General features: G+C 42.0%; 1 protein-coding gene across 1 annotated transcript; it reads left to right on the top strand.

Annotated features, from left to right (window-relative positions):
• The first annotated feature begins 28,460 nt into the window (after positions 1-28,460).
• Positions 28,461-65,324, top strand: LOC146606988 (NACHT, LRR and PYD domains-containing protein 12-like). Its single transcript, XM_085349145.1, has 12 exons — positions 28,461-28,874; positions 28,979-30,761; positions 32,648-32,821; positions 45,350-45,533; positions 47,668-47,813; positions 50,189-50,362; positions 51,588-51,661; positions 52,803-53,047; positions 53,147-53,335; positions 53,403-53,477; positions 64,558-64,685; positions 65,045-65,324. Exons 1-12 carry the CDS (start codon positions 28,601-28,603, stop codon positions 65,322-65,324), a joined length of 3,726 nt encoding a protein of 1,241 aa, XP_085205271.1. The 5' UTR covers positions 28,461-28,600.
• The last annotated feature ends 6,765 nt before the right edge of the window (positions 65,325-72,089 follow it).

Raw genomic sequence — 72,089 nt, 5'->3', positions numbered from 1 at the left:
AAGCGGGTGCTGTAAAAACAAAAGCTCAGGACAGAACAGTCACCAATCATGTACTTCATTCAAAATTAACAAATATCAAGCTTCATATTGATCCTCTGAGTGTAATGGTACATTTTAATTTGCACTTCTCAAAACTGAAAACAATATTCTCTTTATTTTACTCTTCTTCTTGTGCAGCACCACCCCTCAGCACATGCCCCTGTTATTTTATCTTACTTTTAAATTGTTGACTACTTCAAGAAAGCGCCCAAAAGACGGGGACCAGTGTTTATCATTACATATCTCCATTTTGAGTGTGGCTGTCTATCATTCCCCTGTTATTCATAGACCTCGGTGGAGGTTTTTTTTTTTTTTTTTTTTTTTTTTTACCTCTATAAAAATTAATTGACTCTTTACAGTGACCCACTATGGTTAATAATAACATGCTCAGTCATGAGTGGAATCAAACCTTTTCTTCACTTTAGCATTTAACATTCCCCACCATATAATATGATACATTAATCGAAACACAGCTACTAAAACACAATTTTCTTAATGCAAACATCAGTAACTCAAAATTAGCAACCAAAGGGTTCAGCCTGCAGTTCACACTCCTGTGAAGCTACAGCTCTTTAGTCTCTGTCATCCTTCTGTTCTTGCAAAAACAAAACATCCACCCTTCTTTTACAGGCTGGGTGAATTGTCTGTGGACATTCAATAATCCTAAAGTCGGTACCGTTTTTGTCTCAATATCAAGTCAGTTAAAACTTTTAGTCGTCAGTCCGTCACAGTCCAGTCACATGCATACATCCACACACATTCATACCAGATATTGCTGATAATGGAGTCTCACGCGCAACCTATTCGAGCCTCCATCACCAGCAAGATGACGTCATCATTTTAAAGGAAACAGTTCCTTGTTTGTTTTTTTTTCTTTTTTGGACTGGATCGACTCGCTGCAATCCTTTTAGGCTCAGGACTTCTCATGTGATCAATGTCCCATATAAGTGAATTTCTCCCAAGCCCATTATAATCATGGAGAAAAATACTTTGCGACTGTTTTCAGTAAGAATATTTTATAGCGCTTTAAAGTTCAATCTCTCAGGCCTGGATTAAAGAGCTGATTTGTTAAATCAGGAACTCACAAGATACCAAAATATCACCACCGGTGGATCACACCTCTCTGATGTTCTTATCTCAGTGCACTGTAACAAAAGCAAAAACAAACGTAACCAATAAAACACTCATATAATAACAAATACTGGGGCCCATTACAAACATGTCCAAAGATCAAACCCTCTTTCTCTATGTTAGAGAAAGAGAACAATCCAAACCTCACTGATAGAATCAACCTAGTGTCAAACAAAACCCAAAAATCAACCAAAACTTCACACACTATATTGTGTAGGCATACAGGTACCGTAACTCCTTTTTGCACTGACAAATACATGTTGGATTGACTTGATTCAATAGTGGACACTGGTTGCACACAAATGTTTTGCTTTGGCAGAAACTTAAACAACTGAGTCAAATCAACACAACCTTTTCATATTCTCTCCGAAATAAAACTCACACCGTTAATTCATCATTTTCACTCTGTACCACTGCTCCTTATCAGGCTGTGTGAAGCACAGTAAACAATTCAGTGGAGGCCTTGAGCCATAAACAGACATCACGCACAGACATTGTTTTCACAACCAAACTACTTTAGACCTTGTCCCCTAAATCTACACAGATGCCCTCTGTGTGGCATGAAATGCATTTAACCAATAAACAATCAATGGCTTCTTGTTGTTGTAACCGACTCCATATTTGGATGTTTGTGTGCAGCATTTGTTAGTAAAGCATTCTTCATTGCAACAGCGTGTGTGTATCACTCTTTATTGCACAAGCTTGTAAATGTGTGTGTGTGGATCACTCCTCAGTGAGTTGAATCAGCATTTCGATTTTTTTTTTTTTGCACGTGTGTGTGTCATTTCTCACTCAATCAACGAGTGCATATGTTCATATGTGTGTTTCTCTTCATTCTGAGTCAATGCATGTAGATGTGTGTGTTTGTGTGGGTGTTTGTGTTCATCACTTTCCTGTTCTGGTGTTCTGGGTAAACCACGGCCTGAAGCATGCCCTGGGGTCCTGCCCTCCTCCTTTTCAGTCTGTTTGCATCTGTTGGTGCTGCTGCTCAAAGTTCTGTCCATACTGGTTCTGGCCCCAATTGAGGCAGTGCTTTTCTCCAGTGTCCTGCAACTTCTCCCTGTTCCACTCCTCCTTAACTTGACCCTTTTTCTTCTGTAGCTCCTTCAGGGCTTGCTCCTGCTGTTGGAGCTTCTTCGTCAGGTTTGGCGACCTCCTGCTCCAGCAAGCTCCGGCCTGATTCCAAGTCCTGTGTCTGGGACTCCAAGCCTGATGGGTTCGATTATCAGCCAGCTCCTCCTGAGCCATGGTCAGTTTCTGCTCTGATGCCTTGAGCTCTTACTGAGGGCAGAAACCTCAGAATCTTTTCCGTCCACTTCAGATTGAAGTCCATCGATGTTTTCCTTGCTTTGCTCCACGGCCTTTTGCGGCTCTGCTGTTCGGCTCTTCTCAGAGGTCAGCTCCTGGCCAAGCCCCGACACCTGTGCCTTCAGCTTATTTTCTCCTGGTGTTTTGTCCATTCTGAGGTGCCTCCTGACCTCAGTTACTCCTCCTGTCTCTGGCACGCCCTTTTTGCTGCCCGACGATCATTGTTGGTCCGTCACTGTCCTGCACAGTTTTAATGCAGAGTGGTTAAGGTCAGCATTGTTTTGCTCGGCCTCACTTTTCATCTGGGCTTAATGGGCGTCTCGTCACAGCTCTGTCAGCTGACGCTGTCTTTTTCCATATGGCAAGAGTGTGAAGAGTGTGTGAGAGGGGTGTGTCCGATCAGGCACAATGCTGTTGGCTTTGCGAATGCCTCGTTTTCCAAATCCAGATGTTTATTTGTCACGTACACAGCAACAGAGAGAACAGTCTGTTGTTGGGATGGCTGAGGTCCTTCACGATCTTCCTGGTCTTGGTCCAGCACCGCCTGCTGTAGATTGAGTGCAGGTCAGGGTGCTCAGAGCGGATGGTGCGCTCAGCTGATTGCACAACCCTCTGTAGAGCTTGTCTGTCCGGCATGGTGCTATTCCCGAACCAGACAGTGATACAGCTGCTCAGGATGCTCTCGATAGTTCCTCTATAGAAGGTGGTCAGAATCGGTGGTGGGAGCCGGGCCTTTCTCAGTCTTCTCAGAAAGAAGAGACGCTGACGGAAATCTCCCCGTGTAGTGAAACGGGCCTTGGATTTAACGCTCTCCGTCTCCGCTGCATGAGATCGTTTTCCTGCAGCACTGTTGACATTTTCAAGTTGTTGTTGTGGGTCCAGCTGCTTTAGCATTTGGTCAGGGTCACATCAAAGATGGTAGAGGAGAGAGCAAAGATGGTAGGGGGGAGAGCAGGAGTCCAGGGTCAGCTTCGGCTTTCAGGGCCGACAAAGCAGCCTGTAATCAAGCATAAAGAGAAAAAACAAAACAAAAACAAAACAAAAACAGATGAACAGGAAAATGATGTTATTTTGGCTGCGTTATTCAGAGAGGGGAGAAACAACGGGACCAGGCCCTGTGTCAGCCTTCTCTCCCCCTTTTTTTGTTTTTTCTCACCATATAATCCACTCATGACCCACCAAGCTGACAGGACATCACAGGTACATGTTAAAATTCTTAAGATCATGTTTAAAAGCACAAAAATTGGAATTTTCTTTCATCTGGTAATCACTTGTATTAATCAATCAGCAGAAAACATGTCACAATTTGACTTTTCTAACCACTAAATTTGTCGTGTTATCACTGGTTGGTCAGACCAGTGCCTTTTTGTTTTTTTTGAAGTTAAGTTGTTGTCCTGCAACCCAGAGAGTTTATTTGTTAGTAGTGGATAAACTTTATTATTTAACGGCGGGTGTATGTTAAGTTTCACTGCTTTAAACTTGCTGGAAAATCTTCACGTGTTCATGAGTGTAAGCTGTTTCTTCATTGCGTGTATGTGCGTTTGTAGGTGGGCTAATTTAACGTTTTTTCCTCAAACAAGGCATTTCTCTAACATGTGCCTCTCTCTCACATTACTCTGCTTGTGTGTGTTTTTGTTTCACCTTTTGTTGTGATGCTCCGGAAGCCTTCCCAACCTCCACAAGTCTGTTGGCCCCAATTTTATGTGTTAAAGCTTTTCTTAATTTCTCCTTTAATTCTCTGCTAGCTGCTGTCTTTTCCACAGCTGCTGATTCTTGCTGAGTGTGGTTTCCATTACTATAATTTGCTTCGGCCGCTGTGCTTGTGGGGGCAGTTGGTCCAGGCCCGTAGCCACCTGTATCAACACACTGAGAGATTTATTTAATATCATTTTCCTCACAATCTTACTCTGCCGGCTGACGTGCCGGTCTTAATCATGCTCGATTTGTCTCTTCTATATCAAAACCCAGCCGAACATCAAACATTCAGCGTAGTCATTCAAAACCTTATCTGTAGTATTATAATCAGCAAAATCAGCGTTTTAATTACAGGCATGTATCATTATTTGTAAATCATAATTATAAAACTCAAAAACACGCTAAACAGCAACAAAAGTCCTCTGTGCGCTCCACAGCTCATTTGCATGTTCACACACAGTCTAAAAATAGCTCGCAGCGCTGCAGTGCGCTGTCGTCACACACAGGGTCACACAAAGCTCAGGCAAAACTCTTTTATTTTATATTACAAAGACGTCTTATATTTACAATCACTGACAGGCCTGACAGATTCAGCGCCTAACAATTTCGACAAATTTAAGTTAACGGGTCCAACCGAAGAAAGTCCAACTTTTTTGTAATCAATCAAACAGTATCTGTTACTTCTGGAACAGTTTCTGACCTAATTTCTAAAGAGCACCTACACAATTTCGACAAATTTAACCATAACGGGTCCAACCGAAGAAAGTCCAACTTTTTTGTAATCAATTAACCAGTATCAGACTCTAACTTTATCTGGCCTAATCCCTAAGGTCCCTAACTCAATTTAACAGTATTCAAAAAAGCACATCACACCGTTCCAAACGGTGAGGAGACTCTAACTCCTAGCTTATTTCAGGATGCCCTGTACCCCACAGATAAGCCAAACTGAACTAACCCTGTTCGCCGACAGGTCAAGACCGCGCGTCCACGGCCAGGAGGGAGCGTAACCTCCGGGCTATGCGCTTCTTAGCGGACTCTAACCGCCGTTCTATAATAATTTATAACAATTTCAAACACCAGTCAACGCCTTAAAACAAGAGTATGACTAAGGCAAGTGCCACCTAGAGGTCAATGGGGACTCGAACCCACAAACTGACCACTCAGGTCCACTCTATAACCAATTTGGACTCTAACCAACAAAATGACCAATTCCCTATCAAACTACTTGAGACTCTAACTCAATTCCTTGGGACTCGAACCCAGCATTTCTTTCAATTCCTTTTTCAACTTCATTAAAGACTCTTAGCCGACTTTAACTGCATAACACACACGGATCCTCATCAAAATCAAAACAGACCCTCTACCAGTAATTTCAGTGAGTAGACTTTAATTTAGTCATATCCAATTTGGCACACTTTGGAAATAATTCAACAGGTAGTGCCTTACCTTTAGATAAGCCGGCTTATGCCCACTCACATAAGACCACTGGCTCGTGCCTGTCCGTTCGACAACCTCGGACCGTCCAAACTTTTAAATTCCACCCCAATACCACAGGACAAGCCCCCAAAATGTTATGGTTCAAAATATTGGGGATGGAGACAAGAGGAAAAACCACAATAACAACACTGGTCCGGTCGGGTTGAGTCAAACGATGATTTTAATGATCACACGCGTGGGAGATGGACACTGATGCAGACAGCCTCAGATCTCAAAATGGTGGAGCATTGCTCAAACTCTTATAGCCTCTGGTGCCTCCACCTTATCATAAAAAGCCTAAACATTCACATGCTTTCTCTCACACAGCGCCTAAGCTACGACCTTGGCTCCCCGTCTATCTGCTCCTGCTGAGATGGGGCAGAAAACTCCAGTATATTCTGTTCTCTTCTAATCAGACAAATAAGACAATTACTTTCTGCGAACAGTATTTCTTATAACTCAGCAGTATAATGCATCATAAAACAATATCATTCATTCACAACAAGTCAGCAGTTTAATGTAATGCAAATCAGTTTAACTAATGCAATAGTTATCAGCTTCTTCTAATTCAGGAGAATAATGCCAACTAAAACTACATAATAATTCACCATCTTTAATTAGGGGTCTAACATGGCATAAAATAATATTATAATCTAATACGTGTTACGTCATCAAACCGCTTCATCCAATCACTCAGATACTTACAAAGTTTTGACTGCATTACCTTTAAAATTTGTACGAAGATGAGCATAAAATGAATAAAACTGACATGCTTGCATTTGTTGTGTAGTGCAACAGGTGTATGTGGCTGAGGGATTCCCATGATGCAATGCGTATTTCTTCTTCAGTCACCTTTCCTACTCACTGTGTGTTAATGCAGCTCTCTGCATTGAATCATACCTGTTATTAACCTCTGTCTCTCTTCCACAGCATGTCTTTATCCTGTCTTCCTTCTCTCATCCCAACCAGTCGCAGCAGATGGCCCCGCCCCTCCCTGAGTCTGGTTCTGCTGGAGGTTTCTTCCTGTTAAAAGGGGGATTTTCCTTCCCACTGTCTCCAGACTGCTCACTCATAGGGAGTCATATGATTGTTGGGCTTTTTCTCTGTATGTATTATTGTAGGGTCTGCCTTACAATATTGTTGTGATTTGTCGCTGAGAAAATAAAATTGAATTGAAAATTGAATTGTGAAGGCCACACCAGAAGCCACACAATTGGGAAGTCAGTAACGTCAGACACCAGCATCTTTATTTTAATTTTAATGCACATTTCCACAAACATAAATAACGACACATGTCCCATAAACTATTTCTGGTTAATGTTTTACTGGTGCTGGAGGTCTGTTGGACTGCTGAGGGTAACTGGAGAGAAAATGATGTGTTGTTTTCACTGGACGTTAAGGCGTCTGGGAAGGGATCTCAGACCATTTACATCCTGGGCCATCTGACCTCAGGAAATCACATGATAAGGTGGGGCCAGGTTTCACAATGAGCTCACCCGAAACCCTGGCTGATTAGGACCCACACCCGCTTTCACACCTTGGCTCATGTGATTAGGTAGAGGATCATCAGGGGGTCCTTTGTCCCTCTTTGGGGGGAAACTCCCACTGGTTTTAAGTCTGGGACTCCCCACCATTGACCCTTAGAACTGAAGAAGCTTCTCGGATGAGAGGTGAAACGTCTTCAAGCAACTCAAGAAGTCCAGACGCTTTTCTTTCCAAGCTCCTTAGACTACGATGACCTGGATGACTGAGAACCTTCACAGACTTAAGTATTAAATTAATAGTTGGTTTTCATTCTTTGTTTTTAGATATTTTTTTTCTATTCGTATCCCCTCGTGTATTTAACTGGCCAGTTCAGTCCAATTTACTTTGGGAAATATTTAATCTGAGGTAGGGTTGCACCGATACTGGTATCTGGTATCGGCCTCGATACCGCATTTTCTAAAGTACTCGTTAAAAGTTCCCCGATACCGAGGACTGATACCACGGTCTGAGACCTGTCTATGTTTGAGCGGCATGTAAGGGGTTAATCACAGGCGCCGAGTGCCTGCCCCCAGGCCCCGGCTGCATCTCAGAGCTGGGAGAAAGCGAGGCGAGACAAGTCAGCCGTGTGGAACTATTTCAAAGTGAACGAAGACACGAAAACAAAGGCGGACTGCAAATTGTGCTCATCGAAATTGTCCAGAGGAGGCTCTAAAGGTAGCGCATTTAACACAAGTAATTTAATCAAGCACCTAAAATCCCAACACGACAACGAGTACAAAGAGTTTGCCCACGCTTATTTACCCACGCTTATTAGCACAGAGGAGCATAGCTGATGCTAAAGCAGTGGGACGGAAAATAGTTGGGCATTTTAAACATTTTAAACGCCTTAGCCTACTCCCGCCTCGAGGACATTCAGGGACAGCTCAACCAGCCAATAAAGAGACTGCAGCAGGACGTACAGACACGCTGGAACAGCACGTATTACATGACATCAGTCCTATTTTTCCACATATTAATACATTTATGAATTTTGTGCAGGTATAAAGATCGCTTCTTCTCCAACAACACTGCTCCAGAGGCCAAGCTGCACCTGAAGCAGGAGCTTCTAGAGGTGAGGCAGAGGGGAGTCGGGCAGAAGCTGCAGAACCTCCTGCTAAACTGTTCCTCAAGGCCCAGGCTGCCGCTGGCAGCAGGTGCTGCCATTGAGCTCGACACATACCTCGGAGAGGCCCCAAGCCCTCGTGAAGACAGTCCTCTGAAGTACTGGGGTGTCAACAAAATCACAGAGGTGTGGACTCGAGTCACATGACTTGGACTCGAGTCAGACTCGAGTCATTAATTTTATGACTTTAGACTTGACTTGAAAAAATGTTCTAAGACTTGTGACTTGACTTGGACTTTTACACCAATGACTTGGGACTTGAATTGGACTTGAACCGGTTTACTTGAAAAGACTTGATATTTTGCCCCAAATATAAAATTTAACATGCATATTATATAGAGATTGAAAATGTGACGTCATTCACGGGTAGAACCGCAAAGGATTCTGGGAACTCGTGGCAAGCGGTACTAGCGGTACTAGGTACTAGTTATACAGCGATAAAAAGAAACACAAAAATGTCAAGAAGCTGTTGTATTATTAACTGCAATAGCCGGTCGCATGACAGCCACGGGAAGCCGACGGGTAAAGAGATCGGTTGTTATCAGATTACGTCGTTGAAGAGAAATTGTTCGAGCCATGTTTCCGAAGTAACAAAGACGCGACGGGTGGCCTGGATTGCAGCCATTCAAAGATCAAATATAACGTCCCAGAACACTCCAGCTCACAGGTTAGTCTGCTCCAAGCATTTACACGAAGGTCAGTGTTTTTTAGTAGTTAATACGTCATTTTCATAACATAATTGGTGATATAGGTTACAAGCAAGTCTGGCGCTGAACAGAAATTGTCGCGCTATGCTCCTTTATTTATTGTGCATAAATAGTGAATTGTCCTGACACAATATTGCGTTTCGCTTCTGTTATTATGGTACATTGACAAAAACATATACGTTTATTCACAGGATAAAACAGGTTTTTTTGTATCACTAATTGTCCAGTACGATTACAGCATACAATATTGTTGTCACTGCTACATTTCTGTGATGAACCAGAAATTATTTCCACTACTAATTAATTACCGTTGAGCTCAAAGGTTATATTAATAAACGGTTAAGGAATGTGTATTTATGACGACGATTTGTGAGACTGGTAAACTTATGATACGTACGATGGTCTTTCGTTCTACACGGTGCATTTCAAGGTCCTGCACCCATCCGTCGGTAAACTGTACCTGGGCTTGTTGCAGTGACCGGAAGTTACTAAACTTCATGAGTGTATGCACTCACTCCAAGAACCGTATGATTATTAATATGCATATAAATAAAGAAGCTATTTTGTGCAAAGATGTCAACTGTAAGAATGCTGTGCATAAACATTTACTCTGCTCCATGTATGATGATATAGTGACTGCTCTGTATAAAAGTGGCACACTGCTTGATAAACAATATAAGCATAAGAAACCTAACATCAGACCTGGCTGGAAAGAACATGTATCCATGTACCATGATGAAGCTCGCATAGCTTATAAATGTTGGGCCATGGCTGGAAGACCTAAACAAGGCCCAGAATTTGAACAGAAAAAATGTGCGAATGCCAGATATAAGTACGCTGTTCGCTTTATAACTAAAAATGAGCAAATGCTAAGAGCAGATTCTTTGGCCAGGAAAATGCTGTGTAATAATATGGCAGATTTTTGGAAAGAGGTGAAAGCTCTTAATAACTGTAAACCATCTCTACCATCAACTGTTGAAGGTGTTTCTGGGGCAGATAACATTGCAGCATTATGGAGACAGCATTACAGTGCGTTGTTTAACTGTATAAAAAGTGAACCATATGAGGACAATCTTGACATGAGTAATGACACAATAAGTGTAAGGACACATGAAGTATATGAAGCCATTCATAGGTTGTCTGATAATAAATCCTCTGGTTTGGATCACATCACTGCAGAACATTTAAAACATGTAGCACTCTGTTTCACTGGGTTTATGATTCATGGCATATTACCAGACTCAATGCTGTGTATTTTACTGGTACCAGTTATGAAGGACAAAGCTGCAAAAGTGAGCTGTTTGGATAATTACAGGCCAATTGCACTAGCCAGTATTTTATCTAAGGTGTTAGAAAGAATCTTGTTTGACAGAGTTAGTGTGTTCATCTCTTCTCTGGATAATCAGTTTGGCTTCAAAGCACGGCACTGACATGTGCATATATGCACTCAAGGAAATAGTCAGTTTGTACAGGGCTAAAAATTCATCTGTCCTCATGTCTTTCATTGATGCCTCTAAGGCTTTTGATCGAGTGAACCACAGAAAACTTTTTGATAAAATGAAGAGATGGGGAGTTCCTCAGTACATCGTGAGGATTCTCTCTTACTGGTACGCTCATCAGAACATGCAGGTTAAATGGGGAAGCAGTATTTCTGCCCCCTTTGGTGTCAGCAATGGTGTCAGACAGGGTGGGATTTTGTCTCCAATTTTATTTAATTTGTATGTTGATGATTTGTCCATACAACTGAGAGCCTGTAACACTGGGTGTATATTAGGTAAAGCACTGATAAATCATCTTATGTATGCAGATGACCTGGTTGTTTTTAGTCCAAGCAGTGCTGGGTTACAGGATCTTCTTAATGTCTGTACTGAATATGGTGTGCAATATGACATTGAGTACAATGCTGCTAAAAGTGCTGTTTTGATATGTAGAACCAAGCAGGATAAACAGCTAAATTTCCCTTTGTTTAAACTGGCACAAAAAACTCTTGAAGTTCATAAAAAGGTGAAATACCTCGGTCACTTTATTACTGAGCAAATGAATGATGATGATGACATATACAGACAACGATGTAAGCTCTATGTGCAGGCAAATACTATTGCACGCAAATTCAGCTTTTGTTCACTTCCAGTTAAAGTGGCTTTGTTTAAAGCGTATTGCACACCGCTATATACTGCCCCCTTGTGGTCATCCTACAAACAATGTAGCATGCAGAAGCTGCATGTTGCATATAATGATGCGATGAGAATCCTTTGCAGGATACCTAGAAGTGGTAGTGCCAGCCAGATGTTTGTAGCTGTGGGTGTTTGGACTTTTAAAGCACTTTTAAGGAAGCTAATGTTCAATTTTAGAGAACGACTGGATGGTTCGAGTAACAGTATAATTTTAGCACTCACAGATCCGACAGTGAGTGGTTCCCGTTACTCATCCAGTCTCAGAAAGCACTGGTTAAAGTGTTTGTGTATTTATTGATTTATTTTAAGTAATTGTGTTTTATGTATATTATGGTTTTATATTTTTACAAATGTTTTAGATACTTATTTATATACATATATATATTTAATGGTGTATACCTTGTGTTGGGGGGGGGGAGTGTTGTGTGTGTGTGTGTGTGTGTGTGTGTGTGTGTGTGTTTTTTTTTTGTTTTTTTTTGTCTTGTTTTTATGGACATGAAGTCTGCCAATTAAGATTGAATTGAATTGAATTGAATTGAAATAAATATGCTAAGATGAGATAGCTGACTTCATCTAACTAGCAAATGTTGTCCAGGCTACGTTGGTGATACAGTTTTTTTTAATGTGTATGATATTTTTGTCATGCGATTTTAAAGCTGGCCCTACAACCGCATCCAAGAATGACATGCAGCTTATCTCAGAACTGTCGGTGAAAATTATTCTTGGAGCTAGGTTTAATTGAGCTGCATTTTAAAGAGGTGCAATTTCACAATTTGTGTATATTTTTTCAAGTTCACTATTTTGTCATGTGTTGAGAAAAACACAGATTTTAAAATTACATGGTCTAATATTTACATTTAGCATAACTGCAACATTATTTTTTCGTTTGTTTTTTTTAAAGACTCGAAAGGACTTGAAATTCAAAGTTTCAGACTTGTGACTTGACTCGGACTTTTACACCAGTGACTTGAGACTCGACTCTGACTTGCCTGACATTACTTGAGACTTGACTTGAGACTTGAGGATAAAGACTTGAGACTTACTTGAGACTTGCAAGACAATGACTTGGTCCCACCTCTGCAAAATCAGGTTCCCCACTTTGGCTAAAATAGCCTGTAAATAGCTCTCAGCCCCATGTAGCAGTGTGGACAGTGAAAGGCTTTTTAGCTCAGTGTCACACATTATAGATGAAAACAGAAACAGTCTGACTGCTGATGATGCAGAAAAGCTACTTTTCTTAAAAAACCCTGCCACTCACTGTTTCTCTCCATTTAGTGAGTCATCTTAGACTTGATGTTAATACCTACCTCAGTTGCACTGACTGCCACAGTTCTATGTCAGTGGATGTTGTTAGTTTATTCACATATTGTGCACTAAATGGCAAAGATGTTTATTAATGCCCCTTGTGTTGTCCAAAGCGGCAGAGTTTAAAATAAACTGAAAAATACTTGAGTTGCACTGTCACTGTTTAAATTTTTTTTATAATTATTTATTCTGTAATATGTTGCATACAACATGCTTTTCATTTTAAATAAATGTTCTTAATTCCAAACCAGTCCCTTGTTTGTTTGTTGTTAAATTATAGGACTAAAGCTGTTACCTGTAAATTTAAATCATGTTTTTATTAAGTACTCGGTATCGGCGAGTACTGAAATGCAAGTACTCGTACTCGTTTCCAAAAAAGTGGTATCGGTGCATCCCTTATCTGAGGTAAACATTTTGCTTTTCATTTGACCCCTGACCTGTCTGCTGTAATGCAGGAGGCAGGTTTATGACCTATACTGCAGCCAGACACCACAGGAAGCCTTCCTCCATGTTTTCTTTACAGTAATTGATTCAGCCAGTTTAAGTCTCCTTTGTTTTTGTGCATTAGATCACTGTGTGGGTTGTGTTGAGTGGTTATGTATTTGTAAGTAGCCATTATGACTTGACTAGTGGTGTTTATCTCTTTTAAGGGTCTAGTATCATCAGTTAATTAGTTTTTACACTTTGCAGGCACTTTGCTGTAAATACAACAACACTGCTGAAAACTTTAATTTAAATAATTACTACTGATGCACCTATCAAATAAACTAACATTTGCATAAGTGTTGAAATGCTGGACTCTTCCTCTCCTAAATCTGTGGCAGAGAAAAAATGTTGCAGGAGTGTTTTTTTACATGATATGTAAGAAAAATAAGAAAAAGAAAGAAACCCTGTGATTTTAATGTGAATGCATTACTGACATCTTATGCAAACACACATTGTGCACACTACTTTATCCCTTATTACAACTGCAGCTTTTATTAGTGCATGTTCACGGGACTTCTGATTCTATAGGGTCTTGACAAAAGTCTCTGCAATCAATTGATTACAATCAAGTGATTCAATTGAAACATGGAAATCAGCATTTCACCATTTTATACTATACATACATGTTTTGCTTTCAAGACTGGACAGGAGTGGCATGTGGGCGGCATTGTAGAGTGTGTTGACAGGAGGAAAACTTACACGCTCAGTAAATCACCCCCGTCACTACCTAAACCTCAAAGTCTGTAAACAGGAAGTGCATCTGCATGAAAGCTTCTGTTTTATATGCAGACAGATGACCTTTTGATGTAAAACCTTTCTCTGTATCTAGAGAAACACTTTAACTATATATTCAACTATATAGTTTAACATTTGGTCCGTAACTATCATTTAAAAACAATAAAAAGGTTTAAAAGAATATACATAGGCGGCTATAAAGACTGCAGGTCAAACATCGTGCAGATACAGAAGGACCTCCTGGGGTCCAAAATGTCGCACTATTACAGAGCAATGCTTACAATAGTCTTGCATGGTTAGCCAGTTAGACAGATGCAAATGTTAAAGAGCTAAAACAGACATGTAAATAAAATACAACATCATGTTAGCAGCTTATTGGTATTAATGTCTCTTAAAGCTCTCCATGACCTAGCTGCATCTTAACTCTCTGAGCTGCCACAGTCTTATAAACCCACCCGCTGTCTCAGGTCAGCTGATCAGCTGTTCCTGAATGTTCCCAGGACTGAGCGTAAACTTAGAGGACATCGTGCTTTTGCTGCAGCATCTCTGAAACTGTGACACGATCTGCCTTTAGAGATTAGACAGGCTTCTTCTCTGCCTGTTCTTAAATCACTCCTGAAAACTCATCTCTTCACCCTGACCTTTGACACCTTGTAAGATGTTGGTTTTTAGTTTGAGTTTTTTAGTTTATTTTTGCTGTTTTATCTTGTTTTGAAATATAGGGCTGTTTACATTTTTTATGTATTATGTGTTTTATTTTTTTACTGTTATGTTTTATTCTATTGTTCTTAACTCATTTACTGTACAGCACTTTGGTTTTGTCCTGGGTTTTTTAAAGTGCCTTCTCAATAAAGATGGATTGGATTGGACTGGAAGATAAACACTTTAGTTTGCAGCACTGTGGTGAGTTCACAGTAAAGCACTGTGTTGGACTGGCGCACAGTGATTGTGGCGTTCATGGTCAGTGTTAGGTTACCTCAAGTACAGTGGATTCATTTGCATTTAAGCTGATGATGCTTCGATTAAGTCATCAAATTTCACCTTTATATCAGCTCTATAAGCCAATTCTCAGGATACTGTTAGTGTCGGAAATGGAAAGACAACCAAGATATCTGTGAAACGTCTGCTTACATCTTGAATTCAGCTCCGGCGTATGTGGTAAGTTGTTAATGAGTGACTTTAATTTATTATTTGTTCACATGTGGCTATACACTCTACTGAGAATAAGCATACTGTCATGATATGAGTGGATCTTCAAAACAGACATCAAAATAGGTCATGGAGAAAATAAGTAGAAAAAGTAAAGATCTTATTAGGAATAATACTGTTTGGATAATTATAACCATCATAAGCAACCGAATCATCTCAACATGTATTTGCTCAAAAATGTATTTATTACCACAAACATGTATTTAATTATCAACAAAAGGAAAATCAACAGTTTCTAGAACTCCAACAGGGGCAGGACTTGGAGGCACTGGGATTTCAGGAGGCAGCAGAATGGTACACTGGTCAGTGTCATTATTATTGACCTGTGATGGTGGATGGCCTTGGAGGGAGCTGAGAGGTAACTCAGACCTCTTGTCTTCAGGACACGTAAAGCAAACATACTCCTTCTCAGCAGCTGGAGACTTAGAGACATCCCAACTCATCAGCCTCATGCGTTTGGGCATCAAATGTTCCTCTTCATCCTCCACAGAAAAAGCAGTAGAATATCTGCGCTTTCTGCAGAGACCTACCTCTGCAGTGGGTGGAGGTCTCGGAGGCAGAGGAACATCAGTAGGACACATGAAAAACATCACTTCATCATCCAGGGATGAACGATCGTTTTTCAAATCTGGATGAATGATCTTGTCAGTGTCCTTTGCATGAAAGCTGGCATCAGCAGGTGGAGGATTTGAAGAAACTGGTACATCAGAACTCATCAGCCTCATGCGTTTGGGCATCAAATGTTCCTCTTCATCCTCCACAGAAAAAGCAGTAGAATATCTGCGCTTTCTGCAGAGACCTACCTCTGCAGTGGGTGGAGGTCTCGGAGGCAGAGGAACATCAGTAGGACACATGAAAAATGTCACGTCATCATCCAGGGATGAACGATCGTTTTTCAAATCTGGATGCATGATCTTGTCTGTGTCCTTCGACTGAAAGCTGGCATCAGCAGGTGGTGGACTTAGGAGCTCACATGCAGGTGCACTGATAGGTCGGAACATGAAAGCGGGAACTTCATTGTCCAGAGCACAACGGTCTGCACTGGATGAGCGTGGGAGCTTCTCCTTTGCCTGTGGAGGAGGCAGACTTTGACTTTGTGTTGCAGAGGAACATTTAAGTCATCTGACGTTTTGCTCTGTTACATATTATTATTGTTGTTGTTGGATTTTTCTTTAAAAATTCACACGATTTAATGTTTAGAAACAGACACAGTGAAGGGTAACTTACCACAGCTCGAGCCATTTTAGGCGTCTGTCAAGGCAAAGACGCAGGATTTGGTTTCTTTGTGTAAGATTACAGGACAGTTGTCAGTTTCTTTTTCAAGTCAGTTGGATAAATTCATATCAAACTTCTCAAACTGTATCATTAAAGCATTGTTCAGGTGGACAAATATGAAAGATATGAAGATAAAAACAGTAACAGCTGGCAATCAAGGGAAAACAACCTTACGAAAAAGGTCTTAATCATTATTGTTTTAAAGTAAATCTTTCAGTCCTTACTTCAGTGATTGTTTGAAGTCTCTGTGCTTGTTGTCAGTCGCAGATTTGTGTAAAATATTTGCAGTTTGTTAATAAAGTTTGCAGGAGCTCCAAAGTTTGTCTGTTCAATACCAAAGTAATGAGGAGACTGAGTGCAGGTTTGGAATCCTCAGTGACAGAAGAATGCAGCAATGTTTGAATTTGAATTTGTTATTGTTTTATTAACAACAACTACCAGGATCATACCATAGCAACACAGTGATGCCCAATCAAATGTCAGGTACAAGGGATAGCCCACATACACATCCAACAGCACAGTAAAGCAATGGGCACCAATGCCACCAGTCAGGCCTTAAAAATACCTGAGTTATATAACAGCACACTGACAGTGTCTCAAAATTATAAAATGTATAAATACAGTTAATATCATTTTTATTTAAATTTTATTTAATTCTCTTCATATAGTGCCAAACAGATGTCTCAAGCCGTCACTGTTACAACATAGATAAACATGAACATGAAATCCATTATTTAATTCTCTTCCATTCACTCCAGTTCAATTCAATAGCTATATAGATGGATAGACAGATACTGTATTATATACTATATTGATTCCAAATGGAGAATTAATGTGTTATATCACCAGGATAATGAATTCAAGTAGTACAATCTCCAATAAACAGACAACACAGTTCAAGTTCAAAGTGCAATATGTGCAGGATCCAGGCTTTATATTGTAAGATGCAAAATGTTTATATATACATAATATTGTTGAAAAAATAAAGAAAGTTAAAAATCAAAATAAGTTTATTGTCACTGTGGCTGATGTGATTGCAATATGAACCCGGAAGCAGACAAGGGAGAGATGGAACTGAATCTTAACAAAAAAACAAACCATTTATTAGGTTGAAAAACACGAACACAAAACAAGGCCCAGCAAACAGGGGCGGAAACTAAAACTAAAACCTATCCTGGGAATAACTCGGTATGACTATGACAACTATGACAAGAAAAACATGAACATGAATCCGAGGAGGTGCATGCGAGAAACTCTGATGAAAAAACATGAACATGAACATGGACCTAAACAGAATCAGGAGATAACCTGAAACCCGGAATAACGTGAACGGAGGAAAACGCACCAACACTGCCCAGAGGAAGACAGCGGACTTAAATACACAGAAGAGAAAGGAGGGAAGTGGAAACACAGCTGACACAAATGAACCTGACACCACAGGGGAAGCAAAATGAAACACACTGAACATGGAAACACAACCCTTTCATAATAAAAGACGAAACAAGGAGAGACGTGGACGTGTGATGGGCTGAGTTGCCAAATGGCTGGTAGGCTTTTAGCTAGGCTTTAGCTTCAGCCAAGTGGAAGCTAAATTGGCTAGTCATTCATATGTAAATTAGGTTGTTACCTGAGAATTCTGGAGGGGAGTGGGGGTGTGTGAATGATTGCTGATTTCTAACTGCCAACTGCCTCTTTGTTTGTCTGGGGGGGAGCTGCTAAAAGCGGTGAACTTCGTTTTGTGTTCGTCTTGATGCATTCTCAATCATCCAGGAAATTAAATCTCCAAAAGTCACCAACTTGGAGTGGTTAGTTTCCTGAGCCACAAGGAAACTTGTGTTTCAGTTTGCCATCTTAGGGAGAAGGAGGATCATCACAGTTTTGGTGGTTGTATGAACTTAGAATGCATAAACTAATAATTTGTTTTAATTAAAAAACTTTCCCTCTGTCATTTCCTGAGTGTTTCAAAATAAAAGTCCTCTTTTTCATGTTTTGAATGTGAGGCTGTTTCTGTGATGCCTTCAAATCTGTTTCAGTCTGCAGATTTTTACAGTTCAGACCCAAAGTGACTCAAACATTTACTTAAAAGAGGTTTTTGTTCGTCTGGGTTTTCCTGCTCAGCAGCTCTAAACAGGCAAAAGCAGAAACACACAAACAGAAAGAAACAGGAAAATATGTGTTTCTGTGAACAATGCAGCAGCAAAATGAAAGACCAGGATTTATTTTTAATGATTGACCAGTGTTGGGTAAGTTACTTTAAATTAGTAACTTAGTTACATTACTAGTTACTTCTATCAAAAGTAACTCAGTTACTTCAAGTTACTCGTTACTTTCAAAGTAACTAGTTACTAGGGAAAGTAACTTTGGTTTTACTCAGAATTCTCTTGTTAATGTGTTGCTTCCATAACTTTGCCAGTCTTCTAGCTTGCTTACCTGCCACAAGTGCACTGTGCCACCTACCAATAGAAAGGAAAAGATAATGTGCATATTTCCACGAGAGAAATCCCACGCCTGGACCGCCGTTGACCGCCACCATGATTCTAGCCTACGTCACAGCATCATGTGCGCCTTTTACATCCAACACAAAAACTGCAGTCGTGGTGCTGTCGATTGTACTCAGAACTCGGAAATTCTGCCTTCTGAATAGGAAGATGTAGGTAACACCAGACTGCAGATGAGCTGCATACAGGGTTGGACTGGGACAAAAAAATCAGCCTGGGCATTTTGACTAGAGACCGGCCCACCATTATAGCAAAAATCCTAAAGCCTTTGTATGAAAACAAACGCTGCTGTGACAGTGATGCTCACTGTCTTGATGGTGTATATGCATCAATCTATCAATCGTTTGTTGTAAGATTCAGATAATTATTTTTTAAAAGCGAGACATTTTAAACGAGAATAAGAAAGAAAAGTATTTCCTTGTGCCCCCCTCTCCCTGTTAATGCCCTACCTGGCCCCCCTGGCAACACTTTGCTAGACCCGCCCCTGCACAGTTACCAGCTGTCAGCTACCTAAAAAAGGATCCTGGTGTTATTTGTCTCTCAGAAACAGTTCATAACTTCCCTTCAACTCATTCATGTCACCTAAAAGGTAAACCTGTTTCTCCATCACAGCTCTGATGATTCAGTAAGGACATCTCCTGGTTTCATCTTCATGTTTCCCTCTCACCACATAACCAAACCGACATCATGACCAGCAGCTTTTTTGCAGCTGTGGCTCCAGCAAACATCAGCTGATACTAGAAATTAATATGAAATAAATTCTAACAACAGCTGATCAAGCTTAAACGTGCTGCTGTTGTTTAACGTGAACTCCGCTGGTTTCCTCTTTCTAATGCAAAGTGGGAGATAAACAAACAAGAGAGACGATCAGCTGATCATTGATCAGTTTTCATGATTGAAGTAGAAACGGGAGAGGGAGGGGGAGAGAATGAGAGAAGAAGAGGCAGCTGTGCAGCAAAGACACAGAATAAATCCAGCTTTGTGCCTTTTTCATTGTAGCTGAATTACGGGACTAACTGTTCCTTTTCACCTCAATAAGAAATGCGTAATATTTTCTCTGAATACCAGATGAGACGGTTGGCAATTCTAATAACTTATGAACAAAATAAAGTTCAACATCATTAACTTCATAGCACCACCCAGCTGTATAGAAACTCTGTCATGCTAGCTAGCACGCAGTACGGAAAAAGTCAGAATAACAAAAATAAACTCCACCTAAACTTGGTTCATATCTGACCCAGAGAGACTGCAGGTCATAACTTCTTACCTGAAGTTCAGTTCACACTTGGACCGGCGGCCGCCTCGGGTCTCTTTTCCTTCTGCATCCCCCTTTCCCTCCTCCACCTGCTGGCTTCCACCACTTGCTAATGTTACTGAATCTGTGGAAGCTCCGCGATAGTCACCACACGAAGTAACGAGTAACGAGCCCATCTAAATCCCAGTAATGACTAACGTGTTCCTGATTTTAGCATAATAACTAGTTACCGTGCTCGTTACCACAATAATAACGTAGTTACTGTAACACGTTACTTAATAACGCGTTAGTCCCTACACTGTGATTGACAAAAACATTAAATGATCATGTTTATTTTCACTTAAATGTTCCATCGGTCCTTCTTTTAGAATAAGTTTAGAAATTAAAAATACTAATAACACACCAGGAAAAAGCCAACAGCACGAGTCCTGAAAGGCTTAAAGAGAAAATAAACGCACAAAGAATGAAACAAAAAGGCACAAAACCTCAAAACAAGAGTGAATTAAATCTGACCGACACACAAAGATGCTAAAAGCCCCAAACATGAACCTGTGAGGTCATTAATACCTGTGTGTGTGCATGTTTACATGTCTTTGTGGGGACCAAAATGCCCGTCCCCACAAGTTTGAAGACATTTGTGAGACTCAGAATGTGGTTTTAGTGTCAGGGACAGTCAGGTCAGGGTTAGGCATTCAGTCTTAATGGTTAGAGTAAAAGGCTGAGGAGAGCATGATGTCAAATAGATGTCCCCACAAGGATATGAAAACACAACCGTGTGTGTGTGTTACTGTGAATTTGTGAGACAAGTGAAGATTTCAGAATCAGTGAGAAATGTTTCACTTCCTGTTGGTGAAGAAGAGCAGACTCCTCTTCAGCCACAGAAATGAAGAAGCTTTTATTTTGTCAGCCTGACAAACACGAGCTCAGCCACGAGCAGAGGCGACCCTGCAGAGGTGAAGGTCACAGTCAGAATCAGCGCCAGAGAACCGCACAAGGACGGCCTCATTGGTCACGGCTGAGTTCATTATGTGATGGTAACAAGCTGATTATTACAGAACAGGAAACACACGTCTGCTCATCAAACACCAGCTGCTGCTGCTTTTATCAGTCTGACAACAAAACCTCACAAGAAAGAAGTTTTTGTGAGTTTGCAGCGTTCCTCTAAACTGAAAACTAAAACAGCCTGAAAATGGGAACACGCACCCACACTCGAGAGTCAGGCAGCTTAAATGTGTTTGTCTTCATCTGTAGTTACGTTTCATTGGCTGGAAATGTGCTAACTGGAATCCTTCATGAGTCCAGATGAACAAAAACAAGTGTTTACTGCTCCACGCTGCACGAATCTGAATCAAAATCACTCAGACGCGCCCACGTAGGCATTCCACTAAAACCATGTGACCACCTTCACCTTTAAACCTGTCGTGAATATAATTTTAGACTCTTCACTTTATTTTGAAAGAACAGATTTGCAGGAAGTGCGGCTGCTGCAGAAACTCTTCACTTTTCACTGGCTTTAATCTTGAAGGTTTCTCCAGATGTGGAACATTCATGCTAAACATTCAACATCTGACGACCGTCTCCGTGTAAAACACTGACAAACTCAAACTTTATACGGTAACTGACAGATTTATTCCTCCATTTTCAGGCATTTCACAATGAACTTGGATTAGTTTGATGATTTTATTCACGTTGGTGAATAAAACCAGCAAAGAGGCTGATTCCTGCAGAGGAGGAGGCAGAGTGGAGGAATCTGCAGGTTCTGTCTCTAACACACAACCAGAGCTTCAATCATAACGAGCACATAATAAAACCATGATCCCCCCTGATCGACTCTTTTAGCCTGTTTCCTCTGGATCGAACAGGATCTAACAAACCCCAGCTTCTGCTGGGACACTGGTCATCATGGGAGGAAAAAGATGGCTGCCGTGTTGCCGTTTCCTGTCTTACACCAGGGTTATACTTCCTGTATCTGTGGGTCTGAGTTTTTAATCAGAGGATGAAGTTAAAGCTTTCAGTCTGCTCTACAACCCACCACCTATCCACACGTCTGCTAAGTGGACTGGAAATCAGTAAAACTTCTACCAGACTTTAGTAAATATTGCATTAAGATGAGCAAAGATTTTAATCTCAGCATCGTGCACACAGATTTTTCAGGACACTGGAAGAGTTCCTGCCGTGGATTTAGATGTTAGTGTTGTGTGGATGATCCCATTCTGTGATCTTTGTGTTACTAACACTGATGACACCACCGTTATTGGACTCATCTCGGACGGGGATGAGTCTGCCTACAGGAGGGAGGTTGAACGTCTGGTGTCCTGGTGCAGCCACAACAACCTGGTGCTGAATGCCCAGAAGACAGTGGAGATTATTGTGGACTTCAGGACGCACACAGCTCCACTCCCCCCCATCATCCTGTCTGACACCCCCATCACCTCTGTGGACTCATTCCGCTTCCTGGGAGCCCACCATCACCTCCGTCATTAAGAAAGCCCAGCAGAGGATGTACTTCCTGAGGCAGCTGAAGAAATTCAACCTGCCAACACGGACGATGATGCAATTCTACACTGCAATCATCGAGTCCATCCTCACCTCCTCCATCACTGTGTGGTACGCTGGAGCCACTATCAGGGACAAACAGAGACTGCAGCGTGTTGTGCGCTCTGCTGAGAAGGTGATTGGCTGCAGACTCCCATCTCTGCAGGACCTATACACCTCCAGGACACTGGGGCGTGCAGCTCGGATCTCAGCTGACCCTTCTCACCCTGGACACAGTCTGTTTGACCTGCTCCCCTCAGGCAGGAGGCTCCGGTCCATTCGCACCAGAACCTCTCGCCATAAGAACAGTTTCTTCCCCTCTGCTGTCGGACACATGAACAATAACCGTATGACTGTTCCCACCACTAACACCCTACGCTGTGTTCACTGCATCATTCCATGTTTGGCACTGATCACCACCTGCACTCATGTATATATCATGTATATATCTATCTACTTAGCACTTTTAATTCTTATTCTTATTTTTATTTTCATGTCTATTTAAGCGTAATTTATGACAGTATGTTTGCACTGAAGCACCGCAGCAATTTCCTAATGTTGTAAACCTGCTCAACATTTGGCAATAAAACCCTTTCTGATTCTGATTCTGATGCTTTTACACTTTAGGACCCTCGAGACCTCTGCTGCTCAGCCGTCCTGATCGCTGCCTCCACTTTAACCAGAGGCTGTAACCTCTGATCATTTCACCTGCACCGGCAGTAAAACTCTTCTCCACAACCAAACGTGCCATAAACCCATCACAGCTTCATCATCAGCTCAGTCTCAGCAACATGCAGATGACCGAGCAGCAGAAACTCTGCAGGGAACGTCTGAAGTCTGTTCTTCAGTTTTCCCAGCTCACTGTTTATTGAACATGAGACAGAAAAATAATTTCACCTTTAATGTGAAACTTTTATCGCCTGTGACATGTTTGCAGGAAGTTTTCATGCTGTGATTTAGTGTCACATCCATAAATATCACACAAGGTAAAAACTACAAGTCCCAGCATCCTCTGTGTTTAGGGCGGAGCAGTGAAAGTGAAAGTGTTGATCCTCCGTTCAGAGCAGCAGGAGGAGGAAGGTGGAGCTGAGGCAGGTGAGTGTTAACATGAATATGTTTCTTCTTATGACATAAAATAATTCCACGCTGTTCGTGTCTGTGGGTGAAACGTGAGGCCGGTCGGCTCCTCTGAGCGCTGGTTTCCCATAAGTAGAGAGGAAGTGAGTTTAGCTGAGAGAGCAGGAGGAGAGTGAGAGCTGTGCTGAGGCAGCTGAGTGTTAACACCGCTCTGACATTACTGTGTCTCTGTGGCGGGAACAACAGGCTCCGTCAGTGGAGGCAAAAATAATCAGACTTTGGTTTTTCAAAGGAAACTACTTTATGTTGGGAGAAGCCGCGCGCTCATTGGATAACGACTTGTCAATCTCAAGTTATTAGCCAATGAGCGCGCAGGTTCACAGTAAGACCCGCCCTTATCACGACTGGTTCTAAAACTAAAATGGCGACAGAAACTCGGTGAGTGGAGTTCAGGCTGACTTTATGAAAGTGCCACGTTTGAGCCACTTCCTGTTTTCAGTCCCGGCGTCCTGATCACCGAGGTTTCTGTTGCTCTGATATCTGATATTGATTATATCGGTAAACAGGCTGTAGGCAGAAACATCAGGTCTGATCTGAAAATCCCTTCAGAAACAAACTTTAAGAGTTTTGTGTGAGGCCGCACGCTGATTGGATAACCACCTGTCAATCTCAAGTTATTAGCCAATGAGCGCGCAGATTCACAGTAAGACCTTAACACAGCATTTTTTTTTAAAACTAAAACGTCGACAGTAAAACTGTAACGTGTCCTGTGATCTATAAACACTCTGTGATGAATAATCTGAAGTCATTTTGAGCCTGACAGTAGTTTCCTGTCACAGAGCAGAAGCTGCAGGCATTTTTGGCACCTTTATATTTAATTTATTCCAAAATAAATCAATAAAGGTAGAAAAGAACTCTCAGTGACATTAAAAATCTATTTTTAAAGACAGATGTGACCAAGTGCAACAAATATAAGATGAGATGTTTACAGATATTTGAAGTATTGATCATATGTAGAACACAGAGCAGGTCCAATAACAGAGTCATGCTGCTCACAAACAGCAGTTTGGTTTCATGAGCTCACTTCCTGCAGTGACCCTCAGCTTCTCTCCAAAGGAGCCGTAACATGTGGGCTCCTCACCATGATGATGATCCCAAACACACGGAGTTCCTTCATCCACCTGATCATGTACTTATTAAATAATGTGATGGTTTTGGTGTTTTTTAAAGACTTTGAGCCTCTAAAATAACTGGTTTGGACTTTAGGGCCAAAGCTCCAACATTAGAAAGCCGTCAGTGTGATGCTTCCAGTACAACAGCACCTCTGAGTGTGTGTGTTTACCTCTCAGACTAACTCCACCCTGACATCAAGAAGATGGAGGAAGAGGACGGAGCAGCATCCAGCTGTGTATCTGTGAGGAGTGACGGGGTTACACAAACACCTCCACCTTACAGTCATGGACCTGCAGCAACAATGTTCTTCAATCATGGAGCTCAGCTGACCATGTAAGAGATCTGCTGACTCAGAGTTCAAAGGTTGTTTCTATAAATGTTCTGCCAGTGACATCATAACTTAACCTAACACTGGTCTGTGTATGAAGTATCATTTAGTGGCAGTTGTTAAAGTTGTATAATGATGATGCTAGTTTGGGGTGTATTTTCCTGCTGATGCAAATGCATCTACTTTGCCCTTTGTCTGGTGCTTTGGACAAAGACGTCCAATGAAACTCAGAACAACACAGTTTGCACCACCAGCAGGCAGAGGAAGTGGCTGACATCCAGAAATCCTACCAGTGGCTGAACAAAGCTGGACTGAAAGACAGCACAGAGGCACTAATCATGGCAGCACAGGAACAAGCTCCGAGCACAAGACCCATAGAGCCCGGGGTCTACATGGCTCTTTTTGGGGGGGTTGTGTTGTATTAATAGTGACTTTGTTTCTTTGGACCAAAATCTTTTGTTTTTCAGTTCAGTTGCAACATTGACTAACACTAATGCAGGGGTCGGCAACCTGCGGCTCTTTAGTCCTTACAGTGCGGCTCCTCGTGGTTTGGGAAAATAAATTAGAAGTATTTAGCTGAAGTGTATTTTATTTATGTTCTTTTTTAACTTGTAGCTCTAAATTGGAAGATTTTTGTGATATTGAAATAAAAAAATAAAATTATATTTTATTATTTTTTCATCGTTCAAATAAGCGTCACACTCGTGGAAGCCGGTGTACCCGCCGAAACGCCGTGCATTTATCGAGACTTTCAGCCCCAGGTAGGCCAATTATGGATCTTCGGATCCACATTATGTCAGCAGCTGTTCTCCACCGTGAACTACGTTAAAAACAAACACCGCTCACGCCTCACAGACGACAGCTTACAGTCCTGTAAAGATGAAAGTGACTTCGTACAGCCCCGACCTGCAGACGCTGTGCGCAGAGGTTCAGGAGCAGAAGTCCCGTTGTAAACATATCACGGCAGACCCGACGATGTTTGCATGAACACGCTTTTCAGCTTCTCTTTATTGACCACTTTTCACACACGGTTGCTGTACGCACACAGCCGGCTGTAGCTTTGCAGCTCACAGCCCGACACACACCAACACAACAGCACAGACGTTAAGGCGGCGAGGCGTGATTGCGGGTGCCGCTCAGGTGCGTCCGCCTCCCCTGCAGCGGCGCTGCAGACCACGCCCCGCCACACACATTAACCAGGTAAAATACATATTTAGGCAGAATTTTGCAAATATCTATTTTTCATCTTTCAGCAGCATAGAGCTTTTTTTCCAATTATTTTTTAAAAGTCAGGTCAAGGCTCCAAAAGCCCAAAGGAGATATAAGGGTGGCGGCTCACAGCAGCTTTTGTTTGCTACATCATTTTAGTTCAGCTGGGTGTCTTTCCTTTGGTTATATTTCTGTAAGAGTTCAAATGTGTTCATTACATAAATAACATGTAATTTTCTCTGTAGCACTTCATGGATTTCATAAGCAACACACCTTAGTTGTTCACACAAAGCATAAAGGTAAAAAACAGTATATACAGTGTTATCTTCATTCTAGATGTCAAAAAGTATTTGTGGCTCCCAGTGTTTTCTTTTGTGTGGAAACTGGCTCCAAATGGCTCTTTGGGTCCTGAAGGTTGCTGACCCCTGACCTAATGGTATATTTTTTTTTTAGCTGGATCGTTCTATAAAAACATGAATCAAATCTGAGAAAAGTTTCCACCTGACCTGTTGAATGTTATTGAAGCCAGAAGTTTGCCTTCATACTGTGTTTCTTGCATGCCTTTTGTGGTGTACTAATTGATGTGAAATGAATGCAATGTGGTTGTATTTGCAGAGGTCAGAGGTCACAGTCTCCAGCATCCAGCTGTGTGTCTGTGAGGAGTGACTGGTCCAGAAACAGACCTCCACACTTCAGTCATGAACCTGCAGCAACAATGTTCTTCAATCATGGAGCTCAGCTGACCATGTAAGAGAGCTGCTGACTCATTTACGGGTGTTTGAAATTCTGTGACCACTTTGTAATTTTAGTTTATATTTTTAAAGTGTTTTTATTTGTAGTTGCCTGTATTTTTATTACACTGTGTGTAACGTGGTGGTTTGTGCTGTTTGGGATCGTTTTGGTGTATTTGTGTCAGAACATCAGATAAATGATTTCATCACATTTTAAAAGAAAGTATCAGGATAATAATCTGAACTGAGTCATCAGAAACAGAAAGATGGTCTCAACAGGCCACTGAGCTGATCTCCAAAGAAATGCAGAAGATTGAAGAGTCCGAGGCTGTTTATTTGTCACAGGCATCGTCATACACGTACAACACAGTGAAATGTGCTGAGCTGCTCCTGTGACTGGACAAAACATTATAAACGATCATTAAATGAAATAATGAAACATTGTGCAGATGTAATGTTAAAGTGCTTTGTGCCACATTAGCACAGCATGTACTGACAGAGCAGTGCAAGCAGAACAAAGCAAATGAGCAAAGTGATGTAAACAGAGTAACTGAACAGAGTGAGCAGAGTAATATCAGCAGTAATGAAGCAGCAGGATCAGTGTAGCAGCGTGTGACGTCATAATGAATCAGGTATGATCTGAAATATGACAGTGAGACAAGAACATGATGTAAGGTCCTGTTTAAACCCTGATGGTGATGCTATGAGGGGAGCATGTTCTGATTTAGGACTTGGATGGTCTGAGGATAGAAGCTCCTCTCTGTTTGTGTCCTGATGGTGCAGAAGCTTCTGCCTGATTGTAGAAGGAGCTGAAGCCAGCATCATCCCAGAGGTGAAGCTCCTCTGTGTGCAGACCTGAGGTCAGATTCCTCCAGGCTGATGTTCAGGATCTACAGAAACGTGTGGTTGTAGTTATTGCTGCACTGTGTGCTGACAGCAGATACTCAGAACAAAGCGCTGCACACGTGTTCTTTACAAACATCTGTACATAGAAAATATGGATCATGGCAGTGAATGAACACGTTTCTGTCATTTGTTTCATTGGCTTCTTTTTTCTGCCTGTGTTCATGTGATTAATGTCTAACACATAAACAGGTTTGTAATCAAACATCACATCATCAGGGAGGCATCATGAAACAAAGTTACTGCTGGAGGCTGAACTCAATTTGGTGGCAATGTTCAAAAATATCACTCAGATCATTTCAAAGCTTTTAGTTCTTCTTCGTCACTTCTGTAAAATAATAGAAAGGAAATCAGAACCCAGAAGTTCACTTCCTGATGACTGAACTCTTTCAAAATAAAGCTGAAAGCTCTGAATGTGACACTGCTGCTCCACCACAGTTTTTAGAGGAGGTCAAAGGTCAGTTCAGAGTGATGGATCCCAAACTTCCAGTACATCCAGTGAAGGACATAATCAGCTCTGTGATGAAGGCTTTTACTGCGGAGTTTGTAGGCTGATCACTCTGTGTTTAATAAGACAGGCAGGAACAGCAAAGGAAACTTGGATTCTGAACTCAAACACAAGTTTCTCCACTTTGACTTTTCTCTGTGACCATCAGAGCTTCTGCACAGTGTCATCAAATCTGGATGTTTGTCACTGACAGTCAATGATTTTAGTGATAAAGAAATGTGTTCACAGAGGGAGGAAGAGGAAGAGGAGTGGTGTCTGTGAGGAGGAGCAGCTGTCCTGCTGTGCTTTGTGTCAGGACGTCCTGAAGGATCCAGTCTCTACCAGCTGTGGACACTGGTTCTGCAGACAGTGCATCTCCTCATACTGGGACCAGTCTGCTTCATCAGGAGACTGGTCCTGTCCCCAGTGTGGAGAAAGATCCAGAAGCAGAGCTGGACTGCAGACAGCCAGTCAGAGCAGCTGTGTACAAAGTAAGACTGAACATCTGTCTGCTGATGGACTCATTTCTGAAAACTGGACTTCTTGTTGTTGTTCAGACATTGAAGAGTTTTCTTTCTGTTTTTCTTTCTTTCAGCAGATGTTGGTCTGCAGGAGGTTTTAGATGAACATAAGATCAGTCTGAGGAGGAGATGTGAACGTGTGACTGAAGGAAGTGATGAAACAGGAAGTAGAACCCTCCTCAACAGGATCTACACTGAGCTCTACATCACAGAGGGACAGAGTGAAGAGGTTCATAGCCAACATGAGGTGAGGCAGCTGGAGACAGCTTCCAAGATGGACGCCCTCCATGACACTCCAATCAGGTGCCAGGACATCTTTAAAGCCTTACCTGACCAACAGAGACCCATCAGAGTGGTTCTGACCAACGGCGTGGCTGGTGTTGGAAAAACCTTCTCAGTGCAGAAGTTCACTCTGGACTGGGCAGAGGGCTTGGAGAACCAACATGTCAGTGTGGTGGTTCTGCTTTCATTCAGGGAGCTGAACCTGATCAGAGAGGAGCAGTACAGTCTTCTGGAGCTGCTCCATGTTTTCCATCCAACATTACAGAAGGTCACAGCAGAGAAGCTGGCTGTCTCTCAGCTTTTGTTCATCTTTGACGGCCTGGATGAAAGCAGACTTTCATTGGATTTCACCAACAGGAAGCTGCTGTGTGATGTCACACAGAAGTCATCAGTCAGCCAGCTGCTGACAAACCTCATCCAGGGGAATCTGCTTCCCTCGGCTCTCGTCTGGATAACTTCCCGACCTGCAGCAGCCAATCAGATCCCTCCTACATGTGTTGACAGGCTAACAGAAGTACGAGGCTTCACTGACGCCCAGAAGGAGGAGTACTTCAGGAGGAGATTCAGTGATGAAGAGCTGTCCAGCAGAATCATCTCCCACATGAAGACATCCAGGAGCCTCCACATCATGTGTAGAATCCCAGTCTTCTGCTGGATCACTGCTACAGTTCTGGAGCACATGTTGACTACAGAGCAGAGAGGAGAGCTGCCCAAGACCCTGACTGACATGTACTCACACTTCCTGCTGGTTCAGACAAAGAGGAAGAAGAACAAGTACCACGAGGGACATGAGACGAGTCCACAGGAGCTGACGGAGGCTGACAGGGAAGTTCTTCTGAAGCTGGGGAGGCTGGCGTTTGAACATCTGGAGAAAGGAAACATCATGTTCTACCAAGAAGACCTGGAGCAGTGTGGTCTGGATGTGACAGAGGCCTCGGTGTACTCAGGAGTTTGTACAGAGATCTTCAAAAGAGAGTGTGTGATCTTCCAGAAACCAGTCTACTGCTTTGTTCATCTGAGCATCCAGGAGTTTCTGGCTGCAGTCTACATGTTCCACTGTTTCACCAACAGGAAGTCAGAGGTGCTGAAGGACTTCCTGGGAAAAAAATACAAAGAGTCATCTCTGAATGATTTCCTTAAACGAGCCATGGAGAAATCCCTCCAGAGTAAAAATGGCCACCTGGACTTGTTTGTCCGCTTCCTTCATGGCCTCTGTCTGGAGTCCAACCAGAGACTCTTAGGTCTGCTGGGTCAGACAGAGAACAGTCCAGAAACCATCCAGAGAGTCATCAAGAATCTAAAAGGAAGGAAGACAAAATCCTCTCCTGACAGAAGCATCAACATCTTCCACTGTCTGATGGAGATGAACGACATCTTATTATCTCAGGAGATCCAAGAGTTCCTGAAGTCAGAGAACAAATCAAAGAAACTCTCTGAGATCCACTGCTCAGCTCTGGCCTTCATGCTGCAGATGTCAGAGGAGGTTCTGGATGAGTTGGACCTGAAGAAGTACAACACAACAAAGGAGGGACGACTGAGACTGATTGCAGCTGTGAGGAACTGCAGAAAGGCTCGGTGAGTCCAGATGTGATCATTAATATTATCAGTTGGTGATAGTTTAGTTACTCAGTCATAAACTGCAATCATTTCTTATTTGAGGTCACACTAGGGCTGCCACAAACGATTATTTTTGTGATTATTTGACTAATCAGATCAAAAATAAAACATACAGCTTATTGCACCAGCATGCATCTGCTGTTATATAACTATCATTAGCTTACAGCTTAGAGTTTTTAAGGTATGTGCTAACTAAAAATAAAGACCAGATGATAGTTTATTAAACTTTTAATGAAATTTGCAGATTGTAGCAACAAACAGAAAGGCCCCCCAAAATGTGTGCCGAGTTCTTCAGTGTGATTTCTCCACGATGAAAGCACACTGTGCTCCACATGGTTATGAAGATCTTGATTAACCACATTAGCTTCACATTAGTAACTTTGTCCTCGACAGCTCGGCCATCTTCAGAACCTGCCCAGGAATTGAACTGCACATGTGCACTGGCTCCAGACGTGGGGTTGTCCTGCATAGTCAGTGGTGTCAGTAGATCATTAAGTAAAATAATATGTAACTAGATTCCTTTGAAAGAGCAACCATGGACGACAAAGCTGGGCGGAGTCTGCTCTAAGACACCAAATGAGCAAATATTTGCTGACCTGTATCAGTGATCACCTTTTTGTTGGCCTGGTCCCCCAGTCCTCCCACTCCCCCCGGTCCTCGGTGGATGCTGTCACTTCCTCTGACACTGGCTCACCATTTATGTTGTGTCAAGAATCAAACGTGAAGATCTAATTTACTCTAAACTCTCTGACTGTTACTAATATAGTCATAAAATATGCAACAACCACTGGAGATGGAGATGAAGCTTCAACTTGCAGAAAATAGTTTATTAAAATCAGTTTGAATAAACCCAAGGCTCAGAGCAAAAGAGACAAAAGCGCCCCCAAGTGGTCAGACTGCAGTAATACTTTCACAGTGTGCAGTGATGCACAGGTCCGAGTGGTTTTACACTGAAATTCTCAACAACAGGAAACTATAAGAATTTGTTACTCTAATAATAAACAAAGAAGAAGAAAAACATTTTTCATTTAGAGTTGATGAATATAAATGAATTTGAACTTTACAAACCAATCAAAGACAAACTGATCCACGTGAGTTTATAACAATATTCAAAGGCTGCTGCTGGACACAGACAGGTAACATCATTTTGACTTGCTGTCACCTGGATCTGGAGTCATAAACACTGAAGCGCTGAACATTAATACAAGTCTGTTTCTGCCAACTAGTGATAAACCTGCAGACTAATGGCACAGAAAGCTAAAACGAGCCAATCATTTCTGTGTTTAGTTCCCCTGAAATCAGATGTGATATCAGCAGCTCTGAGTTCATTCATCATTATTGTCCAGTGATGAGATTTCTGCTCCGTTTGGTGACAGTCAGCAGATTTTTCCTGAGTGTGGACGTGAACAGTCGTACCTGACAGCAGCAGGTAGCAAACAGAGATCGTCTTTCCAGCTGGAACTCTTCACTGAGCTGAGCTCATTCAAAATGTTCTGGATTCAAGACAGGAAACAGTCCACATGTGTGTCTTCACTCTGACTCTGGATCAGATCTCACTGACAGACTGTGGACATTATGGAAGCCTAAATGTGACACCATCTTCCTCCTTCATCTGCAGATTAAAGCCAAACAAAGATTCTTATTAAAAGTCTGCAGGTCTGAGAGAGACTGAATCGTTGTGTCATGTCAAACACAGTAAGAGGAGCTGAAGCACAGATGTGAAGAGCAGATGTTCATCAGATTATGACCTCACTCTGTTTTGTCTTCATATACATTCAGTCTGTGTTTATAATGCAGACTTTCTGCTTTTATAATAACACATTTTGTATTTTCTATGATCACAGACTGGCTGACTGTGGACTCTCAGGGACTCACTGTGAAGTTGTGGCCTCGGCTCTGAAGTCCATCCCCTCCCATCTGACAGAACTGGACATGAGTGAGAACAAGCTGCAGGATTCAGCAGTGAAGCTTCTGTGTGCTGGACTGGAGAGTCCAAACTGTCGACTGGAGACTCTGAGGTGAGTTCACTGACTGCAGCTGTTGTTGTTTTTCTATATTTCTGATCTTTGATATTTGAAACGTTTTTTAGTTCCTAAATGTTCAGGATGTGTCTGAAGACAAATGTGAAGAAGTTTGAGTGCTTTCAGAAATGTTGTGTCTTTCCAAATGACTGAACAACAGTTTTCCTCTTGGCTCCAAATAGAAGTTACAGACTTGAGCAGGGTTCATTTAAAGGCTGACAGAAGTGGAGTGGTGACGGGGAGATGTTTGTCAGGACAGCTTTTCAGCCTCCACAGGTTCATGTTGTGCTCCATCAGTCAGTGAAGATGAAGTCAGTACTGGTGAGGCTGTAGAGTGTGTGATGGATGTGAATGAGGCTGTTGGAGATCTGATGATAGCAGATAAAAACAGGCTGCAGAGACTTTGAGCTTTTGTGGAAACAGACAGAGAAAAGAAAGACATGAATGTCAAAGCTAATAAAGGTGAAGTTAGGAGCTGTGATGATGTTCATGTATCAGAAGCTGATCTGGCTGCTACAGAGACGACCCACACAGCTGCTGTGGTGAGGTTTGTGTTAAAGCAGAGGAACACAGGCCCACACATGACAGCAAAGCAGGTTTCAGGCTCTGTGAGAGGATTTCAAACAGAAGCTGGAGAAGAGAAAGGACTACAGAAAGAAGGCAGCTGAGACCAGTCCAAGTGTTTCCATGGAGCCCAGTCTAACATTCATTTATACACTAACGTACAGAAGTGAACGGGAAAATGAATCCATAGTTTCAAATGTAGAAATAGTTCTCAGTTCATTTACAGAGTTTAATACAGTTCATGAGGAAATGTTCAAAACAGCAGCTGAGAAGAAATCTGCTTCACAAAGTTGGATCCAATTCCAATAGTTTGTGATGCACTTGAACGCAGCGTGAGCAGTTCACTGCCTAACCCCACAGAGACTGTCAGTCTGGACTTTTCTTTATTTCTATTGGCTGTCAGTGAGATTTCAGAGCAATCAGAGACTGTGGGTCTGTGTATGAAGTATAATTCATGTGCAGTTGTTGAAGTTGTAGAATGAGAAATAGCAGTTTGGGGTATTTCCTGCTTTCATTGTCCTGCTTGTGCTGATGAAAATGTTTATTGACGTGTGAATTCATTCTTCAACGCTCGATTCTGCCTGAACAACGAGAAACTTTGCTTATTTTTGTGTAACACAATTCAAAGTAGGGCTGGGTATCGTCACTGATTTCTAGAATCAATTCGATTCAATTCGATTGGAATGTGGGAAATGTTGCCTCAGACAGTCAGAAATATTATAATTCAGATCAGTATATTTACATATTTTTGTATCTATAAAAGGGAAGCTGGCACTTTCGCGACTTTATCAGAGGTGTGAGCATCACAGCAGAGGCCTTTGTGTCAAAGTAGCTGAAGATAAAACACAGAAAAACATGAAGCTGATTTTCCTGGGATTTTATAAAAATATTCTGCAGTAGATCAAAAACACATAAACATTACCTGATGCTGCTGAAGTGAAGCAGAGCAAAGTTACACCGTTTTTATTACAAACACAGCGTTTTGCAGTTTTGCATAATTTTAAAAAGTTTAAATTTGTTCAGTATTGAACGGCAGAAATGAGGCTTTCTTTTCGAAAGTAAGTAAAAGGAAAAAAAACAGCGGCCGACAGCGCTGTAAACAACGGTAGACTTGTGCGTAACAAGCAAGCGAATAATGCAGAAAACAGATTTTTAGACGGGAAACTGTTCTTGAAGTACAGAGAGAGAGAGAGAGAGAGAGAGAGAGAGAGAGAGAGAGCTGTGCATGACGTGTGATTTTATCCTGGTGGAAGCAAAACAGCAAAAGTCAGAGTGAGTTCATGACGATGTTTATGTGAAGCGTAGTTTGGATCTTCTTTTGCTGCTGGTTCAGTCAATATTGTTTGGAGAGAGATAAAACTAACAGCTTTAGAATCAGTGTAAAAAGGACGTAATAGAATAGAATAGCCTTTATTGTCATTGTACAGAGTACAACGAAATTGGAGTGCCACTCCCTTGGTGCAAGATTCAATAATAAATATAAATGTAAAATATAAAAAGTACAATAAAACAATCGCAAGTATTCAAACAATAGTAAGTAAGATATATGCAGGATAGCAGCATTACTATAATGACAGTATGAATAGCAGCATAATATAATGGCAGTGACGGTATGGTATAGCTAAGCAGGTTCAAACAGGTTAAACACAAAGCTCGGAGCCGCTGAAACATCAGAATCAGCGAGCTGTCGGCTTTCAACCCCGACCGTGTCCGTGTCATCGGGTGAGAAAAGCGACATCTCACTGATTCTGATTCGCGGGTCGCGCTGTGTGTTTAAGTCTTTGTGCAGAATCCGTGTTCCTGCTCTCATTTACTGTCTTAGCTGTTGTTGAGATTTTGTGAGATTTCACCAGAAATTCTGGAATTTCAAGCAAAATAAATTTATATTAAAAAATAGATTCAGGATTTTAATTAATCGATTTTACGTTATCCAAGCCAGAATCGATTTTAATCGATAAATCGATTATAAAAACCCACCCCCTAAAAGCGTCCTATTAGACCCATTAAACACTAACATAGATGAATACTCAGATTTAAACCTTTATTGTTTCACAAAGGGTTAAAAAGGGAACGTCCACAGTTTAGACTGCAGCAGATTTTATTAAAGCAGTTTGACAGGAAGTAAAGCAAAAACACAAAGAATAAGTGTTTCACATATTAATACATATAACATAATAATAAAAGAAAAGCAAAATAATGATAAAAAAGAATGAAAAAGTTGTCCAGAGCAGCAGGATGTCTGAGGTCTGCAGAAACACAAAAACACAGCAGCTAAAAATAGTTGTTGAAAGAAAACGAGGTGGGAGCTGCTGATTCCTGAGCTTTGATACTGGATTAGCTTCAGTAGTTATTCCCATCACTGCTGTAGGAGCTACATTTAGTCACAGCTGATTGTCTTCTTTGACCAATCAGAAGACTACTGTTGTAAAAACAAGCAGACAAAGAACCAATGAGAGTGAAGAACAGGATAAAGAGCTCGTGTGATGGAGGCAAAGCAATAATCAGCAGACTGTAGCAGTTTCTATCTGGATGAAAGTAGAAGGAGCTCAGCGGAGCTCAGTCCCATATCTTTGGTTAGAAACAACATCAGTGATTTCCTGCTGCTCGAGATGATTCCAGCAGCTCTCATTACAGCAGCTGATGAGAGAAACAGCTGATGGCTCACAGCTCGTGCACTGTTGGATCTCCAGATGTTCACGTGGCTGAAGTCTGTGAAGAAACTGTGGTCCACGTAGTTCACACGGCCTCAGATTGGACCGAGCTCCCTGGATCACTGCAGCATCCTCAGCTGGTACATGGACGTCTCTGCTCCTCAGTCTTGGAGCCCCTGCAGGTCCGTCCACACCACCAGGGTCTTCTCACTCACCTTTCCTTTGTCCTCGTCCTTCATCGGCCGTGCTGTGTCTTTGTTCCTGCGGTGTTGTTCCCACGATGCAGCGCTGATGTTCCCCCCTTGAATGCACAACAAGTACGGTGCTGGTCTTACTCGGGTGAAGCAGAGACAGATTGAAGTCTTTCAGGCTTTAGTGCCGACTTCCCTGACAGAGGCTGGACTCCATGGTCTGCACAGGAGGCTTCTACACTGTGTGGAGGTGACTCCTGGACTTGAAGACAGGCTGCAGGTACATGTGTGATGAAGAGGAGCTACAGCAGTGTGATGGAGCTGCAGGTGTGAAGGAAGTCCTGCTGTCCTGTCCCACCCTCATCTTTGCTTCCTCTGTCTTCTCTGGACTTGTCCTCCTGTTTCAGAAACAGCACTGCTTCATGCCGAGGGTGGACGGGAGCGTTGGCTCTGATTCTTTTACCGTCCACCACAAGGAGACACTGATGCTGACCTCCTGATTCATCTGCATGTGTTCTGCTTCACACTGCTCACCTCCACCAAAGACTTCACAAACATCTTCTTTCTTTGAGTCCAGTTTGTCCCACAAACACTTCCAAATCTCCTCCTCTGAGATTCTGCAGCTTCTTGCAGTGTGACTCAGCTGACTTCTGACAGACCACAGACTGGCACAGCATCCACATGTGTCTCCTTTCAAACAGGCTCTTGATGTTTCCTCCCACATCATTCTGGCCTCTCAGTCTCCTTTGTTCTCCAGCTCTGTAGCTCCAGCTGGTGAAGCTTCAGTTTTCCATGTTGGTAACAGTAAACTACAGCCTCTGCTGTCAGCTGGGTAACTAAACAGAGCTGCAGCACGTCTCTGCGGTGGTGCTACATCCAGCCTGCAGACGGCCGTCTACATGTTGTAGTGGTTTACAGTCACCAGGGGGCGCTGTCCCAGCCATGCAGGCAGTGGGCTGCTCTGCTTGTGCTGTTGTTGGTGAAGCTGAAGTGAAAGCGAGAGTTAAAACCCTGAACAGTGTCCACTGAGCTTCTCATGCTCTTCTCATGCTCAAAGAAGTTTAACAGGAAGGACGACTCGTCCATCAGGCGTCCAGCTGTCCGTGACCGTGTCCACAGCAGAGTGTGACCGAGGCTTCATGCTAACACGCACACATGAAGCTAATACCACCACGAGCAGCTGCTCAGTGGATTTGGAGGACAAATGTCTGCAGCTTCTCACAGGCAGTATGCAGAATGTGGATCTCCACAAAGACTGTGGAGAGCTCGTCCCACACTCTAAATCCAAACTTGTCTGCACAAAACTTCTCACACGTTCCCGTCACAAGTGTCTTCTAAGTGAAGCTACCAGGTTCAGGTCCAGCTTGTTTATCTGGAGCTGCAGGAGATGATCCATCCTCACAAAGCAACACAGCAGATATGCAAACACACAACACAACCAAAGGATTCTCTCTGCATGTCTGTGGCTGATGCTGCTGGAACGAAGCTGTTTGAAACCTTGTTGTTCTGCACTTTGGGACCAGAAGAGGAAACTGAAGCTCTGTGCAGAGGGTCCAATGGAAGCAGCCAAGCGCTGTAAGTGTCTGCTGTACAGGGATGCTGGTTCAGCTGTGGCTCAGTTTCACAGTGTGACTCAATAAAAGCAGCAGGAAATCAAAGCTTGATGCTTTCATCAGTGTGGAAATAAGAAAGTTTCCTGTGACAGACGCTGGAGCTCTTTCACTCTCAGCTTCACAGTTTCAGCTTCAAACTTCTTCCAACATGTTTCTAACACGGCCACATTCCACCTTAATGGAGCTGATATCTTGTGCATCAGCACATTTTCTAAAGGCAGCGATCACATCTTTAGTTTTGGATGTTTAACTGCAGATTGTTTATGTGTTTATAGCACATTAATTACAGCAGCAGCGTTGACCACAGTGCTGTACAAGAATCCAAGATAACTATTAAAATAACTCCTAATATTAATATCACACATCAAATATCAAATAACTCTCATGCTGTATTAAAAGCCAGTGAATACAAATGTGTTTTCAGAGCAGATTTACAGAGACTGACAGCAGGAGCTGGGGCTGTTCGATAGAACGATGTATATATGATGACCATATGAAAACGTCTATCGTTTCATATCACGCTCTTTGTTTCCTGCTTATGTGTTTGTGTTTTCCAGATAAAGCTTTCAAAATAAATCTGAAGATCCTGTTGAGAGTTTTCAAAATAAACACAATACAGTACTGCGGTCGCTCGTTTATCGAGTTACGTTCTAAAAATAAGTCTCAGAATGAAGTAGCAGCTTTATGTTTTACAAGTATTATAGAAGTTTTAAGGCAGTTAAACCCTCACTGCACACTTTCTACACTTTTCTCAGACAGGCATGAACATTTTCACACTTTTCTCTCTTGTTTAAACAAAGTTCAAACCTTCATAGAAAAATAAGTTCATTATTAAAGAGTGAAAGCAAAGTGTTTCTGAAACGTGTCAAATCAGCCTTTGCTGGCATTAAATGAGCTTGGTTCTGTGTGAGGAGCACTCGTCCATGGCCTGGGCTCCTTGCTGTCAGGTAAAGTTTCATAAAGCTTTTGAGTTTTTCTGCAGATAATGTTGGTGTCCAGCACGATGTTCTTTTTCCTGCGGTCACTGAGCCACAAAGCCAAAGCTGACTCCATCCTTACGATGTTCTTGTTGTGGACAGTTACAACCTTTTTGCCTCCTTGTTGAAACTATGATGGTCAGCATCTTCCTCTGCCTTTGGCTGCTACCACAGCTGCAAAACGTCTCGTCATCATTGTTGTTTGTTGGGACAAAACGTACAAACATACAGTGCAGCACTGCAGAGTCACACTGCTGTAAATTTGAACACATTCTGTACTGTACAGGAGACACAGCATGAGATTGGCTGACAATGGTCTACAGCCAATCAGGACGCAGAACACAACGCGCTGTACAAAACAAAAACATGCAAAATTGCACAAAAAAGATCAGCGAAACAGCGAGGCCGCCAAAGGTGAACTGTGTTACAGCGAGGGACCAGCGTATATGTGGTTGTTGGGACGATAAATGTCTTTGAGCTTGTGTCAGAAGACGAGCTGCAGCTTTCTGGACCAGCTGCAGTCTTGCCAGGCAGGTCCCACTAACTCCAACATATAAGGAGTTACAATAATCCAGCTGGGACGTCATGAAAACGTGGATCGCCCGTTCAAGGTTTTTAAAAGATATAAATGATCTCACCTTAGATAAAAGCCTCAGTTTGAAGAAAGACCGCTGTACAACTGAGCTCAGCTGTTTTTCAAATTGCCGTCAAATATAAGCCCCAAATGTAATAATGCGATTTAATAAAAGAGCTGAACCAGTCTAATAGAGCGCCCTTGATGCCGCCATGCTCCAATGGTGAGGTCAAGATGCTGTGGTCAAGGCAGCAGTCAGATCCAAAAGCACAGCGGAGTCTCCTGATCAGTGGCTGATAAAAGATCATTAAGAACTTTTCAAAGTGCAGTTTCAGTGCTGTGAAGAGCTTAAAAACCAGACTGAAACCTTTACAACAGATTGCAGCTGAACAAATATAATCTTTTACAAAATCTTCGACAGGAAGGGAAGCTTTGAAATAGGCCTGAAGTTTGAGCGGACAGAGGATCCAGATCAGGTTTTTAGTACAGGCTGTACAACAGCATGTTTAAAACAGGCTGTACAACACCTGAACTAAGACTGCTGTTAAAAATCGCTAAGATGTCGGAACCGACAACCTTTAAAATCTTTTTAAACACGTGTTGGAACAACTTAATTTGGACAAGATGATGTCTTTATAGCATCACATCGTTCCTCCACCTGATCAAACCACACAGGCTCAAACTGATCAAAAACAGCTGAGCAGGTGAATATTTTAGCCCCGGTGCGATCTCGGGCGAGAGTATCGATGATGGCCAAAGGGCAGCGTCCAGCTCTACGGCCGCTGAAGAGCAGACTCAACAGACGCGCGTGATGTGGATCCTACTGCTCTAAAATTGGAGCTTCTTCAATCCATTAAAGAGGACATTAGTACGCTGTTAAAAGAAGAAGTCAGAAATGCATTGAAAGAAGATTTTGACAATATAAGGGCTGACGTGCAAGGACTGAGAAATGAGATCGCTAACAGCATGGCGGCGACGTGCGGCGAAGTTGATGGAGTAAAGGTTACAGTGAAAGAAGCTGAGGATGGGCTGTCAATGTGGAGCGATGAGGTGACCACCCTGCAGTCTACAGTAGAGAGTATGAAGGAGGAGCTGTCTGACCTGAAGGATAAATGTGATGAAGGCAGGAAGCGGAGAGCTAACATCCACATCATAGGGATCCCAGAGGGCCTGGACTCGAGCTCCTCCACGGCCATATCCGTGCTACTACGTGAAGTGCTGGGTATGGATAAAGACGTTATTGTCGACCGCTCACACAGGAGCCCTATCCTGAGAAAGCCAGCTGGTAACCCGCACGCCGTCATAGCCGAGCGTCACTACTACCAGGATTGTGTGGCTACGCCGTGCCAGGGCCCAAGCCCCGCTTGAGTTTAACGGACAACCTATTGCAATATTACGACTGGGCGATATGACCCAAAGTTCATATCTCGATATTCTTTAGCTGGATGGCGATATACGATATATATCTCGATATTTTTGAAGCCAGAAAGTACGAACAAAAAGAGAGTTCTTAGTCAAAGCTGTGTCCCAAATCTCACACAGGCACATTTATTAACATACAGCGTAGATGTACATGAAACAGTTACTCAGGAATAAATGATCAGCATTTATTAAATAATAATGCTCCATAAATAAAAGAAAACAATGTTGTTTTTGTGCATAACAAAAAGCTCACAATCGTGCAGTCAAAATGTAAACAGACGCTGAGCATAATAACAAGCAGCTGCTCTGTTCCCAGGTTCTACTGCGTGACTGACAGCCTGGAGTTTGAAACCCTCTTTGTAACCGTGTCTCTTACAGGTGCCATTTATGGTCCTTATACACACTCAATACAGTAATATTACGTTGAAGCAGAGTACGTATCACTCCGCGAGGCTCCTCGTAGCTATAATGCTCCAACAATCCATCAAGCGGTGCGGCCTCGTAGCTGAGCAAAGTCGTACCAAAACATCTTTTGAAAGGTTTCTGAGCGCCGTGTAGCACATAAAATCGGTTCGAGGTCAGTAAGCACAACCAGAATTCATCCATAAGCCGCACTGTCGATTTATGAGAAAATTACAGGATTTTAAGTGCAGAAAATATAGTTTATGGTTTTCCTTTGATCTTAGCAAATATCTACGCCTCTAATTGGGACGATCACAGATTTTTCACTAATGTCTTTGCGCGGCTCCCCAATATGTCATCACACAATATCATCTTTGAGGGAGACCTAAACTGCTCATTATCTGCTATGGACCACAGTTCACACAAAAGTACACTTAGTCCAAAGTCAGCATGCGTCATTCAGAGCTTTCTTGATAATTATGGGCTGGCTGATGTATGGAGATTTCATAATCCTGCTTCACATCAATACTCTTTTTTTTCTAATGTCCATAAAACATATATTTGTATAGAAAAACGTCTCCCTTTAGTTACAGAATGTGATTATAAGACTCTGGTGATTTCTCCTCTTGTTTTTTCAATGTGTATTCCTGATGCCTGCTCCAACTATCAGCCATGGAGATTCAACTCAGTGTTGTTAGCAGATGAAGAGTTTGTCAGTTACAAAAGGTCTCAAAGAGATTTTTTTTCTATCAATCAGACCCCAGAGATGTCATCATCAGTCATTTGGGAATCTCTAAAAGCATCTGAGAGGCCAAATAATTTCATTTTGTGCCAAACAGAATAGAATAGAATAGAATTAGAATAGAATTCAACTTTATTGTCATTGCACATGCACAGGTACAGGGCAACGAAATGCAGTTTGCATCCATCCAGAAGTGCTTTAGTGACATAGATATATTACAATATATATTAGCAATAATATAGATATGTGAGTATATTACAGAAATGGGTCTATTATGGTATGTTATAATGTACACGGTATGAAGTATGTTGTGAATGTTCTATAACTATAAGTATGTACAGGCTGTAGTGAGTACGAGCTATGTACAGAATATGAACAGGATATAAATATGAAAAACTATACAGAATATGAAATAAATAACTTTACAGAAATCTGAGATATACAGCTATACAGAAATGGGAACTATGCAAGTTGTAAACAGTTGTAGGGTTAAAGATTATCGAATGTACAGAATGATTATTTACACAGAGCTATACAGTAGTGCAGTTAAGATAAGTGAGATATGTAGATAGTTTCTACAGAGGCTATATAAAGTGCTGGTGGTTGTGAGTGGTGATTCAGTCCATGTTATTATTGTGTGTTTGAGGGTACAGTTGTCCATTGTGGGTGTGTGTATGTTCAGTCCATGAGTTTAACATGGGTCAGATGTCAGGAGGCAGAGTTCAGGAGTCTGACAGCTGTGGGGAAGAAGCTGTTCCGGTACCTGGTGGTCTTAGTTCGGAGGCTCCTGTAGCGCCTCCCGGAGGGCAGGAGGGTGAAGAGTCCATGTGATGGGTGACTGGGGTCTTTGATGATTTTCCCAGCCCTTTTCAGACACCGCTTCCTGTAGATGTCTTTTATGGCAGGAAGTGGTGCTCCGGCGATGCGCTGGGCAGTTTTCACGACCCTCTGCAACGCCTTCCGGTCCGAGGCAGAGCAGTTCCCGTACCAGACTGTTATACAGTTGGTCAGGATGCTCTCGATGGTGCAACGATAGAAGTTCACCAGGATGTCTGAGGACAGGTGGTTCTTCCTCAGAGTCCTCAAGAAGAAGAGGCGCTGGTGAGCCTTCTTGACCAGCTTGGAGCAGTTGGTTGTCCAGATGAGATCCTCGGAGATGTGGACTCCCAGGAACTTGAAGCTGCTCACACGCTCCACAGCTGTCCCCTTAATGTGGATGGGTGGATGTGGGTCAGCATTCCTCCTGTAGTCCACGATGAGCTCCTTGGTCTTCTCGGTGTTAAGCAGCAGGTTGTTTCTGTCGCACCACTCAGCCAGACGATCCACCTCCTCCCTGTAGGCGGCCTCATCGTTGTCACTGATGAGGCCAATCACCGTGGTGTCATCTGCAAACTTAATGATGGTGTTGGAACCATCAGCAGGTCTGCAGTCGTGGGTGAAGAGGGAGTAGAGGAAAGGGCTCATCACACAGCCTTGTGGTACACCGGTGTTCATTGTGATGGTAGATGAGCAGTGGTTATCCAGCCGGACATGTTGGGGGCGGTTGGAATAAAATAGGGACCGAGCGCCTCTCTCAGTTAGCTGATGAAATGACTAAACTACATGCTGTGTACAGCCACTCTCCTGAGCCTGTATTATATACACAGCGGTTACAATGACAAACTGAATACAATCTCATATCTACAAAACAAGCTTAGTCAAAGTTGCAGCTACGCTTATGAACATGGAGAAAAAACAGGCGAGTTATCAGCTCACCAGCTACGACTAAGAACAGCTAACCAACTATCCTTGAGATCTACAATGACCAGGGAATAAGGTCTACAGACAACCAAACTATCCTTGAGATCCACAATGATTTCAATAAGGTGTTTTATATTCCCTCCTTGGGAGAAGATGCGATCGCTAGTCTGGAGGAACCTGTCTCTAATGTTGAAATTGAAACGGCCGTACGGAGCATGCAGTCTGGAAAATCTGCTGCCCCGACGGGTATCCATCTGATTTTTTCATAAAGTTTTCTGACCGACTGAATTCACTGTTAAAATCAACTTTTGAAGAATCCTTCCTCTCACAGTCGTTGCCTCCAACAATGCATCAAGCAGTGATGTGTTTAATTGTAAAACAGGAAAAAGACCATTTAGATTGTCGTTCATGTCGTTTAATATCTTTGTTCAACACAGACACCAAGATCCTGGCTCAAGTGTTGGCCCGTCGCTTACACAAGTATTTGTCCTCCATTATTTCACCAGACGGGCTTTATTAGGCACTCTTTTTTGAACATTAGAGCTCTATTAAATATCATTTATACCCATGTTAAAGGTGATACATTGGAAACTGTAATTTGGCTTGACGCAGAAAAGGCGTTGGATCGGGTGAGATGGGATTTTTTTTATACGCTTAAAAAATGTGGCTTTAATTTTGTATCTTGGATAAAAGTATTGTATTGCTCCCCTCTAACAGCCGTCCGGACTAACAATAATCTGCCCCCCAGGACAGGGATGCCCTCTGTCTCCTTTTTGCCATTGAACCGCTAGCTGTTGCTCTGAGACAATGTGTTGGTGTTGAGGGAAAACATCGAGGGGGTATCGAACATGAAGTCTCTCTTTATGCCGACGACATGATTTTATTTATTTCCAACCCATCGAACAGCCTCCACAAACTTTTGGATAGACTTACAATAATAATAATAATACGTTTTATTTATAGGCGCCTTTAAGAGCCTCAAGGTCACCTTAATGCATACTTAAGGAATTTGGGACAATTTCTGGATATAAAGTGAATTTTGGGAAGAGCGAGGCAAAGTCTATCTGTACGACAACTGGGGAGTTTTGTGTATTTTAGCCCCTTTTAAACCCAGCTATAAGAAGTTTAAGTACTCGGGCATCTGTGTGACAAGAAAACCACAAAGATGTGTATAAAACTATCTTCCTTTATTGTCGAAGCTTAAAGAGGATTTTGGAAAATGTGAGTTTTGCCTCTTTATATTTATGGTGGGAATGCAGAACAAGGAGCAAAGATGAATGTGATGCTGAATCAGCAGAAGACTTGGACTCATTTGATTCCAGCTTTGATATCATTGATTTCAATATGTCCATTTCTGTCACACTTCACCTATAAAAGTGAAGCCATGTGGTTCCTGGAAGGAAAAACACGACTTTTTCAAGTCTTTGTCCTGTTTTTATGAGAAATGTACGACTTTAATGTGAAACATTCAGAGTTTTTTCTCTTGTTGTGTTTGTTTGAAGCTGCTTCCTGTTGGCTTCAGCTGTTTGGAGTTTCCATTTTCTAAACTTCTACATTCTGAACCTTCTTCAGCTCTGAACAGATGATGAAACACTGAATGATTTCAAGCACTTTGTCTAATAAACTTACATCTTTCATTCTTTATACAGATTGAAGAGCTGTGATTTGTCAGATATTGGCCTTGATTATCTGGCAGCAGCGCTGAAGTCCAACCCCTCGTATCCCACAGAGGTGGACCTGAGTGGAACCTACAGCAACCTGCAGGATCCAGGAGTGAAGCATCTGTGTGATTTGCTGGAGAATCCACGATGTCGATTTGAAACTCTGAGGTCAGTCAGCATGTTTTAGTTGTGCTGAGATGAATATGATGTGAAAGTTGTGCTGACACTAAACTGCAGACATCAGGCTGATATTATACTGATCCACACTGAGGATCTTCATGGTAAAGTCTGTTTTCTTCTTCTCTGGTTTAGTCCATTGACTGCAGCAGAACAATGTTCACATTTCAAACAGTGATACTCAACGTATGGCCCGCGGCCCACACGCGGCCTGCCCACCTTTCCTGATTCAGAGAGAGGGGACCCTGATTAACTGTGTAGCTTCTTCCTCACAGTTCTAAGTATCAGACACAACAATGAATAATCCACAGCTGACTGTCTTTAGCAGGTCAAAGGTCACGGCACACAGCAGACAGTCAGAAATATTCTAACTCTGATCATTTATCAGTTGTGACACTGTGAGACTTGATCAGAGGTGTGATCATCACAGCAGAGGCCTTTGTGTCAAAGTCACTGAGGATCAAACAGAAACACATGAAGCAGATTTTCCTCTTCTGGCTTTTTATAGCAGATAACCTTCAAAATATTCTGCAGTCGATCAAAAACTGAAGCAAACCATGAAGCAACATGTGAACATGAGCTGATGCTGCTGAAGTGAAGCAAAGTTACAGAGGTTTGATTACAGACACAGCTGAGAGTTTGTAATCTGTCATCATTTTAAAAAGTTTCCATGGAACAGCAGAAATGAGGCTTTACTGTCAGAGGCCGACAGCACTGAACACAACAGCAGACTGGTGGCTAATAAACAGTGAATGATGCAGAAACAGATGTTTGAAGCTGTTCTTGGAGTACACTGAGAGAGAGAGAGCTGTGCAGGCAGGAACAGCCAAAGTCAGAGAGAATTCATGAGCATATTGATCAAACGTGAAGCAGAGTTTGGATCTTCTTCTGCTGCTGCTTCACTCAGTTTTGGTTGGAGACAGATGAAACCTGCAGCTTCAGGATCTGTGAGCTGTCCACTTTCAGCCCCGACGGCGTGTCCGTGTACGTGCCGTCGAGTGAACGATCCACGCTCTGTGTTTCCATCTTTGTGTGTTTAGCTGCTCTCATTTACTGTTTTATCTGTTTGCTGCTTGTTGAAATAGTTTGTGAGCTTTAACCTGAGATTCTGGCAAAATACATTTATATTAAACATCGATTCAGGATTGAATGAATCAACATCGTTTTATTCAAATTAAAACCATTTAAATGGGAACATGAATTTTTTACAGCCGCCTCTAATGCTGGGTAATGTCAGCTGGTCCATGTGCAGCTGGCTGTGAGGCTCAGGGAGCGTCTACAAAGTGCAACACTGAAAGAACATCATCCATAAATATTGAGTAAGAACTGGACTCTCATACAGCGAGACTCAAATGCCTTTAAACATCAGCTTATCCTGCTGATCCAAGTCCAACACTGAGTTTGTAAAAACATGTTTGTCAATCAGTTTGTTTGGTTTCTGAGGAAAATGATTCAATAAGTTGCTGCTAATACACAACATTTCATCATATTTCCTCATAACCCTCTTTTGTCTGACCATTTGATCCCATTTGAATTTGCAATAAAGGATCCACAGAGTTTGGTGACAATAATGACAGTAGATGTTTGTGTGAAAGTGCTGGAAGCAAATGAGTGTGTGATGTTCTTTCAGTGTTGCACTTTGTAGACGCTCCCTGAGCACTGGTCTCACAGCCAGCTGCACATAGAGACCAGTGTTGTTAGTCCAGGTCAGAAGATGACTTGTTGGAATGAAAATGAGCTTGTAGTTTGTCTGCTTTAATAATGTGACTGGAAAAAGGTGTTGGACTTCAAATATGTCCATTTCTGTCACACTTCACCTTTAAAAGTGAAGCCATGTGGTTCCTGGAAGGAAAAACACGACTTTTTCAAGTCTTTGTCCTGTTTTTATGAGAAATGTACGACTTTAATGTGAAACATTCAGAGTTTTTTCTCTTGTTGTGTTTGTTTGAAGCTGCTTCCTGTTGGCTTCAGCTGTTTGGAGTTTCCATTTTCTAAACTTCTACATTCTGAACCTTCTTCAGCTCTGAACAGATGATGAAACACTGAATGATTTCAAGCACTTTGTCTAATAAACTTACATCTTTCATTCTTTATACAGATTGTGGAGCTGTGGTTTGTCAGAGATCAGCTGTGATTATCTGGCAGCAGCACTGAAGTCCAACCCCTCCCATCTGAGACAGCTGGACCTGAGCATCAACAACAAGCTGCAGGATCCAGGAGTGAAGCATCTGTGTGGTTTCCTGGAGAGTCCAGGATGTAAACTTGAAACTCTGAGGTCAGTCAGCATGTTTTAGTTGTGCTGAGATGAATATGATGTGAAAGTTGTGCTGACACTAAACTGCAGACATCAGGCTGATATTATACTGATCCACACTGAGGATCTTCATGGTAAAGTCTGTTTTCTTCTTCTCTGGTTTAGTCCATTGACTGCAGCAGAAAAATGTTCACATTTCAAACCTTCAAAGAAGAAGAAAAATCCTCCACTGGAAAATTCACTGTGAAACTCTCAAACTCTTCATTGCACCTTAAAGTCTGTCTGACACTGAAATCCAAAGCAAAATGTGCGTTTGCTTTACAGACAGCAGTCCAACACAAACATACACACATCATCCAAAACACAGTCCAACATCCAAATCTCCTCCACTGCCAGCATGAATGATGGGAAAGAGAAGGAGCAACACTCTGACATTCAGGGTTAGAATGAGTTTCATCAAGCAGACTGTGAAGATCAAAGCTGCATTAGAAAGCTTACATGAATGAATGAGTGGACAGAAGTGGACAGAGATCATCTGAAGCACTTCAAAGGCTTTAAATCAGCACATTTCTCTTTATTCTTTATCAACTCTGTTAGTTTCTCTCAGTTTTCTGTGGAATGAAGCTAACAGCAGGCTAATAAGATGCTGACCAATAGGTTTCTATTAAAGGTTGTAATTTGTATATGAAAAAGTGCTTTGGCTCAGCAGGGATCAGCTTACAGGTAGAATACAGCTGCTGGATGGGATTAGCATGTCATAGCTATCTACCAAACTGCTAACTGGGGGATTTCAGGCCATCTATGGATCATTTTTGCTAACTGTTTTTTCAGCTTAGGCTCACAGGGCTGCAGCCTGTGCCCTAGCTGTCATAGGGCAAGAGGCGTGGTCCACCTGCACAGGTGAGCAGTCCATCACAGGGCCAACAGAGAGCGACAGAGAAGCACTCCCTCACATCCACACCTACAGCCAATGTAGAAGCACCAATGAACCTAAGCAGCATTTCATTGGACTGTGGGAGAACATCCAACCTCCACAGGAAGGCCCAGCTGACCAACAAGCTTCAACCTACAACCTTCTTGCTCTAAGGCACTAGTGCTAACCACTTTTGCCCATTTCAGCCCAAATCCTGCATCTTCCTGTTTCTGACTCCAGGCCAGCTCCACTAACACTTTCTCATCAGACACTGCCACCTAGTGGAGGAAGTCTTAGTTCCATTTGAAGCTTCAGATTACAGTTAGTTCCTTTACAAAGAGGTGGAGGTGGTGGGGCCACAGCACCATCATCACTGAGTGCCATAGGACACTTAACCTTTGTTTCCATATGCTGGGAACTTCCTGTTGTTCCAAGGAGGACTGGAAAATGTGTGAAAATCTCCCAGTCACTTCCTCACAGCACACTTCAATCATTTCCCTCCCACAGCATCAGGACCAGGGCTTTTTCTCTCTTTGGTCCCACTAAGAGATTTCCACACAAACACCTCATCAGTGGGACTCTCAGAGCTACCAGCCCTTTGCTACAATCACAAAGCTCTTCATTGAAATCAATGATATCAAAGCTGGAATCAAATGAGTCCAAGTCTTCTGCTGATTCAGCATCACATTCATCTTTGCTCCTTGTTCTGCATCCCCACCATGGACTTCATTCCTTTCCAAGCCAGCCTTGAGTGTCCTTTATTCAGCTCATCCTCTGCTTTACTTTTACACCTGATTTTAGCTGCTTTATCTCTCTTTCAACAGGTTTCTGTGCCTCAATCTTTTTCTTCTCTCCCTCATAACAAGACAGCTTCTTCTGCCTGAGAACATGTTGGAGTGATTTACTAATCCAGGGCTGCTTATTGGGGAAAATACTTCCTGTTTCCAAAGTAATCCCCATTTTTCCCAGAAAGAAATGTCAGTAGAAATTGATGATCTAAGTGAGAACATGAGCCTTTAAAAAGTCCCAGTGGGTGCAGTCAAAGCAGTCCCTCAGTCCCAGTATAGAGTCTTTGGTCCAGACTGGAACAGCTGTGTGCCCAGTCTGAGCTCTCTTCAGTGCTGTGACCTGACAGACCCAGAGGGGCCATCACATCACATTTAGAAGCTCCCCTGATGGAGCCACAACACATGTCCAATACTTAGTCTGTCTTGTTGGACCAACTGGAAGAAATGATTCAAGGACTTAGTCACAGAACAGAGATTCAAATCTCCAAAATCCAACTGGCTGCATCAGGACATATAGTCTGAAACTCTGCACAGTTTCCTGTTTGAAGCTGCTTCCTGTTGGCTTCAGCTGTTTGGAGTTTCCATTTTCTAAACTTCTACATTCTGAACCTTCTTCAGCTCTGAACAGATGATGAAACACTGAATGATTTCAAGCACTTTGTCTAATAAACTTACATCTTTCATTCTTTATACAGATTGTGGAGCTGTGGTTTGTCAAAGATCAGCTGTGATTATCTGGCAGCAGCACTGAAGTCCAACCCCTCCCATCTGAGAGAGCTGGAGCTGTATGGAAACAACCTGAAGGATCCAGATGTGAAGCAGCTGTCTGATCTTCAGCAGAGTCTAGACTACAGACTGGAGACTCTGAGGTCAGTAGAGTGATGGAGTGAGTGGGTGGTGCTGTCAGCAGTATTGTACTAAACACAGTCAGTATGAAACAAAGATCCAGTGTTTCCTGTAAAGCTGCAGCTTCTCAGTGAAGCTGTGAGAGGAGAACGGTGACAGGCTTCAGGATTGGACACAAACACTTCCTGTTTCTCACCTTTATGGTCACCATAGTAACGGCTGACACGCTCTGATCAAACACTGTCAACAGCCAATCAGCTCTCTGAACAAAGCAGCACGCAGACCAATGACTGCATTGATTTCCAAGTTTAAAGCAGTGAAGAACACAGTCTGTAGGTGAGGAAGAATTTAGTGAGAGCAGATGTTTGGATGGAATTCCTCCAGTTAACAGCTGGAACCGTCCATCTGGATTGTTGGGCTTGTTGTTGGGGTTCCTACAGAGCTCAGAGTGGACACACCAAGGTTCTTCTAATGAATGAAAGTCCAAACTCAAACTAGGAGGGAAAAACATTTTCAGCAACTTCAATAAAAATCCAAAGATTAGAAAAAGTGAAGCAACAATGAGTCCTAGTACAGTCCCAGCACTGACGTCCCTGCTGCTCTTTATACTGGATGTGCTGCATCACTGACTGACAGCTGATGAAGAGTCTCTGGAAACACTCGTTTATCTCCTCTGCTCTTCCTCCTTCTCTCTGCAGGTGGAGCTGATGATGGTAAACAGGACGGTGTGTGTGCTGAGAGAGGAGCAGCTGTGTCCTGATGATCCAGAGAGGTTGAAGCAGCAGCAGCTTGTGTGTAGAGACGCTCTGACTGGGCCATGTTACTGGGAGGTGGAGAGGAGAGCTTCATCCAGCAGTGACTGACAGAGGAATGAAGTGCAGATGACTGTCAGTGCTGCAGAGTGAACTGCTCTGAGAACAGCTCCACTGTCAGACACAATGTAGAGTCCAGCATCAGCCCTGTGTGTCCCTCTGGATCTGACAGAGGATCATCAGTGTATCTGGACTGCTCTGCTGCTGCTCTGTCCTTCTACAGTCTCTGCACAGTCTCTGTCTCACTCTGGAAAGATTTTACAACTTGTTGTAATTACAGAACGTTAATATAATATTCAAACATGTGATCTTCTCTTTATTTCTGAATCTTTACCAAATAAAGAAAAACCAAACTAACAAACAGAAGCTGTCGTGTCCTTTTTCACCACATCTGTGAATCTTTTCTGTGTTTTTCCTCTTTTCCTCCTTCCTGCAGCTCCATCTTCATCATTCTGTGTCCAGTATATGTGAACACGTCCAAAGCATCTGAGCCTCATGTTACCCGTTTGTGTGAGTTACGCCTGTCGTTGTGTTGTGGTGTATAAATAAGGGGCAGGAGACAGCGCTGGATCTCTGAGTTCTTTACTCTCAATTTCTGCAACATCTGCAATATCTAGAAATGCAAACCTGTGAGCTGTGTGTGTTGTGCGTCTGCTCGGCCACCTCTCCTCCGGCCATGCTGGAAGCAGCTGTGCGTTTGACAGTTTTATCGACTCGACAATAATCGAACAAATTAAATGTTCAAAAATATCAACTTAAGCACTTCAAAGTCAACAAAAAGCTTAAAACAATGAAATAATATTTCACTGACAAAACAACAGCTCATAAGAACGATACACAAAATAATACAGAAACAAACAAATAAAAGTTATTAACCAGGATCCATGTTTTTGTCACAAACACTGAATCAGCTGATTCACTCTTTATGTTTCTGAGTTTGTTTTGTGATTATAGTTTCCTGTCTCGTGTGTGTAATTGGTCCCAGCTGTGTTTCCCTCCTGCCTCCCGTTCCCTGATTACTAAACTGCGTCCACGCCGCCGGCGCTCCTCTCCACAGCTGGATTCCAGGATTTCAGAGCATCCAGCTGTGGTGAGTGATGGAGACACTTTCTCTGCTCCCTCAGTAATCAGGACAGTTTATTGAACATCAGAGGACATAAAGGACTGTTTTTCACCTGCCCGTTCTGAACCTGGACATTAAAGACTGCTGGCTTCAAGGACATTAATCCCAGTGTCAGTCAGCCAATAACAGCCTGTGTTTTTCAGCTCTTTAGGAGTCAGAAATGAGAAAGACACAGACTGCTAACCTCTCCCTGCAGGAAATAAGCTCCGCCTCTTCCTGTCCTGTATATGAGTGATTCTGACATGAGACACAATGAGTTTCCTGTTTATTGTGACTTAAAGCGAGCAGCAAAGACACTAAACTGTGTGTTTCCAGCTGAAGCTGCTTTTTGTGTTGCTCCCACAATCCTGTCTGAAACAGTCAGTGAGGAAAACTCAGTTTATGCTTCCAAGCTCATTGTGAGAGGGCACATTGTGTTCCTGCAAGTGCTGATTTTGTCTGCATCCCTGAGTTTAGTGAGCTGCCTCCAAGGACTTGTGAAGCCCAGTGTGTTAAGGCTGCATCTCCCAGATGTTTCCACCTTTCCAGCAGAGACGATAAATGTTCCCACAAAGGCTCAAAGACTGTTTGATTTTCTGAGTGTTGGCCTCAAGAGATTGCTCAGTGAGCACCTGAGTGTTTCTGGGACATCGGACACTAACTGGAACTTCAAGTCTGGTTCTGAAGCTGCACATGCAAAGACTGTTTCTGGTTGTAGAGACCTGGCTGTTCCAGGGATTGTAACCTCCCCAGAGGCTGAGCTGCTGACCTCAGCTGACTCTGGAGCCTTGAAGGTAACTAAGTTTGCACCGCTCGGGTGAGCCATCTCAGCTGCAACAGCCTCCACAGAGAGCTCACGCAAGCTTACCCAGCCTGCTGAGGATTTTATGCAGGTGTCTGGTAAAAGGACGATGCTGCTGTCCAATGAGGCGAGGAGAGAAGTAGCCAAACAGGCGAGAGCCGTGAAGGAGGAACGGCGGGCAGCTCTGGATGCCCGACATAAATACCTGATGAGCAGGCTGGCCGACGCCAGCAGCCTGGAGGAGGCGGCGGTGGAAGACGCCATCGTCTCTGATGACAGAGTAAGTTCAGAGACGTGATCCTTCCTCAGAGTTGAACCTTTGAGTCATTAATGTCTGATTCTTCCAGTTCAGTCTGATCCATGAATTCTTTGCTGCAAACGGATCCAAGAAGCTGATTTTCTTCTATCAGGATGTCAAACAGGTAACTTTGATCACATTTCAATGACTGACACATGAAGGTCTAACCGCTCTTCATAATCTGCTGTCCTGTTTGTTGCAGCGTACTTTGTATTCATATCTTTTAATATCTGTTATTAACCAGGATCCATGTTTTTGTCACAAACACTGAATCAGCTGATTCACTCTTTATGTTTCTGAGTTTGTTTTGTGATTATAGTTCTGGTTTCTGTTTCTGTGTCTTCACTGTGTCCCGCGTCTCCTTACTTTGGACTCTGTGTTATATTTCCTGTTTTACTTTGACAGTCCTGTGTTACTGTTTCCTGTCTCGTGTGTGTAATTGGTCCCAGCTGTGTTTCCCTCCTGTCTCCCGTTCCCTGATTACTAAACTGCGTCCACGCCGCCGGCGCTCCTCTCCACAGCTGGATTCCAGGATTTCAGAGCATCCAGCTGTGGTGAGTGATGGAGACACTTTCTCTGCTCCCTCAGTAATCAGGACAGTTTATTGAACATCAGAGGACATAAAGGACTGTTTTTCACCTGCCCGTTCTGAACCTGGACATTAAAGACTGCTGGCTTCAAGGACATTAATCCCAGTGTCAGCCAGCCAATAACAGCCTGTGTTTTTCAGCTCTTTAGGAGTCAGAAATGAGAAAGACACAGACTGCTAACCTCTCCCTGCAGGAAATAAGCTCCGCCTCTTCCTGTCCTGTATATGAGTGATTCTGACATGAGACACAATGAGTTTCCTGTTTATTGTGACTTAAAGCGAGCAGCAAAGACACTAAACTGTGTGTTTCCAGCTGAAGCTGCTTTTTGTGTTGCTCCCACAATCCTGTCTAAAACAGTCAGTGAGGAAAACTCAATGTGACTTCAGAGTGACAGAGGTAAGCGACTCATGTTGTAACTGACGTCAGACGCCGGAGATTTTGGCGGAAAATTAAAGCAAACGGTAGTTTAGAATTGAACAAATTCCTTTAAGCTTCAGTATTACCAAATACACTTATCAATAGTCTTCTAACTAACAATATTTGTCTAAATCATCTCCAACACCCTGGAGAACAACGGGGAGAGTTTAAAGCAGGGGTGTCAAACTCAAATACACAGTGGGCCAAAATTCAAAACTGGAACAATGTTGCGGGCTAACATTAATATTTATTGAAAAAAAATCTTCCTCCAGATATAAGAATCAATCTTTTCTTATTGACTCAAACACGTTTTGCTGAAAAACTGAATATGGAACAAGCAAAGCTTAATACTAAACGATATATATATAGATATTAGCTGTATAATACCAGTAGGCCAGCTCTAGTAGTAATTTGGTATGGCTTCGCGGGCCAAATGTAATTACACTGCGGGCCAAATGTGGCCCACGGGCCAGAGTTTGACACCTATGCCTTAAATGATCTGTGAAAACAACTGTGGACAGTGAGAAGAGGATTCTGTCAAGAACATCTGCTCACAGCTTTGTCCACACTGACAACAAGACTTCCAAACTTTGGATGACATTTGGGAACGTCCCTGAGATCAGTGAGAAGGCAGGGTTACCCTGGTAATGGGAGCCTGGGGTGTTGGCTTTATTTTATACTCATTTTAGTTTCCTGTGAGCAAATATAAGCATTTATATTTCTGTGTGATTCTTTAACATGACAACACTGGAGACAGAAATGTGTACCTAGACTGAGCCTTTGTTTGAATCCTTTGAAACATCAGCGCTGTAACATGAAAGCACAGTGAAAAAACTTATTATCACACCAAAAAAAACCAACAACACTGAAACGGACCTGTGCAGCAACTGGGAGAGTGCTCAACGTGCTCTGGGATCAGTGGAAATACAGAGAATAGCTCCCAAAATGATCACCAACATCCTAAAAAGCTAACAAAAGCCAAACAGACGCTCTGTGTCATCACAGAGACATTTAGATGTTCAAACTTAGCATTCTTGAAAGAAAAACAAAAATCTGCTATTTATTTTCTCTTAAATGAACGTATACTTTGATTCTTAAATGAAAATGCATTGGCCCTTGTATATAATATAATATGCAATGTTTCTTACAAATACTGTTAAATGAATAATTCCTCACTGTTGTTCATTCTTCTATTAATGTAAAAATGCTCATGAATATAAACATTTCTTCTAAGGTCGTTTTCAACAGTTGTTCCTGAGTTAGCAGCTGGAGCTTTTGATAACCAGCAAGGCACCAGAAGCCTTTCAAACTTTGAAACCAACGGGTGCTGCCCCTCGGCAGGCTTCCAGAAAATGGCTGAATAGTAAAAGAGAGGCGGGTTTTAAGGGACAGGAGCTAAACTTGTTTTTGATAAACTGAACATCTGCAGGCTGTCAGTACAACATGAATAGGGATTGTTTTTGGACTCTAAATCATATAAAGCAGGTCTGTTGCTGGAATAATCAGACGTGCAGAAACATGACTTGATCCTGGAGTATAGCAATAGGGACAAACGCATATCTGCAGAAGATCTTCATTTAAAAATGAATCGTATCATAAAAACATGCCACCTGAGAGTCACCAGGAAGAGATGGAAGGAAACTGTGACATCTTGGTCGGATGTCCGGGGAAGTTCTGAATTGTTGCTCTTTGTTAATTCCAGCAGTTAATTTAATTAATTTTTGTCGGGGGCGTGTACTCATGGGTGCAAAATGGTCCAAAAATACTCCAGAGTGTTTATTGAGAGCAGAGATCAGGTGACCCGGAGGTCCATTTTCTCATAGACTCTCATAGACAATCAGACATGTTTTTATAGCAGAGGAGTCGCCCCCTGCTGGTCAGATTTAAGACACGTCAGCTCTGGGTTCAGATTTCAATCCAGATTAAAATCATAAAGATCCAAGAGCAGAAAAAACTGTAAAACGAGTGTTTAGAGCAGACTGAAGGAATTTCCTGTTGCCTTGCTTTGCTTTTTACGAATATGCACAGTTATTACAAGAGATCTATATGACTGGAAATAAGTATAAAAAAACACTACAGGTCCACTTTAACTGTCATCTGCAGTTAGAAACACGTGGATATCTGAATGACATTTCCTGGCTGACCTGAAAGCAGCATTTTTGCCTCTGACAGGATTGTGAAATCCTCTGATTAGTCATCTCTGATATATAGCCTCCATTTTAAATAAGGCACCATGTGCTCTGTGCTGCACTGGAAATTTACCAAAGCATTTCCTCTTTATTTGACTCTGTACTTCTGCTTTGCTGGATTTCAGAAGGATACATTGTTTTACACACTGTAAGACATTTATTCACTCTGTACTTTGCATGCTAGTATTTTTAGCACCCTCAGTCTAGTTTGCATCCTTGCTATGTCATCTCACCACTTTCCAATATATAATAAAACCCACAATATCATTTACCATAAAAGCATATAAAACCTGGTGCACAGTTGTACATTAACATACATCAGCATGATCAGACTTTAAATATTTTTTCTTAACTTTATATTATATAATGTTTACTTTTAGTGCACTTAAAAGTTAAGCTGTAAAAGTGAATGGGCTGTTAATGTAAATGACCTAAGATTAGTTAGCTGATAGCTTACCACTCCACTCTCTCATCCACTGAGGATCAGCCGTGGCCCAAAATACTATGATTTTGGCATATTTAGCTACAGCGGCTATAGAAGCTTCGTTATTCCTCTATCCTTAACTTGTACTTATCACTATGGTCACTAATGTAGCATTTAAGTGATTTCTCTTGTTTATGCTGTATTTTAGTAGGTTGGTCTATGAGCACAGGCATTATTAGACCAACGTTTGTAATCATGAGGTCACTTTATGCACAGTAATGTCTGTGAGTCAAACGCTGAGGTTGCAGACTCCTCTGGACATTCAGTTTATCACACTTTTTTCTACTCTTGAATCTGGATGTGTCATTGTGGGCACCCAATTAGAAAAAAGCTTTCTTAAAATGGGAGGGGCTAAATCTGCTGTTTCCGACAGGATGAACTGGGGGCACAGTATCAGATAAAGGATGATTTTGATCTGTAAATCATGCAAAGCTACTCTATTAGAGAAATGGAGCTGGAAATAAGTCCACTTTAGATATGATTTCCTAACCTAACCTTCATTTAGGAGACCAGTGTTTATCCGGTGGTCAGCCAGCAGGGGTGTCAAACTCAAATACACAGTGGGCCAAAATTCAAAACTGGAACAATGTTGCGGGCTAACATTAATATTTATTGAAAAAAAATCTTCCTCCAGATATAAGAATCAATCTTTTCTTATTGACTCAAACACGTTTTGCTGAAAAACTGAATATGGAACAAGCAAAGCACTCCTGAAACAGAATAAATTATTACAAATAAATTATTACAAAATATTAAAAAATATTATGGATACTTTTGTTGTTAAAATGTTACCTCTCAACCAAGTTCTGCCTTTTATATTTTTAGTAGTGTGTCACACAAACAGCAAATATTGTCAAAAAAAAGTAAGTGCGTGCTGAAGCACCCCCAAAAATGAACCAAATGTGGCAGGATGAATGTTATCCTTCGGTCCAACCCACTTTCAGCCTGGCCCATTAGGGGGCGCTGGTATAAATAGTGGCCATTTGAGTGTCTCTGCGTCGCTTGCCTGTGATCTCCTTTTTGGTCACCTGACTTCCCCTCGGTGTGGTGGAGATCATTTGCGGGTTATTCTTCTGAAGCCCCCATCGTGGCTGGTCGTAGCTATAGAAGCCTCCTCTGAGCTATTCTGCTTACGTTCTGTGACCCGGCTTACTTGGTACGTAATCAACTTTTGTTACGCTCTCTGCCTTCTATTGTTCTTTTATAGTAATTATTTATTATGTTTCGCAGGAAGTGTGGGCCTTAGTTTTGCGCCAAGCTACGCGAACTGAAGTGCTGCTGTTTTGCCTTGCTGTGCTTTTACCGTCTGTTCCCGTTGTGAGAATTCTTTCCCTGCTGCTGTCAGCTTTTACAGTGGACGTCGGCGTGGACAACGGCCATATGCATGCCGGTTATCGGAGTCAGCTGGCGTGCATATTGATTGACTGTTAACTTATCGTCGTGTGGACGGCAAGTTGGAGCAGTACGGCGATTCCGTTTGCTCCAGATTTTAGAGTTTTATTCAGATTGTATGTTGTTTTATTGCTTTTTGATTTGTAGTTTGGATTTTCTGTTACACCACTGGTGGGAGGCCCTTTTTCTAGCTGTAGATCACCAGTGTGGTCCTGCAGTTGGGTTATCCCCCGGTGCTACACATTAGTTTGTTGTAATATATTAACATTTTCTTTGTTTCTTTTATTCAGATGCGGAGTGCCGACGTGGAGGAGACTAGGGTGCCTTGGTGGTGGGATCCCTTGAGTGTACACACCTGCCTTGTCTAGTTTATTAGTGTGAGTGTGTGATAGTGTGTTGCACTTGTGTTTTGGTGTGTTTTCTTTCTTTAGTTGTGTGTGTGGCATCCCTGCCCCTCCACTGGTAAGCCTCAGCTCTGAATACCTTTTTAAGCATATTTGTATTTGAATATTTATGATTGTTTTTATTCGGTGTTTTAAATAATTACCAATAAATTGTCAATTTGTTTATTATTGAACCTCGTCTCTGGATTGAGTATAGCGAACCTAAGTGCCTTTTTGGTGATTTAGTGTCATTTCCAGTATTCTCTGGGTGAAATTCCCAGGGTGGCGTTGTCGTTCTTTAAAACTGAAGAGTATTTACTTTATATCCCAACCTCGTCTCGCCACACAAAGCACCCCAAAAATGAACCAAAGCACCCCAAAAATGGGCTAAAATCGCCCCTGTTAACAAATAATAGCCCAACAGTCACTTTTATGCTTACTGTAGCTGTTAGCTAAAAACACTAATTTAGCCTAGTTTGCCCTGAATTCAGCTTTAACAGACATGATCGACTGTTTCCAGTAGAATTCCTCGTTGTCATCTTGTTCCCTCTCAGAGCCCCGTATGCTTGCAGAGACCCCTACAGTAGGGAAATGTGCCAAAGAACGTCCAAAACATTGCATTTTAGGTTTATTTATGCCTTACACACAATCCCAACTCTTTAGCTAACTTAACAACTTTGGCTAAAGTCTATAGTTAGTCTTACTCGTTTGTACAACATTTCTGGATCGCCACTGTTTGAAATGATATGACATATGACTCTCACTGAGACAGCAAACTTTGTAGAAAACACAACACTTCTGATTCTCTATCTAGCTGTTTGGTCACAGCTGTAGATTACATTATAAGTGGTTGTTCACTCTTGTCAATAATTACATTTCTAAATCCTATTTGTGCAGTTACATGTAAACAAAGTCCAATATTGTATCTAAATGATTGTGTTATGGTGGGACAGTTTCCAAATTTGTTGTATTATTGTACTAGGTATGACTGTGCAAGAGTTATCTTATCTTCCTTGCTTGCACCACACTCTTTGCAGAAATGGTGCACAGCAGCACTGCATCATGTTATTGTGTTGTATAATATACCAGAACTAATACAAAGCAACATCCATGTACACTATAGGTCCATGCCAATGTGCCCAAATGGGACCTCCATAAATGGTAAGGGGCGCAAAGGCACTTTAAGACCAGTGGGCACACCGTCGGTGCACATCCGCTCGGATGCTTTTTTTCTATTCATTTATTTCCCTGTTTATTTATCGATGCACAAAAGCAATTATCTCAGAGACACCATCCTCTTAACAGAGACTCAAATCAGGAACCTGCAGATTATTAGTCAGCAGCTTTAACTTCCTGTCTTTGTCTCACTAAACCTTCCACGTGGAAACTTGAGCTGCCCACTCAAGCACAGTAGGCTTTAACTGGCTCTGCTCAAGTCACTTCAGTATCTGAGAAACTGTCTCGATGCATGCCAAAGAACACTTTGACAATACGCTTGTGTTGAGTCAAATCCACCACAAGCATATTCTATGGCAGTTTAATTCCACTCCACATAAAAATAGTCACGTATTATTTCCCCCCACCACACTTCCTGCCAGTAGCTGGTGCCCCCACCCACAGTGCATTAGTGGTTCTCTGTGTTTAGTGGCTCACTCTGGGCGGCTGCTCGGTGGGGCCCGGCCCCCTGGCTCTGTTGGGCCTGTGCTGCGGGTGGGGTGCCCTCAGGTCTCGGCCCTCTGGGCCCATTTACTGCTCAGTAACATTTAATATCTATTATTTACTACTACTTACTAGCCTACTTACTGCATATTATTGGTTGTTGCTGTGGGTTCCCCACTGTGTTGGTTTTTCCTTGTGTTTTTCAGCAGATGATGAAATAGATTTTCAGTATTTTTTCTCTCTTCCTCTCCATCTATTTCTCTTCTTCTCTATTTTTCCCTCTTCTTCTGTTAACTTTCTCCCCAGCTTATCTTTTTTCTTCTTTCCTGACCCCCGTTCTGATTCTAATGACTCAAAATAAAGTAAAATCATCATCAAATATGACTATCAAGTGGACCAGTATAGCAAAAACCATAATGGTGGCAGAGGCCACAGAGCCAAGTGGCAGGATTTTCAACGTTCAAACCAGATAAAAAACAGAAATTAAATGGTGTTAAAAGCCATGAATTAAGGCAATTCATTCACAACATAATTACAAGTTTTACTGGACGTTAATATTTTTCTCTTTTTTCAGTGCAAAACAAACTAACAGTACACATGATGCTGGCAAGTTAAAATGTCAGTGTCTTTTATAGATAGCATGTCTAGCATCATAGTTTTATAGATCACGTAGTCAGGGTAAAAACTCCATCTCTGATTATTATTGTACATGACTGTGACATGCAGTGGGCTCAGCATCATGATGAAGGCGACCGGAGGAGATAGTTTGGTAGACATCGATGTTTTGCCGATGAAGGCTCATGTAGCGGTCCTCTTTGTCCTAAACAACAATTTACACTGTCATTTACATTTAATTAAAGTGCAGCTTAAAACACAGACATAATGCACTGCAGCCTCGGCACAATTAAGTGTAAAACAGAACTATGGAAAACTCACAAACATCTGGCGAGTTTCAGATCCTGTTAAGTTAGTTAGACCTGATCTGTTTTCTCTGTTAGGATAAAAACATCAGAGGTCATGGGGTGAAAAATACCTCAAAAACAAGACTAGCTATGTCTACAACTAATGTGTGGTGTTTTAAAAGAACCTATGAGATACTTTGAACACCACAGTGGCTGCTGTATGCAGTAATGTGCTCAAGTGATTTCAAAGGGTCATTTCATGAGTTTAAGTGCGTCAGTAAAAGTTTTCACCTGCGAGGATTTCTCCTCAGGCTGTAACCACAGGTTATCACAGCCACACTGATGAGTGAAGCAGCAGCAGAAATGATGGGAACTGTAGCCATGAACTTCATGCCAGAAGAATCTCCATCGTCTGTTGAATGTTGCCACACACACAAAAAAACTTCATTTTGAAAACATGAAAAGTCACGAAATTTGCATTAGCCTGTTATATTAAAGTGGAAAACATGTTTATCTTTTCATTACATTAGAGTTTCAATTGCATCATTCAAACATTTCACTGATGAAATAACACCAAAGTTGTGATTACCATTTATCATAACATTATAAGCATTTTAAACTAAAATAGCGTGTGTTATGGTTCAAAATATTGGGGATGGAGACAAGAGAAAAAACCACAATAACAACACTGGTCCGGTCGGGTTGAGTCAAACGATGATTTTAATGAACACACGCGTGGGAGATGTGTCATGGCTACTGAACGGACCCACGCGCAGACAGTTCTTTCAAGGAAACAAAAGGGGATTTATTTACAATAGGGATCACCTTAGTGCAAAATATATGTACAGTGAGTTGGGAGGGGGTCCAGGGCTCCAGGGAGAGAAGGGGGGGGGAATCCACACACACGCTTCCTCTTCCACTCAGTCACCGCCACCGCTCCTCCGCACACACGCACTCCTCTTCAGCCGCACTCGCTCCAACACTCCACACACTGCCCCACTTGGACAGGTCCGGTGATTCGGTCCAGAATCTACAGACAGAAGGTCAAAGGTTAGTTCCACAACATAAAACACGTGTAAGCGATTCTTCTTTGAATATGCCGCGAGCACAAACTCAGGTGGTTCGACGTTCCAGCGGTGAGCTGCTCTGTGCCACTGCCTTAAATAGCAGCTGGGGAAATCAGCCAGATCAGCCGCAGGTGGACACCATCCACAGGGGTGCGTGGGCCAAGAGTGAGAGCCCGTAATGAGCTCCACCCAGGCAGAGAGGAGGAGGAGAGACAAAAAACTAAAACTAACAACAACAAAACCTGTAGCCAGCGTGGGCCAACCAGAGAGACACGGGGACCGTGACAAGATGGGCACTGATGCAGACAGCCTCAGATCTCAAAATGGTGGAGCATTGCTCAAACTCTTATAGCCTCTGGTGCCTCCACCTTATCATAAAAAGCCTAAACATTCACATGCTTTCTCTCACACAGCGCCTAAGCTACGACCTTGGCTCCCCGTCTATCTGCTCCTGCTGAGATGGGGCAGAAAACTCCAGTATATTCTGTTCTCTTCTAATCAGACAAATAAGACAATAACTTTCTGCGAACAGTATTTCTTATAACTCAGCAGTATAATGCATCATAAAACAATATCATTCATTCACAACAAGTCAGCAGTTTAATGTAATGCAAATCAGTTTAACTAATGCAATAGTTATCAGCTTCTTCTAATTCAGGAGAATAATGCCAACTAAAACTACATAATAATTCACCATCTTTAATTAGGGGTCTAACATGGCATAAAATAATATTATAATCTAATACGTGTTACGTCATCAAACCGCTTCATCCAATCACTCAGATACTTACAAAGTTTTGACTGCATTACCTTTAAAATTTGTACGAAGATGAGCATAAAATGAATAAAACTGACATGCTTGCATTTGTTGTGTAGTGCAACAGGTGTATGTGGCTGAGGGATTCCCATGATGCAATGCGTATTTCTCCTTCAGTCACCTTTCCTACTCACTGTGTGTTAATGCAGCTCTCTGCATTGAATCATACCTGTTATTAACCTCTGTCTCTCTTCCACAGCGTGTCTTTATCCTGTCTTCCTTCTCTCATCCCAACCAGTCGCAGCAGATGGCCCCGCCCCTCCCTGAGTCTGGTTCTGCTGGAGGCTTCTTCCTGTTAAAAGGGAGTTTTTCCTTCCCACTGTCTCCAGACTGCTCACTCATAGGGAGTCATATGATTGTTGGGCTTTTTCTCTGTATGTATTATTGTAGGGTCTGCCTTATAATATTGTTGTGATTTGTCGCTGAGAAAATAAAATTGAATTGAAAATTGAATTGTGAAGGCCACACCAGAAGCTACACAATTGGGAAGTCAGTAACGTCAGACACCAGCATCTTTATTTTGATTTTAATGCACATTTCCACAAACATAAATAACGACACATGTCCCATAAACAATTTCTGGTTAATGTTTTACTGGTGCTGGAGGTCTGTTGGACTGCTGAGGGTAACTGGAGAGAAAATGATGTGTTGTTTTCATTGGACGTTAAGGCGTCTGGGAAGGGATCTCAGACCATTTACATCCTGGGCCATCTGACCTCAGGAAATCACATGATAAGGTGGGGCCAGGTTTCACAATGAGCTCACCCGAAACCCTGGCTGATTAGGACCCACACCCGCTTTCACACCTTGGCTCATGTGATTAGGTAGAGGATCATCAGGGGTCCTTTGTCCCTCTTTGGGGGGAAACTCCCACTGGTTTTAAGTCTGGGACTCCCCACCATTGACCCTTAGAACTGAAGAAGCTTCTCGGATGAGAGGTGAAACGTCTTCAAGCAACTCAAGAAGTCCAGACGCTTTTCTTTCCAAGCTCCTTAGACTACGATGACCTGGATGACTGAGAACCTTCACAGACTTAAGTATTAAATTAATAGTTGGTTTTCATTCTTTGTTTTTAGATTTTTTTTTTCTATTCGTATCCCCTCGTGTATTTAACTGGCCAGTTCAGTCCAATTTACTTTGGGAAATATTTAATCTGAGGTAGGGATGCACCGATACCGGTATCTGGTATCGGCCTCGATACCGCATTTTCTAAAGTACTCGTGAAAAGTTCCCCGATACCGAGGACCGATACCACGGTCTGAGACCTGTCTATGTTTGAGCGGCATGTAAGGGGTTAATCACAGGCGCCGAGTGCCTGCCCCCAGGCCCCGGCTGCATCTCAGAGCTGGGAGAAGGCGAGGCGAGACAAGTCAGCCGTGTGGAACTATTTCAAAGTGAACGAAGACACGAAAACAAAGGCGGACTGCAAATTGTGCTCATCGAAATTGTCCAGAGGAGGCTCTAAAGGTAGCGCATTTAACACAAGTAATTTAATCAAGCACCTAAAATCCCAACACGACAACGAGTACAAAGAGTTTGCCCATGCTTATTTACCCACGCTTATTAGCACAGAGGAGCATAGCTGATGCTAAAGCAGTGGGACGGAAAATAGTTGGGCATTTTAAACATTTTAAACGCCTTAGCCTACTCCCGCCTCGAGGACATTCAGGGACAGCTCAACCAGCCAATAAAGAGACTGCAGCAGGACATACAGACACGCTGGAAGAGCACGTATTACATGACATCAGTCCTATTTTTCCACATATTAATACATTTATGAATTTTGTGCAGGTATAAAGATCGCTTCTTCTCCAACAACACTGCTCCAGAGGCCAAGCTGCACCTGAAGCAGGAGCTTCTAGAGGTGAGGCAGAGGGGAGTCGGGCAGAAGCTGCAGAACCTCCTGCTAAACTGTTCCTCAAGGCCCAGGCTGCCGCTGGCAGCAGGTGCTGCCATTGAGCTCGACACATACCTCGGAGAGGCCCCAAGCCCTCGTGAAGACAGTCCTCTGAAGTACTGGGGTGTCAACAAAATCAGGTTCCCCACTTTGGCTAAAATAGCCTGTAAATAGCTCTCAGCCCCATGTAGCAGTGTGGACAGTGAAAGGCTTTTTAGCTCAGTGTCACACATTATAGATGAAAACAGAAACAGTCTGACTGCTGATGATGCAGAAAAGCTACTTTTCTTAAAAAACCCTGCCACTCACTGTTTCTCTCCATTTAGTGAGTCATCTTAGACTTGATGTTAATACCTACCTCAGTTGCACTGACTGCCACAGTTCTATGTCAGTGGATGTTGTTAGTTTATTCACATATTGTGCACTAAATGGCAAAGATGTTTATTAATGCCCCTTGTGTTGTCCAAAGCGGCAGAGTTTGAAATAAACTGAAAAATACTTGAGTTGCACTGTCACTGTTTAAATTTTTTTATAATTATTTATTCTGTAATATGTTGCATACAACATGCTTTTCATTTTAAATAAATGTTCTTAATTCCAAACCAGTCCCTTGTTTGTTTGTTGTTAAATTATAGGACTAAAGCTGTTACCTGTAAATTTAAATCGTGTTTTTATTAAGTACTCGGTATCGGCGAGTACTGAAATGCAAGTACTCGTACTCGTACTCGTTTCCAAAAAAGTGGTATCAGTGCATCCCTAATCTGAGGTAAACATTTTGCTTTTCATTTGACCCCTGACCTGTCTGCTGTAATGCAGGAGGCAGGTTTATGACCTATACTGCAGCCAGACACCACAGGAAGCCTTCCTCCATGTTTTCTTTACAGTAATTGATTCAGCCAGTTTAAGTCTCCTTTGTTTTTGTGCATTAGATCACTGTGTGGGTTGTGTTGAGTGGTTATGTATTTGTAAGTAGCCATTATGACTTGACTAGTGGTGTTTATCTCTTTTAAGGGTCTAGTATCATCAGTTAATTAGTTTTTACACTTTGCAGGCACTTTGCTGTAAATACAACAACACTGCTGAAAACTCTAATTTAAATAATTACTACTGATGCACCTATCAAATAAACTAACATTTGCACAGGTGTTGAAATGCTGGACTCTTCCTCTCCTAAATCTGTGGCAGAGAAAAAATGCTGCAGGAGTGTTTTTTTTACATGATATGTAAGAAAAATAAGAAAAAGAAAGAAACCCTGTGATTTTAATGTGAATGCATTACTGACATCTTATCCAAACACACATTGTGCACACCACTTTATCCCCTATTACAACTGCAGCTTTTATTAGTGCATGTTCACGGGACTTCTGATTCTATAGGGTCTTGACAAAAGTCTCTGCAATCAATTGATTACAATCAAGTGATTCAATTGAAACATGGAAATCAGCATTTCACCATTTTATACTATACATACATGTTTTGCTTTCAAGACTGGACAGGAGTGGCATGTGGGCGGCATTGTAGAGTGTGTTGACAGGAGGAAAACTTACACGCTCAGTAAATCACCCCCGTCACTACCTAAACCTCAAAGTCTCTAAACAGGAAGTGCATCTGCATGAAAGCTTCTGTTTTATATGCAGACAGATGACCTTTTGATGTAAAACCTTTCTCTGTATCTAGAGAAACACTTTAACTATATATTCAACTATATAGTTTAACATTTGGTCCGTAACTATCATTTAAAAACAATAAAAAGGTTTAAAAGAATATACATATACTGTAAAGACTGCAGGTCAAACATCGTGCAGATACAGAAGGACCTCCTGGGGTCCAAAATGTCGCACTATTACAGAGCAATGCTTACAATAGTCTTGCATGGTTAGCCAGTTAGACAGATGCAAATGTTAAAGTGCTAAAACAGACATGTAAATAAAATACAACATCATGTTAGCAGCTTATTGGTATTAATGTCTCTTAAAGCTCTCCATGACCTAGCTGCATCTTAACTCTCTGAGCTGCCACAGTCTTATAAACCCACCCGCTGTCTCAGGTCAGCTGATCAGCTGTTCCTGAATGTTCCCAGGACTGAGCGTAAACTTAGAGGACATCGTGCTTTTGCTGCAGCATCTCTGAAACTGTGACACGATCTGCCTTTAGAGATTAGACAGGCTTCTTCTCTGCCTGTTCTTAAATCACTCCTGAAAACTCATCTCTTCACCCTGACCTTTGACACCTTGTAAGATGTTGGTTTTTAGTTTGAGTTTTTTAGTTTATTTTTGCTGTTTTATCTTGTTTTGAAATATAGGGCTGTTTACATTTTTTATGTATTATGTGTTTTATTTTTTTACTGTTATGTTTTATTCTATTGTTCTTAACTCATTTACTGTACAGCACTTTGGTTTTGTCCTGGGTTTTTTAAAGTGCTTTCTCAATAAAGATGGATTGGATTGGACTGGAAGATAAACACTTTAGTTTGCAGTACTGTGGTGAGTTCACAGTAAAGCACTGTGTTGGACTGGCGCACAGTGATTGTGGCGTTCATGGTCAGTGTTAGGTTACCTCAAGTACAGTGGATTCATTTGCATTTAAGCTGATGATGCTTCGATTAAGTCATCAAATTTCACCTTTATATCAGCTCTATAAGCCAATTCTCAGGATACTGTTAGTGTAGGAAATGGAAAGACAACCAAGATATCTGTGAAACGTCTGCTTACATCTTGAATTCAGCTCCGGCGTATGTGGTAAGTTGTTAATGAGTGACTTTAATTTATTATTTGTTCACATGTGGCTATACACTCTACTGAGAATAAGCATACTGTCATGATATGAGTGGATCTTCAAAACAGACATCAAAATAGGTCATGGAGAAAATAAGTAGAAAAAGTAAAGATCTTATTAGGAATAATACTGTTTGGATAATTATAACCATCATAAGCAACCAAATCATCTCAACATGTATTTGCTCAAAAATGTATTTATTACCACAAACATGTATTTAATTATCAACACAAGGAAAATCAACAGTTTCTAGAACTCCAACAGGGGCAGGACTTGGAGGTACTGGGATTTCAGGAGGCAGCAGAATGGTACACTGGTCAGTGTCATTATTATTGACCTGTGATGGTGGATGGCCTTGGAGGGAGCTGAGAGGTAACTCAGACCTCTTGTCTTCAGGACACGTAAAGCAAACATACTCCTTCTCAGCAGCTGGAGACCTAGAGACATCCCAACTCATCAGCCTCATGCGTTTGGGCATCAAATGTTCCTCTTCATCATTAACAGAAAAAGCAGTAGAATATCTGCGCTTTCTGCAGAGACCTACCTCTGCAGTGGGTGGAGGTCTCGGAGGCAGAGGAACATCGCTAGGACACATGAAAAACGTCACGTCATCATCCAGGGATGAACGATCGTTTTTCAAATCTGGATGCATGATCTTGTCTGTGTCCTTCGACTGAAAGCTGGCATCAGCAGGTGTTGGACTTAGGAGCTCACATGCAGGTGCGCTGATAGGTCGGAACATGAAAGCGGGAACTTCATTGTCCAGAGCACAACGGTCTGCACTGGATGAGCGTGGGAGCTTCTCCTTTGCCTGTGGAGGAGGCAGACTTTGACTTTGTGTTGCAGAGGAACATTTAAGTCATCTGACGTTTTGCTCTGTTACATATTATTATTGTTGTTGTTGGACTTTTCTTTAAAAATTCACACGATTTAATGTTTAGAAACAGACACAGTGAAGGGTAACTTACCACAGCTCGAGCCATTTTAGGCGTCTGTCAAGGCAAAGACGCAGGATTTGGTTTCTCTGTGTAAGATTACAGGACAGTTGTCAGTTTCATTTTCAAGTCAGTTGGATAAATTCATATCAAACTTCTCAAACTGTATCATTAAAGCATTGTTTAGGTGGACAAATATGAAAGATATGAAGATAAAAACAGTAACAGCTGGCAATCAAGGGAAAACAACCTTACGAAAAAGGTCTTAATCATTATTGTTTTAAAGTAAATCTTTCAGTCCTTACTTCAGTGATTGTTTGAAGTCTCTGTGCTTGTTGTCAGTCGCAGATTTGTGTAAAATATTTGCAGTTTGTGAATAAAGTTTGCAGGAGCTCCAAAGTTTGTCTGTTCAATACCAAAGTAATGAGGAGACTGAGTGCAGGTTTGGAATCCTCAGTGACAGAAGAATGCAGCAATGTTTGAATTTGAATTTGTTATTGTTTTATTAACAACAACTACCAGGATCATACCATAGCAACACAGTGATGCCCAATCAAATGTCAGGTACAAGGGATAACCCACATACACATCCAACAGCACAGTAAAGCAATGGGCACCAATGCCACCAGTCAGGCCTTAAAAATACCTGAGTTATATAACAGCACACTGACAGTGTCTCATCCAAAAATATAAAATGTATAAATACAGTTAATATAATTTTCATTTAAATTTTATTTAATTCTCTTCATATAGTGCCAAACAGATGTCTCAAGTCGTCACTGTTACAACATAGATAAACATGAACATGAAATCCATTATTTAATTCTCTTCCATTCACTCCAGTTCAATTCAATAGCTATATAGATGGATAGACAGATACTGTATTATATACTATATTGATTCCAAATGGAGAATTAATGTGTTATATCACCAGGATAATGAATTCAAGTAGTACAATCTCCAATAAACAGACAACACAGTTCAAGTTCAAAGTGCAATATGTGCAGGATCCAGGCTTTATATTGTAAGATGCAAAATGTTTATATATACATAATATTGTTGAAAAAATAAAGAAAGTTAAAAATCAAAATAAGTTTATTGTCACTGTGGCTGATGTGATTGCAATATGAACCCGGAAGCAGACAAGGGAGAGATGGAACTGAATCTTAACAAAAAAACAAACCATTTATTAGGTTGAAAAACACGAACACAAAACAAGGCCCAGCAAACAGGGGCGGAAACTAAAACTAAAACCTATACTGGGAATAACTCGGTATGACTATGACAACTATGACAAGAAAAACATGAACATGAATCCGAGGAGGTGCATGCGAGAAACTCTGATGAAAAAACATGAACATGAACATGGACCTAAACAGAATCAGGAGATAACCTGAAACCCGGAATAACGTGAACGGAGGAAAACGCACCAACACTGCCCAGAGGAAGACAGCGGACTTAAATACACAGAAGAGAAAGGAGGGAAGTGGAAACACAGCTGACACAAATGAACCTGACACCACAGGGGAAGCAAAATGAAACACACTGAACATGGAAACACAACCCTTTCATAATAAAAGACGAAACAAGGAGAGACGTGGACGTGTGATGGGCTGAGTTGCCAAATGGCTGGTAGGCTTTTAGCTAGGCTTTAGCTTCAGCCAAGTGGAAGCTAAATTGGCTAGTCATTCATATGTAAATTAGGTTGTTACCTGAGAATTCTGGAGGGGAGTGGGGGTGTGTGAATGATTGCTGATTTCTAACTGCCAACTGCCTCTTTGTTTGTCTGGGGGGGAGCTGCTAAAAGCAGTGAACTTCCTTTTGTGTTCGTCTTGATGCATTCTCAATCATCCAGGAAAATAAATCTCCAAAAGTCACCAACTTGGAGTGGTTAGTTTCCTGAGCCACAAGGAAACTTGTGTTTCAGTTTGCCATCTTAGGGAGAAGGAGGATCATCACAGTTTTGGTGGTTGTATGAACTTAGAATGCATAAACTAATAATTTGTTTTAATTAAAAAACTTTCCCTTTGTCATTTCCTGAGTGTTTCAAAATAAAAGTCCTCTCTTTCATGTTTTGAATGTGAGGCTGTTCCTGTGATGCCTTCAAATCTGTTTCAGTCTGCAGATTTTTACAGTTCAGACCCAAAGTGACTCAAACATTTACTTAAAAGAGGTTTTTGTTCGTCTGGGTTTTCCTGCTCAGCAGCTCTAAACAGGCAAAAGCAGAAACACACAAACAGAAAGAAACAGGAAAATATGTGTTTCTGTGAACAATGCAGCAGCAAAATGAAAGACCAGGACTTATTTTTAATGATTGACCAGTGTTGGGTAAGTTACTTTAAATTAGTAACTTAGTTACATTACTAGTTACTTCTATCAAAAGTAACTCAGTTACTTCAAGTTACTCGTTACTTTCAAAGTAACTAGTTACTAGGGAAAGTAACTTTGGTTTTACTCAGAATTCTCTTGTTAATGTGTTGCTTCCATAACTTTGCCAGTCTTCTAGCTTGCTTACCTGCCACAGTGCACTGTGCCACCTACCAATAGAAAGGAAAAGATAAGGTGCATATTTCCACGAGAGAAATCCCACGCCTGGACCGCCGTTGACCGCCACCATGATTCTAGCCTACGTCACAGCATCATGTGCGCCTTTTACATCCAACACAAAAACTGCAGTCGTGGTGCTTTCGATTGTACTCAGAACTCAGAAATTCTGCCTTCTGAATAGGAAGATGGAGGTAACACCAGACTGCAGATGAGCTGCATACAGGGCTGGACTGGGACAAAAAAATCAGCCTGGGCATTGTGACTAGAGACCGGCCCACCATTATAGCAAAAATCCTAAAGCCTTTGAATGAAAACAAACGCTGCTGTGACAGTGATGCTCACTGTCTTGATGGTGTATATGCATCAATCTATCAATCGTTTGTTGTAAGATTCAGATAATTATTTTTTAAAAGCGAGACATTTTAAACGAGAATAAGAAAGAAAAGTATTTCTTTGTGCCCCCCTTTCCCTGTTAATGCCCTACCTGGCCCCCCTGGCAAAACTTTGCTAGACCCGCCCCTGCACAGTTACCAGCTGTCAGCTACCTAAAAAAGGATCCTGGTGTTATTTGTCTCTCAGAAACAGTTCATAACTTCCCTTCAACTCATCCATGTCACCTAAAAGGTAAACCTGTTTCTCCATCACAGCTCTGATGATTCAGTAAGGACATCTCCTGGTTTCA

The sequence above is a fragment of the Diplotaxodon limnothrissa genome, unplaced genomic scaffold, assembly GCF_057381915.1.
Source record: "Diplotaxodon limnothrissa isolate DT_005_m unplaced genomic scaffold, D_limnothrissa_male_GT1.1 unmapped_scaffold_1, whole genome shotgun sequence".
Classification (NCBI taxonomy): Eukaryota; Metazoa; Chordata; class Actinopteri; order Cichliformes; family Cichlidae; genus Diplotaxodon; species Diplotaxodon limnothrissa.
The sequence above is the reverse complement of the archived record's forward strand: the minus strand, read 5'-3'. Positions and strand labels throughout refer to the sequence as shown.

What these genes read in the sequence shown, in the direction of transcription:
- LOC146606988 (XM_085349145.1), top strand. Translation starts at nt 28,601, where the DNA reads ATGATTTTAGTGATAAAGAAATGTGTTCACAGAGGGAGGAAGAGGAAG. An exon ending in TACAGACTGGAGACTCTGAG is followed by an intron (nt 50,363 to 51,587) that starts GTCAGTAGAGTG and finishes TCCTTCCTGCAG; the next exon opens with CTCCATCTTCATCATTCTGT. An exon ending in GCCTCATGTTACCCGTTTGT is followed by an intron (nt 51,662 to 52,802) that starts GTGAGTTACGCC and finishes CCACCTTTCCAG; the next exon opens with CAGAGACGATAAATGTTCCC.